The sequence below is a fragment of the Silene latifolia genome, chromosome 8, assembly GCF_048544455.1.
Source record: "Silene latifolia isolate original U9 population chromosome 8, ASM4854445v1, whole genome shotgun sequence".
Lineage (NCBI taxonomy): Eukaryota > Viridiplantae > Streptophyta > Magnoliopsida > Caryophyllales > Caryophyllaceae > Silene > Silene latifolia.
In genome coordinates this window covers 105908156-105979376 of record NC_133533.1, presented here as the reverse complement: position 1 = coordinate 105979376, position 71221 = coordinate 105908156, and the positions used below count along the sequence as shown (strand labels likewise).

Genomic DNA, 71221 nt, shown 5'->3' with positions numbered 1-71221 from the left:
CATCCAATCTCAACCCAAAGTATAGAGATTCATTGTTGTGTAATAGCTAGGAGTGCTACTTAATTTTGTTATTCAGAATTGTACTCGATAAGATAATTTAAAGAAGATCTCACATGACCATCTTTTATGCTATGTATTAGAACATTTAGAAGTTGTATCGAACATTGCTGTTAAACACCTGATCCGGATCGTAGGATCTTACGATTCTACCAACCAAAAAGTGGTGACCGATCCCCATCCTAGGTAGGATCTTAATTTTGTAGCATCTCATCACGATTCAACTTGTCTCAAATTTTTTTCAAGTAGAATCTTAATCCGATCCTACGATTATACAACCCGATACTACATTATTAATATTTCAATTTTTTCAGTTACAAAAATTTTATATAAGACGTCTGCAATAGAAAATTACTATAAACGAGAATAATTTGTGGGGACATGCTAAGATAATGGTGTTTCGAATTTTCGATATTTAAACACAAGATTTTAACATATTTTGATAATATAATTCCATATTTTAGTTAATTACCTTTTTCTTAACAAAACTACTCTCAGTATATTATTTTAAACTTAGACGAAAAGCTCTAAAGTCTTACACTGGCAAATGCGCTAGTAAACAGAAATTAGAAAATATAACATTCCCTCCGTTCCGGTCATTTGTTATCATTTGGTTTTGACACAAAAATCAAGGAAAGGGGAGGGAGCCAATTACTAAATGATAAGTGGAATAAATTTAATGTAAATGATCAAATTACTCATCAAATTCATTCTTAAAAATAGAAAGAATAATAAATGACTAAAACACCCAAAAATAAAAAAAAGACAACAAATGATCCGCAAGAGTACAACTTAAGTTACATCCGGCGTCTAACTCCCAATTAATTTCCTATGAGCATATTATTCATTTGTGTGGATAATTGTTCGTTGTTAAGGCAAACATAATTGGATTGTCACTAAGAATACACAAACACAGGAAAAGAAAAAAAGAACAACAAAGACAGTAAGACACAATCAACCTTGTCTACTAACTAACAAGAAATTCGAAGTTATTCATATGACCTATGATACCATTTGTCATTATCTGTTTTCTTTTATTTATCTCTTTATGGTTACATACAGAGTATTATTAAAAATTATAAAAGTTTGATAGTCATAATGCACTTTGATACTCGGTAAGACAATTTAAACAAGATCTAACACTACACGACTATCTTTTACTCCCTCCAATCTACACCAAAGATAACACTTACTTAAAATGGACGATCCACACCAAAGGTAACCTTCTTTATTTGGCCCACAATATTACCAAATTGTCCTTATACCCATTTCATATTTACACAAAATACCATTACATATCCCACATACCATTCCACAATTAAATCCACATGTACATGGTCCACCTATTTTTTCCCTTTTTACCCTTACTTTTTCCACATTTTCTTAAATACTTCATTTTTTTCTATATTATCTTTGATGTGGATCGGAGGAGGTATGTTATATATTAGAAGTTGTGTTGAAAATTCCCCTTATTTTTTTTTTTTGGTGAAAAAATTCCCCTTACTTATTGTTGTTGAGAAAACACCCCCTAAATTACGGTAGTAAGAAACACGAAACAATCAATAATACAAACTAGTCTATATTTGAATAATCAGTAGTTAGGAATGTACCAAAAATTCAATGTCAGGACCCATAAATGAAAGGATTAGACTTCAGTGGAAATTAAAAGAGGTTTACCATATTTGTCATTTCAACTACTTCCATTGCTCCACTACATCTACTAGTTAAAATTCAGTGGACTTAGACCTGTTCTTTTGGACTTAAAGTCACTTAATTTCAGTTCACTTCATATCCTATAAGTTCAGTTAAGTTCAGATTCTATAAGTTGATTCGATTCGGATCCTATAAGTTGATTCGAGATCCTATAAGTTGATTCGAGATACTATAAGTTGATTCGAGAAAACTTCAGATCCTATAAATTTAGTTCAGAAAAGCTATATACGGAGTATTATTTTTAAAGACCGATACAAAAACATTTGACATTAATTATTCGATACATACATTATTATTTAAAAAAAAAATCACTCCTCTCATTAATAATTTCAGCGTCATAATAGATTGGGCATGTTTGATAAAAAGCGGAATAAGACCATGTATCAGTATTAGGTACGAAACAACATAGTCAAAAACATTTGGCGAGGCAATGGATCCGTTGTTGAGAGTGATAGTGAAAATGAAAGTGATGAGGATTATGATAATATGGAAAGTATAATGTATGAACAAACCAATGCATATAAAGCGGAAAAATGTTAGTATTATTTTACCTTGTGTTTTAGACTATAATTTTTTTTTTATCAATGTTCTCTTTTGACAAATAATAATAATAATAATAATAATAATAATAATAATAATAATAATAATAATAATAATAATAATAATAATAATAATAATAATAATAATAATAATAATAATAATAATAATAATAATAATAATAATAATAATAGTTAAGTTAAATAAAATAAAATAAAATAAAGTTAAGTTCGGCTCCTATAAGTTCGATTCGAGATCTTATAAGTTCGATTCGATTCGAGATCCTATAAGTTCGATTGATTCGAGATCCTATAAGTTGATTCGAGATCCTATAAGTTCAATTCGATTCGAGATCCTATAAGTTCGGATCGATTCGAGATCCTATAAGTTCGATTGATTTTATAAGTTGATTCGATTCGATTCGAGATCCTATAAGTTCGATTCGATTCGAGATCGATTCGTTTTTTCAAAAGAACAGAGCCTTACTGTGATTTTGCAAGGAGTTCGGATTCTTCGTCTCATTTTTCGTTTTTTAACTTGTGTCCATTTACTTTATATAAGTATAAGAAATTAGTATATCTTTTTAATTAGGAATATTAAAGAAAATAATAATTATATAACTGATATTTAACTCAATTTGAAATTCAGTTGTAAAATCGCACTAATTATTATTTTTAATGTTTTATATGAATCGGTGGAAAAGGGAAAGTTAATTATAATCCAGTTGTAGATATAATATAATGAAAGCCCTACATATATGATATAATATGGTATAATCAAATTCATTTAGGCGGAAAATTTTTGAAAATTTCTTATTCTTTTAGTATAAGGGGATGATTCGGTAAGAATTGAATTTGTGACCCTTACACGAGATACACGTTACACTTGGTAGGAGTTGAAATAGTAATCAGCCCATTTAATCATTCTAGATAGGATATCATGGACCAATAATATATATAATATAAATACCTCATTCAATTAATTTCTCCACCTTGTGTGACATTTTTGGTAGCCCATCCACGTTTTATTTTTTCTATAAAAGATATGATCCAAATTTTTCTAGTTTCGGATCCTCTGTCTCATTCTCGACATTTCTCGTATACAATGGGATGGTGGGAGGATCAATTGCCAGCAATAGCAATGGTATCCATGCAACTATTAGTTGCAGTGATGGCTCTAATGAATAGGGCTGCCCTTTTGGAGGGCATGAGCCCTAAGGTCTTCATTTTTTATAGACAAGCTATTGCTACTTTGGTTATTTCCCCCTTCGCCTTTTGCCCCAGGTTTTTCCTACATAATATTTCTTTCATGTTATTTCACTAATATAGCGAGAGACGGACTCATATTAATATAATGTGCAACTAGTTTAATTTAACTCAACTCAAGTGTACACGTTAGAAATTCTACGTTTATGTCGAAGAATCAAGATGATACTAAATGGATTGTTTGGTGGCAGGAGGAAATCTAACGGGCGAGTATCAACCATGACAACCAAAAGCTTCGTTTTGATCTTTATTACTTCCTTCATAGGGTAAACCCATTTTTGTTACGTCTTTAATTTCATACTAATAATACTGGTAATGTAATGCTGATGCATTATGTATATAACTTCAAACATAGAAATTTTCTCTTTATTTTCGACATATTAGCATACATTAACATAAATAATTTACACTAATCATACTACGTATAGAACTTTAAAAGCTAATTTAAATGATAATGACCATTGTAATTGTGAACAGAGTCGTGTTATACCAAAACATGTACTTCCAAGGGTTATTCTTGGCTTCCTCATCAATGGCTAGTGCAACCTCAAATCTAACCCCAGCAGTTACCTTCTTGATAGCGGCCCTCCTGAGGTAATCAATTATACAGTTTTTTTTTTCCCTGGTGAACCATCGGTCCAACACCAGGCTACCAGGCTAGACCGGACGTGACTGAAGCCGAAAATGAAAATATGGTGGACTGAAGACGAGACCTTAATTTAGTTTTCGAAAATATATCTCCCTCCACGTGTTATAATCTGTAATGTTTTTTTAATAACGATAGGCTGGAGCAAGTGAACATGAAGGCAATGACTAGTATAGCCAAGATAGTGGGAACAATAATATGCGTAGGAGGAGCGATTTCAATGGCTTTGTTTAAAGGTCCAAAGATACTCAACACACAACTTCCACCGTCAAACTCCTTAGTGTTGTCGTCGTTTGGGGGTGACATCAATTGGTTGATCGGTTGTCTGTGGCTCTTTGGAAGTTCTTCTTGTTGGTCCTTGTGGCTCATTATGCAGGTATAAATTTGCCGCGTTTCTCAGGTTGAATCCCTCTCTCGTGCTCTCCCCTAATTAACGTCCTTCGCGTTTAGTTATAGAAAACTTCAAATTTTTGGTACTTATAAATAAAAAACATATTTTTGGTGAACATTACCTCGGCGTTGGTTGATTTCACGCATCAGACCGTCTTATATATGGAACGTTGTTGTGGTTTTAGGTGGCAGTGACAGCATGCTACCCAGACCATCTGTCTCTTTCAGCATGGACATGTCTAATGTCCACGTTTCAGGCTGGTATTATTGCCTTCATCTTAGAAAAGGATCCTAACGCTTGGAATTTCAGCTCTAGTGCCCTTCAACTCGGTTGTTGCTTCTTTTCGGTATGATTTCAGCACTATAGATCATTCGTACATTCTGATAAACTAACAGAACGTCACACGAGTATACGACACTAAACGTAATGTTTCAGTTGCAAGCAAGGTAGTTTCATTTCAGCATTTCAGGCTGACTTATTCAAACCGTCAGTCTACAACAGAGACTGACAGTTTCGAAGGACGTTTCAGGAAAATATATATATATATTGACAAATGACAAAATGGGTGTTACATAATTATATTATATTGTAGGGAGTATTTGGATCAGCGGTTCAATTCTTTGTACAATCATGGTGCATTAGTCGGAGAGGTCCACTTTACTCTGCTATGTTTAATCCTCTCTGCACTGTTATAACCACAGTACTTGCATTCATATTTCTTAAGGAGGAACTTCATGTTGGCAGGCAAGTCATTTTTCTGTAAAAAATATGCATTTAATTTAACACTATATATTAAAGAACAAGTGTTGATGATAATGCTATTTGTTGCGCCTTCAGTTTGTTAGGAGCGATCGCTGTAATGAGTGGCTTATATGTGGTGCTATGGGGTAAATCTGAAGAACTTAAGGCATCAAAACTTGATCCAGCCGGAGAAAATTACGCGGATACAACAGCCGAAGAAACAATTAGTGATAAGATCGATCTAGAGAAGCCGCTACTAATAGACGAGTGCAACATCAACAAGGCCGATGAAAGGTTATAGACTTATAGTAATACAAGTTCATAAGAGAGTGAGGATTGGGTAAATCAACTCCGAATATTCTCTAATACTCTCTACTTGACTGTACCCAAGTTAAATCAACTCATAATCAAACAATACGACTTGTTTGTCAAGTTTAATCATGCTCATCTCGGGTTGGTTTAGTTTAGTTGGATTGAGACAAGTCAGGCTATATCGATATTTAGTCTAACCTCGGGTTAGCTCAGGACGGCTTTGATTTACAAAATTTTTTGGCTTCGGTTGGGTCACTTTATGAGTTGTAGAGAGGCCAACGAATGACGCTTGGACCTCTCTAGTTTACAGATGCAAGCTCCAAAGTTTAACCTTGGAGCTATAAACTACAGCTCTAAATTTTCATCAAAAGCCGACAGACGAAAGGAAAAGATAGAACTCATAGAAGCATTTAAACCATACATACTAAAACCCAGGATCATATACACAGCTAAAATGTTTAAGCATATAGTCAACTAGCGTATACAACATAAAGCAATGCACAAGATAAAAAAAAAAGAGCCGAAATGAACCAGTACCAACAGAGATTCATTCTGTACAAAGGCCTAAGGGGCACGTACATTAAGTCGTTCATCTTCCGTTATACGGTTTCCAAGAGTTGTCCCACCTGTTGCTTCTGAAAGCACAGCAGCCGATGGAGTAGACGATAATCAAGAAGACGAGGAAGACAATGTTGATAACCGCCACCTTCTTCCAGTGGCCTTTCAGGTTTTGGAGTACTCCGGCCTTGCAAGATTGGCAGTCGTAGCATAAAGCCGTCTGGACGTTGCTCCATGTGTTACAGTCTGGGTTGGTCGTGTCAGTTGTACTCGTCTTGGTCCACGTTGTTGGGCCCACATACTGGAATTTACAGCTGTCTGGTGGCTTGCAGCATCCCGACTGCAATTCGAGTCATAAGATTGATTAGAAAATTTGGGAACATTGATATTTCAATTCAATAATAAGACACATGCCAACTGGTTTGGGTGGTATCTCATTGAGTGGTGCTACTAACTCATGACCTGGCCGGGTTTGACACCAACCGTATTAAAATTGTACTTCCGTTTCCAATGACAAAACAAAATCGACACATTACAGCAGAAATTACCACATCTACAACATCAAAATAGTACCACAGTAATAATGTTTTCTTTCCTGTAGAACCATATCGCCACCAAACTGCAAAATCGGGAAAGAGTTGCAGCGACATTTGATAACAAATGAAATTCCCAGACAGCCATTAGAAGTAAATAAACTTTTGGCCTATATGTTGCCCGACATTTTAATTTTACTTTAAGTTGACGGAGTATTTACTCTTACTGGATTGTTACTTATCTCCTATGCATTATGCATACAGTACATTAATCGAAGGCAAAGTCTAAACAATACAGAAATCCAACACAATTGAAGTTAAAAATTCTAATCTAAGCTGCCGACACATTGCAATGCATATACGTTAAATTAGGACTTGGTTGGCTTACTATTCAACTGATGTGACATACTAACACCTAAAGTTTTCTAATCCTGATTGACTTCTTCCGCACAAGTGACGAGTGAACCAGTCCCGGATGACCCGACTCAATTAACAAATCCGAATGCAACCTGAAATGACTACCTTGAAACAAAACTTAAATAATCACGGTTCTGACATAACTTATAATCAACCCCCTGAAAATGAAAGGTCCCAGAAAAGACTTGAACCGAACAACCAAACTAAAACACCCCATCTGAAATGACTCGGTCCGAAATAACTTGAACCCGTACAAAACGACAGGTCCAAAACCAGATACCGAATGACCCAATTCTGGTCTTATGTGGCTCTCATTTACCAATTCACAAACTTATAGAGTAATATGGAAAAGTATTTAATAAAGCAAAAGATTAGTCCTTGTGATAGATCTAAGGTGAGACAAAAGACAAGAAAGAAAGTGAAAAAGTTGAACACTTCAAGTAATTTTAACTTTAGAGAGTTGGAGAATAACATGGATCTTCATAAAGCCTCTTGCCTTTTAAGAAGATGAAAAAAGACATCCATTTTTTATTACTTAAAAAGAGTTCCACACGACTCAAAAAGATATCATCCACTGTGATCAAACTAATCAAGTTATGAAAGTTACATTTACATCTTCAAAGTCGTCATAATTATAGCATTTAAAAAAAGTAGTTTAAAACCATTTGTCAAAACCAGATTGAACTAACAATGTTACTGATAAACAAGCAATAATCAGTTGCAATCAAATATGTAATCAGTATTCAGGAGTCAGGGCTAGATAAAACTTTGGAAAATCCCTTAGTAGCGAAACTTGATTTCCCGTAATAATTATCTCATTTTGCATTTAACAATACTACTGTATCTGACACAACCAGATTCATCAAACAAGGTTACTGATAAACAAGCAATAATCAGTTGCAAATACGAAATCGATCAGGACTAGATAAAACTTTTGAATATCCTTTAGAACACAAGCTTAATTTTCCGAACAAAGCGTCTTGCTTGTGACGGTCCCCGTACTCCCCCTATGTGCTCCCCCACTCACCTCGTTTGTGACAGATATCGCCGTCTTCAATGAGATTTTGTGTTTTCCGAAATAATCCCAAATTTGGTCAGTCTCGGAATATTCAAGGGTTATTAATCATCAATAACTAAGAAAAACATACCCATTCAAAATACTTTTATGCAATTTTGTTCTAAATTAACACAATCATACATTTCATACAAACAGTATAATCATCTAAGAACTAAGAAGCATAGTACATCAACATCCAAGAACTGCAAAATTTCCCAATAAAAACAAAAAAAATCACAATCCATGAAAAATCCAGGAAAACCCACAACAACAAAAACATGCAATTTTACACAAAACTAAGAAAATCATAATTATAAAATCAGAAATCACAACATAAATAAAAATCCAAGCAAAATCCATTTTTACAACGAAAAATAGACCACAAAATGAACCAAATACACCAAAAATTAAGAAAATCACAATCATATAATCAAGGATTACAACACAAAAAAAGAATCCAAGCAAAACCCATTTCTTATAACAAAAAAATAGACCCAAGAAAAACCCTAAAAGATCCAAATACACCTAAAATTAAGAAAATTAAATAATAGAAAATCAACAATTACAATTAAAAAAAAGAAAGAATAATTCAAGCAAAATAGACCCAAAAAAACCCATAAAAATTAATTAAAAACGCGTAAAATTACCTGAATAGGGCTCAAATTCTTGGCAAAAAATTGATTAGCAGGAGTATTTTTCTCATCAACAAGACTTTGACAAACCTTACCATCAATCAAACAACTCTTAATTCTATTCCAATTCTTATTATTATCAACTCTTTTTTGCAACCAATTAGAATAATCCCCAAGTTTATAATCCTTATACCCTTTATTACTAATCACTTCTCCAGCACCTTTATTCGTAACAACAAACGCAAAGATTGTGAAAATGGTGAGAAGAAGTATGAGTATGAACATAACAAGCAGGTAAACCCATAATAACCAATTCACGCGGCAACACGCGCCGATAACTCCGGCTAATGAGACGACTAGTAAGAAGATAGCGAGGGCGATAACGGGATTTTCAAGGTAGTGTTCGCAGTCGGTTGAGGCGTGACGTTTGAGCCAGATTCCTGCTCCAAGGATTGGGATTGAGAGGAGGAATGTTATGAAGTTTAGTATGGCTACTAAATAGTTTGAGCAACCCATTGTTGTTTTTTGTTTGGTTTAATGGTGGGAATTTTGGGAGGGAAATTAAGGAAGGATGTGTGTTTGTTTGTTGAGGTTGGTTTTGGTTGTTAGGGGTAAACGGGTAATGGGGTTGTTTAATATAGGACTCTAGATGGTTTTTAATCTTTTAAGGGGGGTTTATCATTATAGACGGACACTATTCGTCTATAGCTATAAATGGATAGTGTCTCTCTCACAAATGAAAATGGGTATTGCAAGTGGATGGAAAATGGATACCCTGTTTTGAGAATTGAAAGGGTTGGTCACTTAGATCTGGTAAACGGATTAATCGGGTGGGCCCAGTTCGCTTAGTTGTTGATTTTGGGTTAACTCGAGTCGGGTTGGGTTATTTTGAGTCAAGCGGGTCAGTTTATTTCGAGTCGGGTTATTTTTCGAGTCAACGAGAGAAAAAGTCATTTCAAGTCATTTCGGTTCAGCTAGAGTTATGTTTTGTTGGTCGTATTCAGGTTAGGTGGTTTCGGATCGGGTCATTTTCGGGTCGGGTCAGTTACAGGTCAAGAAAGCTCATGTCATTTTCGGGGCGGGGCGGAGCGGGTCAATTCAGGTTCAAGGTCATATTCGGGCGACGTATTTCTGGTCAATTTCGGGTATCGGGTCAACCTTTTCGGGTTGGGTTAATCAAGTCGGGTTGTTTTTGCGAGGTCTAGACTTGGTCTTGTGTAATAAGTTCTAAAACGGATTGTAAGATAATTTTATTAGTGTGTAAAAGTGGTTATTAAAATATCACAATTTATGGTAAATTCGTGTAAAACCGTTTACACAAAGGGCATTGAGAAGAGAAAAATAATTTTTTTTTCCTTTTAGTAGTGTGGGTTACTCACACTTGCTATCTTTTTATCACGTGCGTTTTGTACAAGTCTTCGACAAACTCTACTTTACAACGCCCCCGTTTTACTTGTTACGCCCCCTACTTTTTCATTTATTCCTATTTTATCCTTGAAGTATGTAACTAATTAAAGTGAAAAAATATTTCTCGTTTTTTAGTTTATGATTTTCGGACACGGGTTTTACAAAATTATAATCGGAGACGTTTTTTAAATTATTGTTTTATAATTATTTGATTTTGGTAATATCTTTTACAATAACTAATAATTGTATTATAGTAAATGATTTTTGTTGAACTTTTCATTTTTGATTTAATTATCGCTTTGTCGTAACTGAGTTTGGGGCAATTTTTAGAGTAATTAATTTAATATGTACCCGGCCTTAAAAAGACGTATTTTCCACCGACTATTGCATTTATTTCAAATTTCACTATTTAAAAAAAAAAAAAAAAAAGTGCCCTTGTCTTGTGAATTACAAGACGCGGCCATGGTGGTGTCATGTGAATTACAAGACGCAGCCATTGTGGTGTCATGTGAATTACAAGACGGTGCCATGGCCATGTCGTGTGGTTTACACGACAGAACCATGGGTGTGTCATGTGATTTACATGACAGGTCCATGGCCATGTCTTGTAAGCCACATGACAGTGTCATGGCCGTGTCTTGTAATTCATACGACATGTCCTTGGCCATGTCTTGTAATCCACATGACGGGTCCTTGGCTGTGTCTTGTAAGCTACATGACGAGGCCAATTTTCGTATTTTTTTAAATCGTGTTATGTGTGCCGCTAAATTTTATTTTATTTTTTAAATCTTGTAATCATTATTCTTAAAACGATATAATTTTTTCATTCATTCATTCTACACGATTTTTTGTAACGATTTAATATCGTCTTGAATGAATGCGTACGATTTAATTTTATTTAATTTTGTAAAAAACCGTCTCAAAAAATCATAAAATAAAAAACTAGAAATATTTTACATAACTAAATACATAGTTTAAGGGCAAAATAGGAATAAATGAAAAAATAGGGGGCGTAACAAATAAAACAGGGGGCGTGATATAGCAAATCTCATCTGAAGAAACCCCTATTGTTCTTTATATTTTAAAAGAGTTTTTTGTCAAAAACTACCTAATATTTACCTCATTTTCATAAATACTACCTAAAGTTTTTAATTTTGCAAGAAACTACCTAAATTTTCTTGACTTTTGTCGGACACTACCAAATTGAAAAATCCGTTCAAATTAGACAAAATTCTAACTCGATAACATTATTTTTGGCATTAAACATACATTATTTACTATACTTAACCACCGCCAACTGTTTTGATTAGCTACTAACACATTTATTTCAATTTTTTTTTACTACAATTTTGACTAGTTTGGCGAGATTGTGGCTAATTTGGACAAAATTAAGATTAATTCGATTGGCATTTTGACTTATTTGTCGGAATTTTAGTTAATTTGGAAAAAAAATTGTCGAATTTGCTCATTAATTTCAATTTGGTAGTTTTCCACAAAAGTAAAAAAATATTAGGTAGTTTCTCAGAAAATTAAAAACTTTAGGTAGTATTTATGAAAATGAAGTAAATATTAGGTAGTTTTTGACAAAAAACTCATTTTAAAAAAACGAAGTCATCTTATACAGAAATAGAGCTGAGTTCGTCGTATCTATGTTTTCGCTTACACGGAGTTTTTATTAATTAACAATAAAAATCCCTTTGAACTTTGAAGTCATATTGTCCAACAAAGTTTCATCCTGTCTGAAAATTTTAGTATCAAATTTATTTTCTAGATATTAAAACTAGGTGATGATTCAACCGGAAACCGATGTCTTCCGATCCAATAAATTTGGCCAATAATCCAATGAAAATCTTCACGTGAATCAGACTGTTTTGAATTTGAATCAACGAGGAGGTCATCATTCTGAATTTGACTTGGCTTCATTTTATCAAGGCAAGACATACATTCTGCTTCGCCAAGAATTTCAAGTTATGACGAGGTGGTCACGGGCCAACTAGTATCTAAATGCAGATTGTATTGCTTGTGACGGTTACAAGTTTGTGATCTTTCACAGCCTATTTCCATTTGCTTTCCTACTTATAACTTACTCCTTGTGAGAGACTTAAAGTCACAAGCTTGTAACGAAATATTGTCGTCATAAATGAGGCATTATGATCTAAATGAGTTTTTTTTTCTTCCTTAGAATAAAAGTTTTTATAAAAAAAATACATCCGGAATCAAACAAGTTAGTGTCTCATCCATAGGTAAAAAAATAATATTTTAACCCATTTTATATTTAAGATAGCGTAGTAGTCTCACTAGTGTGTTAGTGTCACTTGCCACGAAAATTTGAAAGGACAGCGCATGTTGAGTGGTTGATAATTGGTATCACTCCAGGGTGGCACTCACTTATTACGGAGTAGTAATTTGTGAATTAATAGCACAAATTCTCATTATAGATAGTCACTATTCGTCTATACGTATAGACGGATATCATTTCTCCTCACAAAATACCCATTTGCCATAAAGTGGGAAGCACATGAGGGATGCCCCACCTTGTCCTCTCTATCCATTTTATTAGAGGTTTTTATCCGTCTGTTCGCTCCACCCGTCTATACCAAGACCTATTAAATTAATAGTGATTCTATTTGTAGTATAGACGATATTTTTTCAATTGAGTTTCTCTCCATTTATTCCTCTCTCCATTTCCTTCCATTTCCTATTAATGGTCTAGATTCCGTCTCAAAACGATCTAACGGTTAGTTGAATGAAAAGGTTGAGAGTGAATAATGATTAAATATTGTTCTATTAGAGGAAATGGAAGGAAATGGAGAGAATAAGAAATGGAGAGGATCCCCTCTCATATTTTTTGGGTTGGCTACTATCCAGATAAGATCATCAGTTCTGGAGTGTAGGGCTTTCAAGGATATTTTAGTGTTCTTCACAACCAATAGGTATTAATTACTACCCTAGATATAGAATCAAAGAGGTAGTTGGATGATTTAACAACGTATTCGTGTTAAGTTGAAGACGCATTATTAGTATAGGGCAAAGGAAGAATGTATGAAAAAAAATAAAAAATTAATCTTTGATGTTCAAGTGGGATAATACTTGACCCGCTTTAATCTTAAAACATATCTTCATTTTAAGGGAGATTAACTGGATAATTTATCTCAGCTTCAGGAAAAATTCATATAATATCGTTCTATATGTATACTGGTTCATTTTATATTATAGACTCGATCTACTCTATAAATGAGTGATTATTTGCAATTTGCAAACAACAATCTGACACGAGACTAACTAAATTTCTGTTCAAAACGTTCAAATTACAACCTCGATTTTTGAATATTAAAATACCCCACAAATCAACTGACGTCCTTAGAAGACCAAGCAATTATGACTACCTCTTCTAATCATAAACTTAATTTTATAAAATGAGTCATATACTTGTTTTATTAAATTAGTTGTATGACTATATCATCGAGCTAATCATCTTTCAAGTAACAAGCGACTTAGCAAATTTTAACAAATAATAATTGAATATTGGAGATAGGGATCAAATTGAAAACCTTACGAACTTCAGCTTGCTTAAGGTAGATGTTTAAATTTTGAAACTTTCAAATTTTACTTTAAAATCAAATTGACTATTCTTCATATCGACTCTACTTCACTCTAGTCTATATCAAGGTATCTTAAAATCACAAATTCTCATTGATTAAATATATTTGGTCTTGGTGAAAGACAGCCAAATGTCGCTTATTTTAACTACAAAACGTTACCATTTTAATGACAAACTATTATAGCTTTAAAAATTATTTACCTTAAAATGGTTACATTTTCATCTTAAATGGGTGACATTTTTGCCGTCTTTTGAAGCATCAATATCTGCTCATCAATGAAGATTTCTTTGTCTTAAAATATATTATGTGACCAATATGAAAATAAAAATATGTAAGTAAGAAGAAGGGTCATAATTTATGAACCTTTTTTATTTTTAATTGAGCGCGAGATTGTCGCGGGTGAAAATCAAAGCTTCAATCTCATGACTGGGGTAAGAGAACTCTTACCACTTAAGCTAACTCTTGCTCTCATAATTTATAAACCTTATTTTCTCAAGCTAACTATCCAGTATCCATAGTAATTAAGTTGGAAACGCGTTCCCGCCAACGTTAATTCTCTATGCGTTAGTTAAGGCAACACGATGTCATCTCGATAAGTCTTAAAAAATTATTTCCTCTCTCTCATAACCAAGTACTTTTTGGGTCAATCAAGGCATAATGATAATCTCATAATGTATTCTGATCCGGTAGATAGAGAGTAAAGTGAACTATAAGGACCTTAATTTCACACAAACATAGCTATAAGGACCTAATATATTAGAGGAGAGTTTTAAGGACCTCAATCTCCTAATTCCGTTAAATCTAACGGATGGAGCTAACCTTTTGCTTTCTTTGTATAGTTGTCTCCATTTTCTTTTTCTTTTTTAAAAAATTAAATAAAATAATTTTGAATCTTCCAAATTAAGCTTATGTTTATTGGGTGTTTATTTAAGTTTCTAATGTGTTAATTTAATAAAATCGTTATTATACGAGTCTGAAGTGGCCTGTTATTTTAGAGTCGAAACTCGACTCGGTCCTTGGGTCAAATAAAAAATATTTTAAAAATTTAATTTTTATAAATTTTGTAATATATGTACGGTAAGTAAAAAGTACTTCCTCTGTCTCAGTCAATAGTTTATATTCGAGCTCAACTAAAACTCGATTAAACCATTATTTTCTTTACGTGTTTTTTTCATAATTTTAAAATAATAATAATAATAATAATTATAAACTTTTATTTTTCTTTTAATGAAAGCTGCGCGCATCCTTATAATAATAATAATAATAATAATAATAATAATAATAATAAAATGAGGCTAACGAGTTTTCCGTACGAGCTTTACTAAGGTCGGAATCAGCTTGAATTTGGTCAAACTTAGTTCGAAATCAGTTCAAAATAGAGTTGATTTTGGGAGCTATACTAGCCTACTCAAATCATTGACAACCCTACATATAAGAAGTTTTGAGAAACATTTTCGATAATGGAGTAAAGGATAAAAGAGATTGTTGTACGAGTATAATATAATCACATAATATACAGATTCTCATCGAAGACGAGTACATCCGTTTCAAGGTTAAGACGGTCAAATACGCTCACTTGGATGAACAAGAAAAAGTTAGAATGCATATGGAAAAATAAAAGTCTATATAAATGACCCGTTTTAATATTAAAACGGATAACTTCGTTTAAGGAAAGATTAGCCGGACAGAATAATAGACTCTTATTTAGTGTTGCTATGTAATACAGTAGAAACTTAAAGAAACATAAAGAATAATTTGGAAGATTAAAAAATGAATACAAAAAGGCACAAACAAACTAAAAGCAAACGTTAGGCACACAAGTTAGATCTAACGGACTTAGAAAATTGAGGTCCTTAAAGCATTGCTTTAATTTTTGGGGTCCTTATAGCTATATTCATGTAAAGTTAAGGTCCTTATAATTTAGTTTACTCGGTAGATAGATGTTAAAATATGGCCCATAAGATCGAGCCCATTTTCTCTCTATTTCCTCAAAAAAAAAATGGAGAGGTACGTACCTATTAATGGCCCGGATCGCATATTGACAACATCTAACGGTTCTAAATTTACGCATAAAAATAAAGGAAAATGAGTGAGAGAAAATTATTATTTAAGGAGATTGTGAGTGAAAATGAAGTGATAAGATCTAAATCTTAACTAGATTCATGATGAAGGAATGGATATGGATTAAAGTTCATCTTTGTTCGATAAAAATACGTACTACGAAAATCAACACCCTAACATAATAGTGTTATTGTCGAACCAAACTTTACAATCATCCTCGATAAAAATACAATTATAAACCAAAGAAGGCCTGACTAACTGAAGTGAGTAAATGTTAGCTATCTAAACTGGTAAAATCGTGTTCGAAACTTGTCATCAAAACTGGAGCTTGCTCGGGTTCCCTCGATATAAATATTCAACTTGAAATGACATAGTCACTTGCTCCTGCACATCCAAATGCCCAAAAAAATACATTACTACCCAATCGAAAACTTGCTAAAGAAGACGAGCACATAAACTTTACTGTTAAATTCCATTAAACTAGTCGACTTTGGTTCATAATGTGTAAGTGGAAACTTTTCATCGCACTGCAAAGCAACAGTAATGAAACGACTGCTAAATTGAATCGTTTCATGGGAAAGATTGACAACTTGCCTCATCATCTAAAGGTCGAGTCCAAAGAAGTGAGTGATAGATTCAGGTTTCCTTCATCTTGTGACCCTGTAGGACTGAGAAATTCGGAAACAAACGCGCCAGAAAAATTCTTATATTAACATGACGACTGTGATTATAATAATAATATAAACATTAAAAATAGTTCAAACCTTGACCGTCTCTAGAAGATCTCTGGGGGCGCCGCTGCTAAAGTGGTCTCGAACAGGCTGGCAGTAAAGAATGCAAAAGACGCATAAAATTTGCTATTTTATAGCTAACTGAAATCAAACACACTGTAAAAGAGCATTATTGACAAATCACCTGCAAAATGATGTTCAGCGCTTTTGATAAGGCGGGTTTCACATCATCAGGCCTTACAGCTTCCGCCTCGTAGTCGACCACGAAGTCTTCATAGGTTTGGTAGGTCCTGAGACCAAGGTAAAAGTACCATAACATGAGCGAGGCGAGCTATAAAAGACGCCGCGAAAGTTCTAAATATGAGGTTCTGTGATGGAGAATAGAGATCAGAGAGCTTACTTAGCTCCACCATCTTCAGCGCTACTGAAAACGGTAAATTCTTGCATCTTTGGGAATACAACATACTTCAAGTACTCCAGACACGGGTTCCCATCAACTACCTTCGGAGGGCAATACGCCATCTCAATTTTATGATTCACTACATCCTAAAAAGAAGAGAACAAACTTAAGCACACCAACAGAAATCTTAGCAATAGCACAATATTTTAAAGAAACGATTGATAATGGGGTAAAGGTACAAGTGAGCCGATTACACAAAAGTGAACTAAAATAATGATTCAAAAATGTAGGCGAACACACAAAGAACATGGAAAGTATTGGTGCATCAAGCGGGAGTATATAGATATACACTATCATACCGCCTCATCCTCCATGAAAATTGCAGACGATGCATCAGATTTTGACATTTTGGTTTGACCCTGTTGCAAGCCTGGAAGCATGTCTGCCAATCAAGTGAACACAAACTGAAACTCATAAGTCTACACAACTGAAAGCAATAACACGGGCATGGTACCAGAAAATATGTAATAATAAGAGATAAAGGATGCATACGGTGTGACAATATAATGGGCTTATTCTTTCTTTTGATGTCATCACAATACTCCCTAGCTAAAACGTTAACCTTTCGCTGGTCCATACCAAGTTGGCAAATATCCGCCTGTTCATACAATGATACAAATACTCCGGCGTTAGGCCAATTAGCTTATGGAAATGACAAAAAGCTACTTTCAACTGCTACAAAGTTCAAGGCCAATGCTTACACAAAACAAGGAAAGTACAATATCGATGTGGATCAAGTAATTAACAGAAATGACAGAAGCACTTTAAACGTCAGATACAGCCAGGAGAACGTAAAAAGAATAATTCAGCATACCTTCAGCTAAAATAAACATAATACACACAACACAAACTGATTGAATTATAGCTCATTCTGACACAATCATCACAGACGTTCCATGGCTGATTTCAAAGGCTATAATAGAAGCTCAAGAACTGGCTTAACGAAGGTCGAAGCACGGTGTCCAAATTGAATTAAAATTCCAGTGAAGAACTCAAAAGAGAGTGTTTACTGGAAATGGCGATAAAAACTGATCCAAAATAAACATAATAGTGGACTAAAAAGTCATTCTAACATTGTCGCTAAGATGGTCTAAGAAGGTGAAATATGAAGAGGCTATGATACACCTCAAAACGGCTTCGTGAGGCACGGTATCAAAATAGGAAAAAAAAAACAGTTTGTTAGCAGTAGTCCTTGGGATGCATATTGCATGTGGTGATAACAATTGTTGCAATAACAAATAATCATACATCAGGGCGCACTGTGCCAAAACAATTGTTGATATACTATAAATGGAGCTATAACAATTGTATATGGAGCTATCTTCAACATAAGGGCAACACTGTGTCAAAACAACACTACGCGACTACACCGAGAACCTATGTAACACGAAGTAGTTATGATGACTATAAGTTGGTATGGACAACTCTAGTTCATTCTGAAATAGTCACCTAGGATGGTCCAAAAAAGATGAACTAAAAGGCTGTATGCACTATGCAGTTCACGCCTGGGACAGTTTTCCAGTCCCATTACTGACGAAATAGATGAGAATTATCAGGGAGGGTTTAAAGAGCAGGTGATGAAGTGATAGACTACATTTGCGCCCAATACACATGCCAAAACCCCTATCTACTAAAAGAATAAAAAAACCTCCAAATTTTCCCGCCTAAAACACTACCGCCAAGAATGGGCCTAATTTTTGTAGTCTACTCTATAGGTAAGTTGGGCTACAAATAAGTCTATTCTTGGATTGAAATATTTAGAGAATTCAAAAACTCAAAATCTGCACACATGCCCTACAGAAAATTTGCCACTAGGCTTTTTATGAAAAGAATTAATTGACCTTTTATGATAAAAAGTTGTGGCTAAAAAATATGTTAGAAAGAATATATAAAATAATATATTAAGAGACATGTAAAAAATAGTTTCATTAAAATACACATTTCATGTTATTTATTACTTAATTTTTTTTTAACTAATTTTGCAGTTTTAATTTCTTCTCAAATTAAAATACAAGAATGAGACGTGAAAATTTAATGAACTGTCAATTTAAAATCTACAAATAGTACACTATAAAGTAAAATTTTATATATACACGGGGTCGATACTAGTATGTAAGAAATGAGAGAAGCCTAGAAGATAACTTTTTGTATCATCAACATGATTGTTAAAAACTCAGCCGCACTTGCTAGTAAGTTGTTCTTCACGCATGTGTCTGGGGTTCTTTCGTGAAATATAAAGCGAACTTGCACAAAATTCTATAGAAGAAAGTTCCTACCATTCCAGTTCGGTTACTAATAGATGCTAATAAAACCCGAAAGTGTGAGATCAACATCACAGATATTAGAAAACAATGAGACAGTAACCTAAACAGCATAGAATACAGCACCTTTAGGAAAAAGATATCTGCACACTGCATGCATGGGTACAGGATCTGCGCTCCAGATAAATCGTCCTGCTCATTTCGACCCATAATTTGACAACACCTGAAAAATTGAAATCGCAGACCTTTATTCAGTGGACACGTGGAAGGAACATACACAAATTTCAAATGGGACGCTTTTACAGTACTCTTTATGAGACCGCTGAATTTACTTAATAATTGACCAATAATATATTTAATTCAGCCCTTGTCAGTTGTACACCTCACAATGTTCATATATTAGACAGACTCACAAGAGATTAAAAGTTACAACATAAGTGTAGACCACACTAACCTTTTTAACCTTGGTAATTTGTTTTTTCGAGCAACATCCATCACAATAGGCCAGTACTCACGAGAACGTGAGTTGATTTCTTCAGAGGACCATAAAAACTCCACTTTTCCCATACTGAGATCCATGCCAGAAGCTTTCCATATTTCAATGAAGTAATTCCCAACATCTTTGATTTTCTCTAAATCACCATCCATTTTGTTATTTAAGAGAGCAAACCAATCTGCAATCCACATTCTTACTTTACAACCAGCAGATGTTAATCTGTTCACATTTATTGTCTTCATTACCCCCTGCAAGCACAAGATTATTGCATTACAAAACTCGAAAAATCAAAATGTTAATAAGGCATACTGGTGTAACAAGGCAAGAAAACAACATCAAGCAAATTTCATTAACCAATGCAGAAAATGTGACCACATAACTAACAAATTACAATCTCTGAGGTAGCACCACAAACTAATAGAAGAACAGAAACAGAAGCAATAAACCCATTGCTAACACGTACAAGTTGTTGCACTCGAAACAGTTTCCAAACATTAAAAGTAGTGTGAGTACTATCCAAGATCAATGTCAGACAACGTGCAAGTATTTGAACAGCAAACAGAGAAAGTAAATATTTTCCATTCAAACAGTTCTACAACCTTTAAAAAGACCTCTTAAAAGATCGGAGGGGGCAAATTTACCTGAGCAATATGCATACGACCAGATGGTTCAAACCCATCATAGCAGATTGGTTCATCTTTGTGGGCAAGAAGATTCCTAAGCTCATCTTCCTGAATGCACTCTTCCCCAACAGTCCTTATTATCTGAAACCTCTCCTCCAGTGTCACCCTAACAATTTAGTACACACATAAATACACTTAAACCCTATATGGCTATATAGATAACAAGGCTACATATAAGTAAATGGGAGAACGAAGAATTACTCAGAGCTCGACTGAGAAGTGTTATCTGCTGAGGTCTGCTGCTCCTTTGTTTTCTTCTTTTCCACTTTTGTTGAAGTAGTTCGTGTAAATGTCTGAGAGAAGGTCATAACAGCTGTTAAAATAGTTACACGGAAAAACTATTTATATAGTTTTTCTCCTCAGGGCTAATGAGTGTCCACCGGTGATTATTGGCTACCATTACACTAATTTTCTCTTCCAAAAAAATACACATCATTATTTGTCCAGAAAGCCATTAAATAAGCCTCTGGTGTGGATGTTAGTTTCCCTTGTTCAGGGAATGTAAACACATGAACCTTATCTTTGTGGTAACAACAAGAACCCACTACCAAGAGCGTCAGAGAGGATGGGTGTATTATACTAACCTTCACCTTCTTTAGCAAATCTTTGGCATTGTTATCACTAGCAAAGTGATCTCGTACAGGCTGCGGGTAAGGAAAAATAAGGATCAAACACAAATAAAACATGAAATTGTACATTTAGCAAAAAAACAGGACAGTGAAAGGAGTATGCAAAACATACTTGTAGAATCTTATTCAGTGCCTTCGATAAAGCGGGTTTTACATCACCAGGATGAAGCGCCTCTCCTTCATAGTCAACTACCAATTCTTCGTAACTGTTGTACGTTCTGAAAGGCCCGACAATTGAGTAACATAAGGAAAAATTAAAATTTTGGAGGTTGCCAATATAACATTTCTGACATGACCAGGACTTACTTAGCTCCACCAAATTCAGCTTTGCGTTCAACAGAGAACTCCTTGAACCATGGGAACACAATGTATTTCAGGTATTCCAGACAAGGATTTCCTTTAACTACCTTTGGAGGGCAATAAGCCTTTTTAATTTTCACATTAACTTCAGCCTGTGAAAAAATAAAAAATAAAAAGTCATAAAACAGTTTAATGTACAAGTATACAATTTATCTCTGTCTAGTTAACAAAAATTACAGCCAGTGGATTTTAAAATATAAGTTGTACAATAACAGTAAAGCTGACACTTATTATCACCAAACCTGATCATCATCCATGAAGATTGCAGATGATGCTTCAGAATTTGACATCTTTTCTTGCCCTTGTTGCAAGCCTGGAAGAATGTCTGTAGTTTAACAATAAAGAAAAGCTACTTTGTCAGTCAACAGACCAGAAAAGAATAATTGCTAAGAGCTTAAGACACTGCCGCAAATTATGTGAGCTCGAGAAAAAAAGCATACGGTGTGACAATATAATAGGCTTGTTCTCTCTTTCCATGCTATCACTGTTTTCTCGAGCGAGCTTGTCGACTTCACGCTGGTCCATACCCTGCTGGCAAATGTCCGCCTATTCACAAAAGGTACTTCAGTGTTAGATATTGAAAAAGATATCTCAGCAACGGAAATTATCATTCAACTTGAGTGTCTGCATGGATGTTGGTGCTTCAAATGGAAGAAGGATTGACAGAGATTAGGTGGGCACGTCAAATGGAACAAAGTGATCAGATCACAAGACTTGGAAAGTACTCACTTTGTTTGCTTAGAATGACAAAGTAATAGAAATAGAGAGAAAAGGTGCAGCAATTATCTGATGACACGAACGAACAGATAGGATAATACAATGATATAAAGTAGGAGGAGGAAAAGTTGTACACAACATAAGAGCATCCGCAATGGTGAGGTGCCCCATATTTTATCTCTCATTTTTTTATTCGCCCACCTCATTTTCCACTCACTTTTCCATTTACCCTCCCTCACTCAACTAAGCATTCTACCTACAACAATTAGGGAACCTCCGCAAAAGAAAACAAAATTTGCCTTGGTTTTATATGGGAACCTCCTCTAAAAATAGAGGAGGCCCGAATAATGGGGAAGTGGGTGCAACAATGGGATTCCCCATTAGATGAGAGAGAAGGGAAATGGGGAAGCAAAAAAGGCCCTTTGCGGATGCTCTGAGAGTCTTTACAAATATTGTATCCGAATTTAAAAAGAAATCCAAAATGTGTTCTAATTGGCAGACATTCCCGATTTCTATGGCAATGAAATACTCCGTATAAAGGAATAAAGTAATATGACTCAAAGACACTATTTGTGATATTTATATAGTAATGTAGCATTCGGATTACGCAATTCCCGAAGTAATTTTCATCATTCGTTATCCTTTACACTTGAGTAATGGTACGTCCCGTGCGTACATCAAACGCTCCCTCACTCAACTAAGCATAACCTTTGAGGCTTTGTGCTACATTGATGTTTTTGTCGTCGTCGTATTCCAATATGTGTTTTATCTACCACTAATCCACTAATGGGATTGAAAGCCAACAAGAATCAGTTCATGGTTATCTCATAGATTTCCCCTTGTCTAGTGCATTTCAACGGCATAATCTTACCCCCACCCCGCTCCTTTCCCTTCAGTAGTTTTATTTATAGAAATTCCGACTTAGAAAAGACTAGTCAATCTTTACAGATGAGTATATGTATCGGACTCCAATCAACCAGAAATTAGCTTTAGCAGAACAGCAATTATAAATCCATGACAAGATAACCTTGAGGCTTAATAGCATAGCATACAATACCTTCAGGAAAAAGATATCAGCACACTGCATGCAAGGACACATAATTTGGGCTCCAGATTTCTCATCTTCTTCAACTTGACAGCAACTGCGCTAGCAAATACGAGTAGTAGCATCATTATGTCATTCTATTCTATACAGCAGAAGGGCAGAGGGGGTCAAATTAAAGTGAAACTCACGTAAGCAGCCTTGGGAGCTTGTTTTTCCGAGCTATATCTAAAACCAAACGCCAGTACTCATTCGCATGCAAATAGATTTCCTCGGACGACCATAAAAAATCAACTTTGCCCAAGGAATCCATTCCTAAAGATTTCCATATTTCGATAAAATATTTCCCCACGACTTCAATTTTCTTTGAATCACCTCCCATTTTGTAATTTAGGAATGCCGGCAAGTCTGCAATCATCATTTTCACTCTACAGCCCGCAGATGTTAGCTTCTTCACATGTATCATCTTCATAACTCCCTGAAAACATACTAGTAATGAATATACTGATGTGGTACAACTGTACAAGCCTGATGTGAAAGAGGAGTTCAGGTACTAACCCAATTAACTACGAACTAAGATCACGTTTTCGCTCAAAAAAAAGATCACAGTCTAATAAATGTCTATGATCACTACATTTCCAATAAGACATTTAATATGCCAATTATATTTCACATTCTACAAGTTATTTGAACACAGAGAAAGGAGCAAGAAAATATCAAAGTAATATATTTGACGCATCCTATTTAAGATACATAATCATTTTTTGCTGTATGCAATGAAATAAACCGATAAAAAAAATCGAAAAACAAAATTCCAAGCTAAATAATAAAAGAAAGGTCAATCTTGAATCCACACGTAAGTAAATTTTAGGTAGATTCAGAGTACACAAAAGTTATCGTGACTGAAACACCCACAGAAGATCATGGAAAAGCTATTTCTTTTAGGCGTAAACTGTAAAGGGAGCCACTACAGAAATTCCGAATCCGCCGCCTCACGGGCTTCAAACCCAAGTCGTCATTAGTATCACTGTCCAGTGACAACCTAGCTAAGCTAGCTCAAACGTGCAATGAAAAAGGCTATGTTAACCCCTGATGCTTGTGAAATCAAGTGATTTACTCATTAATACTCAGGTACAACCAATTAATGTAACCACTCAAGTAACCCAATTCTGCAAAAAGGGGACCAAAAATAACCCTGCTTCATTTTAACCGAGATGATCAAGGTGCATAAATCTCGCCTTAGTATGATTCAAGACAACAAAGAAACGAAATGACAGAGAATAAACGCAAATTAATCCTAGGTTCAGTACCATATCACCTAAACAAGCTGCCATTTCGAAATAAAAAAAATTGCAGCAACAAATTGTTTCCCAAAAACAGTTCAGTATAACCTTCTCACATCCATCAACAAAATCAGTGGTGGAACCTGATAAGGAGCGGGAAATTTTCAAAAGAAGCAAACTACTAATGGTATAATGTAAACAAAATTGTAATTAAAATTTCGAACTTTTCATTGTTTGGGTCGTGAGTCATGACTGCTTCTCCTAGCCCTTAGTTCCGCCAGTGATAAAATTTCATCTGGAATGCATAAAATTAGTCCAATTTCACTCTTTCCCCACAAAACTACACCCATCATAAGTTGAAAAAAATGGACAAGACACTAAACCTAACAATAAAGATCAAATTTTTTTCAATCAATACACAAAAAACAACAAAACCCACCAACCAAAATTAACATAAAGTTGAAAACTTTGGAAAATTTACCAGAGCTATATACATACTAAATTCCCAACAGTTGAGTACAACATCAGAAATTAATCAGGAAAGCATTAAACTAATCAATTACCGTCTCTACCCTCATAATTTCAAAAAATGCGAATAATTAATGAGATACCTTGAATGCATTGCACGGGTTCTAAACTAAATTCCCAACAGTTGAGTACAACATCAGAAATTTATCAGGAAAGCATTAAGCTAATCAATTACACTCTCTACCCACAAAACTATACTCACCAATAAAGAACTTCTTTTTTTAATCAATACAGTAAAACTAAGAAAACCCAATAACCAAAATAATACTCGTATAAAGTTTACGAGTTTGCAAAATTTACCAGGGCAATATGCATTACTAAATTTACGAGTTTGCGAAATTTACCAGGGCTATATGCATTACTAAATTCCCAACCCAGTAACGAGTTTGCCAAATTTACCAGGGCAATATGCATTATTCAATTCCCAACCCAGTAACCAAACTAATAAAAAGTTTACGAGTTTGCGAAATATACCAGGGCAATATGTATTACTAAACTACCAACCCAGTAACCAAACTAATATAAAGTTTACGAGTTTGCTGCGAAATTTACCAGACCAATATGCATACGACCAGAGGGTTGAAAGGAATCAAAACAAATGGGTTCATCTTTATTGGCAAGAAGATTCCTGAGCTCCTCTTCTTGATTTTCGAGCTCATCTCCTTGAGTGAATTCTTCAGCAATGCTTCTAATAATCTTAAATCTCTCCTCTAATGTCATCATCTTTATATTATTACCTTGATTGGAAGACGATGATTTGAACTGGATTGTTTGGAAATTCCAATTAGGGTTAAATTGAGGGATTGGGGACTGTTTCTTGTATAGGATTGGAGAATAGTGTGTAATTGAGAATTTGGAGAAATGTTTGATGAGTTTTGACATGTGTATCACATTTTAGGTCTGTTTCTTCTGTATTTATAGGTTCACTGTTGGGTTATTTAACACAAATACTCTAAACTATAGTTGGTCTGCTCATAATACTCCAAACTATAATTTAACTCAAAATAAACTCAACTTTGAACACCCTCTTCCCAAAATAAACTTACTCAATTTATGACTTGTAGTATCAGGTTAAAATTGAGGTAGCGTCCACCTGGAGTCGACGCGGCGGCATATATACCTCTTCTTACAATATTATGGAGTAGAAGTTATTGTATACAATAATGCCCCATGGGCCACGACCCACTCTGATTACTCCTATTTCATCCCAATCAATTACCCCACCGTCGCACCTGATCGCCAGTCGCCACCACCACCACAGCCATAACTCAAGCCTTACAACCACCACTTTTCTCCATATAAACATTTTCAAAACACCAGTAAATTAAGCCCCATTTTCCAAGGAACAAGATCAGATGTATTCAGAAATTATTAAGAAACAGATGATTCAGAAATTATCAACTACTTCATTGTCCTATTAATAAGCTAAACTTCAGTTAGTCCTTGACCTTCCACAAACAGTACAATTACATCATATTTCCGTCACTTTCGTTGTCTTTGGAATGGTGCCATTCGAGGACCTTAAAAGGAGATGCTCTGCTTCATATCAATTCGTTCAACTGTCTTAAACCCCAAATCCCCTCTTTCCGATTCCAAATCTTCCCAAACCCTAATTTTATCCGCCTACAATTTCTCCGATCTACCACCTCAATCAACCACCTCCAAATCCCCATTCACTCTCTTTTCCACCGCCACCGCTACCACCATCACCTGGAGCTTCCTTTGAACCTATCGCGGCGACATCGAAGGATTCAACACTGGCCTCAAAACGAAACAAGTCCTCACTGCCTGGATGGGATTCGGAATAGGTGTTCTCACTACCAAATGTGGGGTCAATTCTAATAGGAGAATTATTAATGTTATTATTTGAAAAACAAAATCTAAAATGATGATGACTTGTTAATCAGGTAGCAGGTCATCCAAGTCTATTTTGGGAAGAGGGTATACAAAGTTGGTTTTATTTTGAGTTAAAATGTAGTTTGGAGTATTATAAGCAGACCACCTATAGTTTGGAGTATTTGTGTTAAATAATCCGCGTTTAAATCAGATAACTTGGTACCCATCTTAATAATTTAGACCCGGCAAAACGGGTTGTCAGGTTCGGGTCATGTCAATTTGGATTGGGTCAATTTAGGTCTTTCATTAATTTCGGGTTATTTCGGGTTTTGGGTATGTTTCCGGTTTGTTGATCGGGTCTGTTTCGGGTCAAGCTAGTCGGGTTGTTTTCGGGTCAATGAATAATAGAGAAATAGTCATTTCAAGTCTTTTCGGTTCAATTAGAGTTATATTTTGTTGGGGCATTTTCGAGTTTGGTAGTTTCAGATACGGTCATTAATAATTGTTGTGCGGAAACGTGAATATCTCGTGTTGGACCTCTACTACAGCATTGTTCACAGTCCATCGTAGTACAATATCACAAAATCTCATTTGTGACGGCACATATCCGTCACTCTGGAGTGACGGATACCATTTTACCTCACAAAGTACCCACTTTTTCTCTCTCTGCAACACTATTCATATGGTCCCCTTTCTCCACTAACCCATTTTGTTACCATTTTAACTCATAAAATATCCGCCACAAATGGTGACCCGTCACAAGGGAGACCAATTGAATCAATATTGTCTACTTTGGGTCAAGTACTCACAAATTTACCTTATAATAATCCGTGTCTATTTTTTAAATATATAAATGTGTAAAGGTAACGTAAAAAAAAATGATCATTATTTTATGAATCTTTATGATCGTTTAATATGTCTTATTTAAAAGGGATATATCTGTTTTAAGATTTACAGACATTAACATTATAATCAATTGCCTCAAACAAACTATGCATAGTAATTACGGGTCAAATAGCATTTCACTTGTATAGATTAAAAAAAAATATCTCTATGCTAATCCTTAGATATTACTCCCTCCAAATACCTATTTTTGCCCATTTCCTCTTAATGGCAAAATATTTGTTTTTGCCCCATTTCTAAACTTTCCATTTCGAGATACCTTTTTGACATTATTTATTAGTTTAAGTGAGACTCACTACCAACTTTTTCATTGTTTATTAATTAAAGTCGTAAATAGTACAATCCACTATCAACTTTACCATTACTTTTTCATTGTTTATTGGTTTCCTTATTCTTTGTGCCCAAATGAAATGGGGCAAAAATGAATATTCGGAGGGAGTATATGTTTTATTATCATATCTATCATATTTAACCCGTTTTAAGTTTAAAACAAAGATACCCATCTTAAATAAGAATTTATGATGAATGTAAGTAGTGTCTGACTCTACTAAATAGTATTTGGCGACTTAATAGGCGAATGATAATTAGTATTCTATGATGTTGGATATATAAATAAAAAAGGACAATAAATGAATTTTTTGTATACATATATAAAATTTGTCAATTAAAATTACAATATAAATATTATTTATAATGCATTTTGAAGATCGTCTGTGCGGGCACGGGTTCAAAGGCTAGTATAAATGGCTCCAAGTTTCAACCTTTTACTTGATCTCTTTTAAGACGGGTATAAAAATTGTAACGGGTCAAATAACACCTCACTTGCATAGATTAAAAAAAAAAAAAAGTTTATATGCCAATCCTTAAATATTATCCTATCTATCATATTTGACCGTTTTAAATTTAAAACGGAGATGTCCGTCTTAAATAAGAATTTATGATGAGAAGTAAGAATTGTCCGTCTCTCACCCCTGCAATTGTGGGTTAGGATCGAACCAAACGGCGTCCATTTCTATATACCAAATTGCAACTCTAAACGTCACTCCCGCAAAACCACCATAGCTTAAGACGGATATCTCCGTCTGAAATGAGAATTTGTGAAACAAACAATTTGAGAAAATCTGAGCGCCCATATATAATCAGACTTGTTTTAGAAGTGAAGGAGGGCAAACTTAACATCAATCAACTATGCAATTCACACACATTCTGTGCACAATAGCAATGAGGAATAAAAACAAGGTTCAAATCATGTTTTATTAATCTGACATGTAACCATGAAAAAGCCAGTTTGGCTTTAGGTACGAAAAACAAAGGATGAACTCAAACTTCCAAGTGACAGAAGCTTGGCCATGTCATGCATTCAGCAATTACAGAGGTCCTGGAAAAGTACCATTCTCCCGCTGCTCATTCCAGCGATCGACCTGCCAGAATTTCGAGAAAGGAAGAAAACTCAATGATTTATAATGTGGGAAAATCCCGCTGATTAACAGTGAAATAACACCCTCTCAATGTGTGAGTGCACGAGTTTATCATTGGCAGCAGAAACTGTTTTCATAAACAAGTTTCATTTAGAGAAAAATGCAAAGGATGCATAATACTCTCTCCATCTCATTTATTGTACTCGCTCGATTTAGGTGGTCAAACAAAGACGACTTTAACCAACTTTTTGTAACATCAAATACTTGATACAATATGTTTAAATGACATTACAAATTTATCTATTTGGATAATTCAATGGTCAAACTTGAAAATGTTCGACATCCAAGTCAAATGAGGATGATAATAATATAGATATGGAGGTACTGGTAACTAATTTAAACCATAGCTGAATCCCCGTCATATTAGTAACTATGCTCGAAAAGCTTCAAGTTAATATTCCCTATGTTTTATTGTTTGGCCATTATTTATTGTTTTGGACATGATCTCCATATTAGTGACTAACTATTATTGTAAAAGAATTAAGGATTATATTCTTGCACACATGAACCGTCTTAGCTGGTATATAGTCATAGTGTGGCTTCGAAACTCATCAACATTGAAAGTGGTTTTGACTCCCTTTACACAAAAATAAAAAGCCATAAGTTGAACATAAATTGATGGGAAAGAACATGTGCCCAAGAGGACTGAGGCCCACTTCTGACATTTCCAAGATTGTGGGTGCCAACAAAAAAATTTAACGTGGACTTACCCATTCGCCAGGGCAAAGAGCACGATAATATTTTGCAAACCGTTCACATTCATTGGACTCTTCCCCCTTTGCTGATATGCACCTGCAATTAGAATGTCAAGCTGTTATAAGTTCATTTGATAAAACTTGTAAATCCAGATGCATCCTGCCAGATAATGCAAAAAAGTATTACCTGTGGAACTCTATATATCTTGTAAAACAGTGTCTTGTTTGATTTGTTGTAGGAAATCGGAAATCAGCTGGTGCAGTCTTAAGCTCAATCTGAAAGACAAGAAACGAAACTTTAGCAGTATTATGTAGATTAATCATTTAGCTTCATTTAGCTATAGTTCTAATTTTTGGCCCCATTTTCCTTACCTAAAGTTCTGTTCAAAACAAAATGTAGCCAAATGGCTCAATCACAAAAGTACGAGGACTTGAGGAGTATGGGGCTATGGGCATATGGCCAGGCACAAGCTTTTTCTTTTTTTGACTACATTTGGCAATTCTACATGCTCTATGCTACCATCCTAATGCTTACAGAGAAGTGAAAACAAGTGCAACTAAGAACAGAAGAAATCAAAAATCGAATCGTATAAAAACTTATGAAGGCTAAAAGGTAGTTTGGGATCAAGCCCAATAAAATATTTATACTAAATAACTAAACTACTAGCCAAAAATTGCGACTCAAAGCAAAAAGCCCTACTAGACGGGTGTGCTGGACACCGGCCTCCACCGACCGAAGCTAAAACCCAAAAGCAAAAAAAAAAGTCTCCAGATGCACAACAGTTGCCAGGCTGCAACCAGTGCCGAGACTAAAATTCTAAAAAGACACGAAAAAGACACACAGCATATCGCAACAAGTCTATCTAGTACCTACAGGCTGTTCAACCCAACCTCAAATCGTTTTTTTACCAACTTCCTCTTATTTCGTTTACTTCTTTCCTTCTCATTTCGATTTTGTTTCCCTTTGCTTAACTGTCAAACCTTTCATTATATGCTACACATCATGAACGCATACTCTTCTAATCCCAAAAGTTTTCATCTCCAATGCATCCCCAAGCGGATGATTTTTCCCTTGATACACGACCCTCCGTGAATATCAATTATCAAATGAGTTGGAATTTAATTCAAGTTCTCTCAAAATCCAGAGATATCACATAAAAAATGTGCAACATAACAGCAACAAAAAGTGTGCATTCATCAACAAATAACATCATTGGAAGGAGGTAAAAACACTAAAAGTAACGCATGTCAAATTCCGCCAGGAAAACCTTTTTTTTTGGTCTTGAAGCAAATAACATCCAAACATTGTAACATAAAAGGACAAGTTGGTGAATAGACCTCACCTCCTTCATCAAACACATCACCTTACAATGAAAACACATTCTACTCATCCAAGCATCTTTATTCAACTAAAGTGAAAAATAGTCTAGAAAATACACCACAAACAAGAATTAGAAGACTATGCACACCAACTCACCCCATGTGAAAACCATCAACCATGCGAAACTGAATAACACACACACACACACACACGCGCGCGCGCGCGCATAAAGCACATGATTGACTTATTGTGGCGTTCATAGCAAAAGGCCAACAACGAAGGATGGAATGTCCCTCCAATCCCAAGCATTCAATCATACAACCGAGACAAAAAACAAAGTTGTAATGTCCGGCTTAGGTTAAAAGGAAAGAAAGTGGAAACAAATTTGAGAATTGTAGAATTACGAGTCGATAGTTGCAATGCTTCTATAAAACAAACCTAACAATTTAAACCACACAAACTCTATAATAATGAGCAAAACCAAGAGAAGCAACAACAATTACTTAGCTAAAATCATCAATAACTTCAAAACTAAATTAGGCCGGACATTTGATTGCTTGCCATTTGGGCCGGACAGGGTACAAGCAAAGGAACACAAACAAACATAACATAAATAGGCATTAAGGTGCTAAATGATCAATGCGCAAGGGAAACAACGAGATATGCCAAATTCTAAGCGCACCCTCGAGAGATAGAATGCTCACAATACTTGGTATAGATATACCGGTGTTAGAGAAAAAGATCCACTCAATTTAAGTGGTTCTCGTGAGAAAACGTGAGTCAATCTAAATGGGTGAAATTAGTCAATATCCAGCAAAAACCCACCCGTCACAACTCACAAGTGGTCCTCCTCTTTAGGACCGACGGTCCTAGCAATATAGCAATTTGAGTAATCAAACCGCCTACAAAATTGGAACTGTTGCCACAATATTGGACTGTTATCTAAAATGTGGTAGGGTATGTTGATCTGTGAGCTCACAAATGGCCGAAATGGGCACTGGTGTACACCACAACAAAACTTACCTTCGACATAGGCTAGGTAAGAAAACATTTTGGAGGAGCTTGCTCCGATGACCCTTAAATAATAAACGGCACCTAATTGTGCGAAACTCATATGCATGTCTTGATTCATAAGCGTAAAGGAAGGTTATAACATTTGTGTTCGTGACAACCACCAAAAAGTCAGAAATTCCTAAGTAATACAAGCATAATTCTGACGCACAAAACTATAAATTTCATCCCAGCTCTGTTAAACAATTTAAAAGATTTGGCGTCAATCACGCACTGAGTTCATAAACGAATATAATAGGGCTTAATAGGTGATTTAAAAAATTGATCAAATTTTACCTTTTGGGCCTCAAATGCAACAACCAAACCTTAGGAAGAAGAGAGATGGAAAGAATAATAGCCTTAAATCCTCAATGCTGTCAGAATGATTAAAATTACATAAAACGAAAAATGTGCTTCTTAAAGACCTTATGAGACCATGCTACGAAAAAAGTTGGGCAAACCTATGAGGCTTTAAGGTAACACTATAAGTTTTCATATTTTGTAGCAACAAATCAATGTGAAAATCCAACCAATTTTTATTAAAATTTTACTCTTTTGTTTTGAAACTTCTTTATATCTCTCCATCTGACCACACCCTTCAGCCTACGTATATTTTTATGATTCCTCGTCTTCACTTGTCTTTTAAACCAATTTCCCACAATCTTCGCCCTCACCACTCACTCGAGGGGAGCAACGCTAAAAATGAACCAAATTCCCACCTTTCTCAAGAATGCCGCTCCTTTATGAATGGTTCTCTTCAAATTCCAATCTTTCTTCCTTTTATCCACTTCAAACACCAATATTAGATACACTGACCCACCATCCTACTCTGAACTCCAAAGCTTTATCAAGAAATCTATGCACTTCACCATTGATTGTCTATAAAGATACAAACTTTGTCCTACAAAGAGAACTAATACTCCCCCCATTCAATAGATTGCTTACTGTTTTTTTTTTTTTTTTTTTTTTTGTGTGTGTGTGTGTGTGTAATCAAACGTAAATTACCTATTAGATAGGAGAGACTAGAGAGTATTAAACAGGACACTGGATAATCAACAAATTCCCATCACCGCTCCAACTCCGTAATTTAATCAAGTGATCTACAGCCATCTATTAACCCAAAAGATACAAGCTTTCACTACCAATTGCCATATCAATTAACACAGATAAATCAAATTCAAGGCATTGTCTTAAAAAAATGCTTGCCATTTGATTTCTCCTCCTTCATTCCGGCATTATTCCTTCCGTAACAAATCCAAAATACCCTAAATTATCATCAATTAACAAACATCAAAGTAAAATATAACATTTCCAATAATTTCTCTCCAAATTTCACCCTGTACTAAACAAATCTGCATAGTCAACAAATGATGTACAAATTTCCGAGACAAATTCAGTGAATCAATCGTAAATGCCAGATTAATTTCAAGACAAATAAAAAACAACACAATTAAGATAATTTAACAGCTATTTGCAATTGCGAAATATATAACCAGGAAATAAAAGACAAATATAAAAATAAATAAAAAGTAGAGGTATGATATATTGATATACCTCGTCGTCAGCCATTGTTGTACCAGATCGATCTCGAGAAAGCGAGGAGTAAAGGTTGGTTTGAATGTTTTGATTGACAAAATGGAAGGGAGGGTCGTTTTATTTGAGCGCTTTTCAATGGGCCTAATTTCACTTGAAAAGGTCCACCTTACGGTTTTTACCGTATTTTATTGTAAAACCGTCTTATTTTTTTTTTTGGGATATTCTTTCGTGTACCCCTCTTTTCATGCAAAAAAACTTTGAACGTCAATAACTTTTGGCTACAAGTTCAGAATACGATAAATTTTGTTTCCACATTGACCGTCTTTAAGAGGTCTTCAGTTTGAGAAAAAATTCACCGACGTCTCAACTCGTAGTCGGAAATTATGGTCGGTCAAAGTTTATTCGTTAAAAAATGTTTGACCAACCATAACTACCGGCTACGAGTTCAAAATGCGGTGAATTTTTTTTTCAAATTCAAGGCCTTGACGAGATAATTTGTTTGAAAAAAAAAATTTCCATTTTCTGAACTCGTAACAGAGAATTATTGTCGGTCAAAGGTTTTTTATGAAAAACGAGGGGTACACTTTAGAAAACGAAAAAGTTCAGGGGTACACGAGAGAATATCCCTTTTTTGAGATAAATAGTTACATAAAATAGTTACATAAATATTTCTAAGGGTTATTTAACATGAATAATCCAACCTAAGCCCCTTCTTCCCCATTTAATCCATATTGATTATCTCATATTAATCCTATCTTTACTACTCCCTCCATTCATAATATATCACCCCACTTCCCTTTTTTGTCCATTCATTTTATATCACCTCATTTCTTTTCTTTCCTTATTTGTTAAGACACTTTACCATATTGTCCTTATCAACTATCAATATTTACAATTATTGCCATTACTTAGTGGGCTTAATTTTATTCAATTAACCCACCAATATTACTAACCCAATCATTACTCCCTAATGACTCTCTCCATATTTCTAACCCATTTACAAATTTTCCACCCAAACCCAACACTCCCTCCATTAATACCCAACAACCCGATGATCCAAAATTAAATTGGATCATCACCCCAACTGTCCCTCCTTTTACTCATTATCCATCTCTTCAGAAAACCCTAAATCATTATCCCACTCATCCGCCTCCTTATCACTTCTCTCTCTTCAATATCGCGCCCAAATTTCAACTCTTCATTTGTCTCCCTCATCCGCCTCCTTTTTAAATCCTCCTCTTAAGTTTTATACACTTTTTTGCGATGAATGTTGTGGTTGACGAATCAGAAGTTCCTAATACACCGGGTTTTGACGATTTGCCAAGTGATTCTTCTGATCCTAATGACGATTTGGTTGTAGCTGCAGTTGTAATTGATAGATCTAGTGAAGATAATACTAGATCTGGGTTTAGTACTCCTAAACGTCAGAAGTCCGTTGTTGTTGACGATGAGTCTCCATGCTCAAAGAGGTTTAAATCGTTTTATAAGAGGGTTCTTGATAGGTAAAATCTAAAGCTTGTTTTTTTTTTGTTGTTTTAATTTGTTGATTTTTAATTTTTTTGTTAATTTTCTGATTTTGACGGAGTAATTATGGAGTATTTTGTTAATTTTCTGATTTTGACGGAGTAGATTGTTAATTTTCTGATTTTGACGGAGTACATACGGATTATTTTGTTAATTTTCTGATTTAGACGTAGTATTGTTTAAATTTACAGACCATTTTGTTAATTTTATGATTTTCACGGTTTTTTTGGTCATGTCTTCTGATAAGGAACGAGAAGGAGAAGGAGAAGGAGAAAATGAAGGAGAAGGAAAGGGTGCATGCAATAGAGAAGAAAATGAAGGAGCATGATAAAAAAGGAGGACGAATTGGAGGTTGTATATTTCTTCTCTTACTGTATTCTTTTTAAATTTTATGTAAATTTCGTATTTTACTGCTGGTGAAGTGCTGTTTAACATGCTCGTGTTATTTAGTTTCTGTAATTTTTCATGTCATTTGTTATGTCGGTATTGTTTCTCTTTCTGTATTTGTTGTGGTATTGTTTCTGATTTTTCTTTGCATTGCTTCTGATATTGCTTATGAATCGAATTCTTTGTAAAGTTTATGTATTTTTTGTAATGTTTCTGATTTTTTTCGTTGCATTGTTTCTGTTTTTTTTCGTTGCATTGTTTCTGATTTTTCTTCTCATTTTTTATTTGCATTGTCTCTGATTTTTCTTTGCATTTCTTATGCTGCAATATGAACTTATGCTATACTAATTTACTTATTATGTTAGCTCAATGAAGAGATTGCTTACTGCTTTGAGAGCTGAAATTTGACTATTTTCAACTGTCTTTGCTTTCAAATTAATATTGATGTTGCATTAGGTAGCCTATGTACATGAATGCAAGCCATCATTGAGTTCAATGAATATATTGCTTATTGCTATGAGAGCTTAGTGGCTTTGTCTGAACCCTTGTATATATGTTGCTTATATGCCGTTGATGTGTTTGAAATCATAACATTGTTTTAGTCAAATTTCATTGTTGTCTATTTCTAAAGCCGGTGTTAAATGGTACTGCTGCAATTTATGTTAGCTCAGTGAAGAGATTGCTTATTTCTCTAAGAGTTGCAATTTGACTATAGCTCGATGAATAAATTGCTTAATGCTATGAGAGCTCACTGTGAAATTGTATTGTTGCCTGTTTCTCCTTGTTTCTGAATCTATCGCCTGTTTTTTTATTTCATTGTTGTGGTTGTATTAAGGATTCCACCTTGCTTTGTTGATGGATTATTAATTGTTGAGAGTAGTTTTGGAAGGAGGCATTTCTTAGGCCACCACAAAACCATGTTTTCAACTTTTAATGTACATGGTCGTCACAATGCTAGGCTTTAGGAGACCTTGATTTCTAACCACAAAAGCTCAGCGATGAAATTGCAAATTGCTATGAGAGCTTAAACATTTATATTACCAAAACATATTCATTTTCAATACAAAGCAGAAATGTTTACAAAATATTGCACCCATAGTCATATACTCATGTTTATACTCCCTCCATTCAACTTTTATCTTTCAATGTGTCTAAGATAAAAGTTGAATGGACCAAATATTTTTAGCAATCTGAGTTCAGAAAGCTAAAAATGCAAGAGGTACACTAATTTCTTCTAAGTTGCTATCATTCCCTGCCAATGTTAAATGATCAATGCATTCCCTTACCATCTCAACATCTGCTTGCAAATTCCTTGGCAAAGTACCAGCTAGCCTTTGTGCTTTCTTGTGTAAGTGTGAGACTTTAAAGTCATTGTGCCCCTTTGTTTTCATTATCTTCAACATGCATGATTGCAAACTAAGTCACACATCACTTAAACACAAAGATGGTTCTTCATCCCATGCTTGCATTACATTGAATACCAATTCATCTACGATTTTTGCTCTTTTCTGACTCTGCAGTGACTGAATTGATCTAAAAAAACCCAAATCTAAGTTATTTAGATCAGGTGAATTAGGTGGTTGTTGGGTTAATGAGATATTATACCCTGTTGCTTGTGCTGCATTCAAAAAATCAGGATCATTGCTTTTTAAATGTGGACTTGCATTATCCTGCTGGATGATTATGTTCTTGGATAGTAATGCTGGCCACTTGCTTGTTATTGCTGGTAGGATCTTCTCAAGTAGCATTTCCTTAATCACTTATTTATTGATTGATGCTATTGATTTGGTTTCCAAAGTATCTGCTGCCCTATTCTTTGACCTCCATTTTGCTGGTTCTTGAAAAGTAAATGGAAATATACCTATTTTTCCATCAAAAATCAGGTTGTTATCATCATCATAAATTGGCCTTAAAACGGCTGTCATGAACATAACCTTTGTGATAAAATTCTTGCTTTAGCAAGACCTATATGGGTCAACTTCTTCACTAAGAAGGTAAATTTTTGCATTATCTTGAGTTATATAAAACTATTTTTCATCAATATGAATAACATTACACATATCTTTGAATTGCAAAGTTCCTGTAATTCTATTCCACCATAATTTGGTAAGAACAAAATTGAGCCTATGAAACTTGTTCTCCTCTGTTAATGCTGGTTTGATTGCATTAGTGTGGCTCCTCAATTTGCCCAGTTTAACCCAAGTACAAATAGTACCAACAGATACTTTGATGGCTTTACTAAGAGCATCCATAGTTCCCCTTTGTCCCTTGGGTGTTGCTAAAATTGCTGCAACATGGATTTCTAATGGGGTCCTTCCTTTTTTTCCCCTTCATTTTGGAGTTGAGTTGCAACTCTTCACCATTTAACCTTTGGTATTTAGCTACTTTCCAGATTTCGTATATAGTTTTTCTGTCCACATTGAATTTTGCTGCAACTACCTTCATTTGTCCTCTAACTGGTTTGCAATTAATCGAATTTTCGATTAAGTAGCACCCAATTCTATGTTGCTGATCGTTTGTAAGATTAGGACGGACCATTATTTGGAAATGGTAAGAAGGGTAAGGAATTATTTTTTGATGTTCTACTTTATTGTTTTATTGCTTGATTAACTAATTTTTTTTTGAAGTGCAGTTTTTGTATTTCATGAAGAGAAGGGCAGATGGAAAAACATGATGAGATAATGAAGAAGATGATGAATTTAGACAAGGGGGAAATTATAATTTCCTTCCAAATTGTAATTCTGGATTACAATTTATAACTGTGTAATTTCTTCTTTCCCTATGTAATTACATAATGTAAGGATGATGTAAAGGGATGATGTAAGGGTGCTGTAAAAGAGAGTTTTGGGGGGAAATTTGGCTTAGTGTTGGTGGGAAAAATATTTCCCAAAATTTTGTAATTTTCGGATTTTTGGTTTGGAGGGAAAAAAAGGTTGCCCCACATCAAGTTGTAATTTCCCTCAGTTTGGAGAGAACTTTGACATTTTCATTTGTTTAACTTAAATTGCTAATCCTAATTAATTATAAGCCACTTGTGTTACTTTTTCACTAGTTATAGTCAAGTACAAGCTTTTATTATTTGTTTATTACCACCCTTAATATTTGTGCCAAAGGGAAATTGGGTGATAATTTATGAATGGAGGGAGTATCATTTAACTTATTTTGCACCATGCCTCATGTTAACTTGTTGTAACCGGTGAAGCTTACTAATTAGCAGGTTTCCTTCTCTTTTTTACCCTTTCCTTTCTATTTTAAGACTTCTAAATACATCTTTTATCACTCCTTTTTTTTCATTTTTCTGGGTTTTCCCTCTTCTCTTTCTCACCCTCACTGTTAATTTTTTTCCCCTTTCATTTATAGAAAAACAGATGAACAATTACATCTTTCATCACTCTTTTTTTTCATTTATGGTCCGATGTTATTTAGTTCACTCAAAATCATTACCTTGCTGACACCAATAGTCTTCAGTGCTTTACCAAGTGGAAGTTGGACAATTTGGCTTCTAATGCTACTAATAAAATTGCTGTCTAATTTATGTGACCAAATATATGGGTTTGTTTAACAATTGGAGATAAATTTTAAAGTTTATACCTTTTTGGTGATTTTAATCTTAGATTAAGAGGTACGGAGTCAGTTCGTATCCATTGTCGTCTTCTCCAAGTAGCGCCATTTTTGTATGTTGTGTAATTAGGTTATTTGATTAGTGGGTTTTTTCTGGGTTGATAAAATTTGTGGTTGGAGTGCTTAATTGAGAGATTTTAGTAAATGTGATTTTCTAGGTTCTGGTTTTAATTTAGAAAAGTTAAAGATCATGAAGAAGAAGAATTAGGCTAATTTAAGTAGAGAATCAGATTTTCCTGAGTTCAATGTCGACGATGATGAAGGATGCAGATAACGAAAATGAAGAAGATGAAGGAAGATGAAGGAAGCAAGTGAAAAAGAAAGGTGAAAGGTTGAAAGTAAAAAAAAGGGTGAAATGTGTGCTTAGGAAGTCAAGGACCCTTTTAAATCAAAGGGTGACCTATATAACAGGTTATCTTTCCATTGTAGCAAAATAAGTTAAATGATAGTAAAGATAGGATTAATATGAGATATTCAATAGGATGGATTAAATGGGGAAGGAGAGGCTTAGGTTGGATTATTCCTATTAAATAACCCTATTTCTAATAGCTACTTTTAGAAAATTGGTGGCTAATATAATCATCGTTTATGCAAATGTGTACGAAATAATCAATCGTGCAAGGTTCATAAACTGCGACCTGAATATGACCATTTATATTTTTAATTACTTATCGCGACCTGTTTAATGTACAATCTGTCTCATTAAAAGAAAAACATACGGAATCATATCATATATCATATCATATCATCATATCATATATTATATTAAAGCAACAACCAGCTACCCCTTTAATCGCCACATGTCATTCCCTCTCCAATTGCCATGTGTCATTCCCACAAAATATATTATATTTTCATTTTCATGTTTTTTTAAACTAAAATAAAATGTCAATTATTGATTCTTTCCCATAATACGTAGAACTTAAAAAAAGAATTAGCATGATTATACCGTGATTATAAGAGGAAGTTATAATAACAACATTAAATGAGGAAAATTTTCTCTGATTGGCCTTCACTATATTCCCATAATAACTAGGATAATTTAATATTGCCATAAAACGAGATTGTGCTATCATCAGCACATTATCATAGAATCGATAATATATCACGTATCACTTTTTAAAACTTAAATCTCATGGGAAAAATATCACATCTTACTATTCAATCGCATTATCCTTTCCTCATTTGAGATCATTAAATCAAAGATTTAATAGGGGGTTTTCGGAGAAAATTATGGTAACCAAAACTAATATTAATATTTCATAAAAAAATTTAAGCTACTCCGTATTAAATATTTTATACGTTCAGATGAGAATTTTAGAAACTTTTGAATATTAGCACTATATAATATTCTCACCCAATATATCATCATTCACAAACAATATAATCCAGAGGTTTCACCTTCATTATTAATATATTCTACCATATCTCAGTAGGTCTTCATTGCCAAAATCGACTCGATATAAATTAATGTTTGGAGAAATGTAGTCCGCAAGTGTGAATCTCCTGGTTTCTTTATTCTTTAAGCAGAAATATGCAGTCAATAACAAAAAAGATACAAGTAGAATACAAGTTTTATGTTTATTAATAGACGAAGAGGTAATTTACTATATACTATGCTATATATTACGGAGTAGAATACAAAGTTTTCATATATTATGTCGTTAAAATGGAAACTACAAAATGCTACATTGCTATTCACTGGCTTCTTATAAAGGTATTCATTTATCAACTAAATATTACGGAGTACATTATATATGTCATGGGTACGCTTGAATGAATACCGTCATTATTTCTGTAATAGTAGTGAATTTTCTAGACAGTCGAATATTATATAGTAAGCCAATTAAGAGACAGTCTCACAATAAAATTAGGGTGGTGCTCATTCATGGACAAGTTTTACTCTTTCATGGACGTAAATGACTATAATACCCCTTTTATTTTAATGATTTTCGTTTTACCCTTTTTTCCTTCTCTCTCTATCTTCTTCATGTACTCTTTTCTCACTCTAACTATCACCAACCAATCACCACTACCCGTCAACCACCATCCACCACCCTCACCGCCGCCTCCCTTGTACCAGTGGTCAGTCTTGATGACCTCCTCAAACCAGCCATTAAACAATCTCACAAATCCGCTTCCCGTCACATATATCCCATTCCCTAACACAACGAAACACCCTCTGCCACCACCGAGATGGCGAATCATGAATAACACCACCGGACCACCCCAGACAGTGTGTACTCATTGTCCATCTCCTACAATGCCACCACAAAACCTGTAACAAAGTTGAAAAAAAAAGAAAAAAAAAACGAATCCGTGGAACTACAATGGCCGACCACTACGCTTGGATATACCTTTATGGCTTAATTTATTGCTGATTTGTAACTCAAAATCCTTACGGTAGACTGTAGTACATACTTTATGATACCGGTAAATTAATTTACCGGCGACGGTTTAAACAAACCCTAATTTAATTAGTGTAAATCAATTCCTCAATTTGATATAATATAATTAATAAAAATTAACAATTAGAATGATTATTACTTGATCGATACGAGAATTATTAGCATCTATAATTATATAATTTGACGGATATGATCAATTTTGTGGATTTGATTAATTTGAGAGAGATAATTAGAGAGAGTTTTTTCTTTTGATTCTAGTCAAAGGGCATAATGTGGAAAAATAATGGAAAAAAGTATATGAAAGAGTAAAATGAAAGATCATAGATCCATATTAGACTCTCTAATAAAATTAATTTATCTCATAAATTGTCATTTAGGTGATCTATGTAACATGCATGCTAATATGAAAGCATAAAAAGAAAGTATAAGGAAAAACAATTTCCTTACATTGATTTAGTGGTAAAAAGGGCACAAACTAGTTCACCTTACTAGCTTGTTCTTGAGCTTAAACCAAATGGAAGATCCTCCTTGCAAATCTTCAAAAAGAAGATCTCCTTCTTGTTGCACCCAAGAACTAACCCAATAATAATAACAAGTTTTAAACTAGAACTTGTTAATATTGTACCCTTGATTATTATTAGTAATATTACTAACTAATCTTAGTAATTTTATTTATGTATACTAACAACTTAGTAGTGATGAATTATTATTTTAGAGAGATGAAGAAAAATTGTTCACATGCAAGAATGTAGAGTGTAGAAGTGAGGTAGTGTAAAATGTAAACAATAGATGGAGTATATAGGAAGGGAAGTGGCGGGTGGAGGTGGAGTGAGGGAGTGGAGAAATTTTGTCTTATGTTTTTATTTTACATCACATGCAAAATCCTACATAAGATAAATTATGGTAGTATACAAAATAAGGTGAAATGATTATGTGAGTAATCATCCACTACTCTTATTTTACACGGTCCACTTGACCATTTACGGGTCCAAGTTGGTTCTTATATTTGTCGCACAAATCCGTGTAATTTTTATTTTAAACATCGTATCATGTTTAAATACTTCCATAATTAATTCGTCCAATTCACTCCGTAAATATACGTGTACCACTACACATATTATTTACGTACTAATATTAATCACATTAATCAATTAGTACAATTTTAGTAAATTAACAGTTAATTAACTAAAACCCGTTTCCCAAAACTTATTATTTAATTATCGCATAATTAAATAATAATGCCGCTAAATCGAGTTCGCAACTCGAAATCTCTCTAAAAATAATCGACTAACTTTTTAGTCTACAAATCAAGGGACTAAATAAATTGTATCTCATACAATTAATTAGTTGTCTATTGGGGTTCGTTCCTTTAGGTGTGACCGAAAGGGGTCAGTTGATCACCGCCGTCTCACGACAATAACGTCAAACTCTAGTCAGCCAACCGTTATCGATTTACGTTAATCAACTGATGAGGATCAAATAATTAAATATCTGATGATATTCCATTAATGAGATTTATTATGTTAACGCACTATTGTGGAGGACACTAACTCCAACATAAAACTCATCCATGAATGAGCAACTACGTAAAATTATTGTCCTACCATGTACAATCCAAAGTAAATATTGTATGAAAATTAATATAACAGTACAATCACGGGTATAGATAAGATATGGTTGCTTATTAAGGATAGAAAAGGTATGAATATAATTAATTGCTTTAGACCATAATCAATCGACGATAAAAAGTGTCACGAAAAATATATGTACAATGTAAAAAATAATGATCTCTTAATAACTTGGTGGAAAACCGTTTCTCCCAAATTTGTATGCTTATATTATCACCTCTACTAAAGATTGCAAATGTATTGCAAGGTGTCACGGTCCGAAACTTTGAGTCGGGGCGTGACGCGCACCTTTGTCTAAACACTTTGACAAGAATGAAAGCGAGAGCGTTAGGCACTAGTGTTAGTCAAGCACTAGGCACTCGTAATCGGTCTCGGGTTGTGGGTGTCGAAATCCTAGTCTCGATCGACACACACGGGCTTGTTAGAAAGGTGAAGGCAAGAGTCGTTCACAAGAAAGCAACAACAAGCAATAAGAAGGCAACTTGGTGGGAAGCAGATGTTTGATTGATTAGTACTCCCCAAAGAGGGAAATTTGATATTTACATCCTGGTAGCAGGAAACATTGATTTTACAAGTTTAGTTCAGAATAGCGATATACCTATTTATGGAAATAAAAGCTATTCTAAAACTAAGCTAAACTAAGAACTTACTTACTAAAAAAGTACAAGGGAAATAAAATTACATAAGCATAAATAAAACTAAGGGTTCAAGTGTGCGGATCATCACACTCTCCCCCACCTAATCTGTTGCCGTCCTCGGCAACGCTTCAAAATCTTCATGGCTGGTTCAGTCGGTTGATGTCGCTGGAAGTTGATTGGAGCGGATGTTGGCGCGCTTGCTCTTGTTGCGGGTGGGATCTTCAGGATCTGGATGGTAAGGCTTTAGACAGCTCACATGAAAGACAGAGTGACACTTCATCCAGGCAGGGCGGTCCAGCTTGTATGCTACTTCCCCAATCCGTTTGATCACTTGGATTGGGCCTTCGTACTTCCGCACTAGACGCTTGTCTCGTCCTCGGAGGAATCTCATCTGCTCTTTGTTCAGCTTCAACATGACCATGTCGCCTACTTTAAACTCCCTTGGTCTCCGATTCTGATCCGCCCACTTCTTCATGCGGCGAGACGCTTTCTCCAAGTAAGCTCGAGCAATTTCGGCATTCACGTTCCATTCTTTCACATATTCGTGGGCTTTCTTTGTCCGGCCTCCATATGTATCTGCAACTGTGGGAGGCAATAGCGGCTGTTGACCTGTAACAAGCTCAAACGGGCTCTTGTTGGATGAAGAACTCGTCTGCACATTAAAACAGAACTGGGCAACATCAAGGAGTCTTACCCACTCCATTTGAGTTGCCCCAACAAAGTGTCTCAAATACTCTTCCAGCATGCTATTGAATCGTTCAGTCTGGCCATCCGTTTGAGGATGGTAACTTGAGGACATCCGCAGCTTCGAACCCAGGAGATTGAACAATTCTCCCCAAAATAGTCCCGTGAAGCGAGAATCGCGGTCACTGACTATACTTTGAGGCAATCCCCAATATTTCACAACATGTCTGAAGAACATGGTGGCAGTTTCTTCAGCGCTACACGCCTTAGGAAGAGGAATGAAAGTCGCGTATTTTGAGAATCGATCCACAATGACAAGGATCACACTTAACGCCCCTACCTTCGGCAACCCAGAGATAAAGTCCATAGAGATACTCTCCCATGGTCGTGTAGGTACGGGAAACGGATTTAACAGCCCCCCGGCTTCTGTTTCTCTCCCTTATCTTGCTGGCAAATGAGGCATGTCTTCGTGTACTCCATCACATCATCCTTCATCTGGGGCCAATAGTAACTTTTCTTCAATAGGCATAAGGTTCTCTGCCATCCCGGATGACCCGCCCACAAGGTATCATGGCACTCCTGTAGAAGCATCTTCCTCAACCCGGCCGCCTTTGGAACAAAGATGCGATGTCCTTTCGTGAATAAAAGCCCATCTTCCACCCAAAACTTGCGAGTCTTTCCTTCTAAGGCCAACTGTTTCAGAGTCCTCGCCATTGGGTCTTGGTCGAGGTGGTCCTTTGCCTTAGCTCGAATATCTGTGACCACGGTGGTGGTGGACAAATGAGCAATCGTGTGAAATGTAGCCAAATCATATCTTCGGCTTAGGGCATCAGCGACTCTGTTTGCGGCTCCTGGTCTGTAAGCAAATTCCACATCAAACTTTGCCAACAACTCTTGCCATCTAGCTTGTCGGCTTGTCAGCTTGGGCTGAGTCAGGAAGTGAGACGCTGCGGTATTATCAGTCTTGACAACGAACTTTGATCCCAAGAGATAATGCCTCCATCCCCGCAAGCAATGAACAATAGCTAGGAGTTCTTTCTCTTGTACCGCATAACGAGTCTCGGCTCCATTAAACTTTCTGCTCTCGAAAGCCACAGGGTGACCCTCTTGGAGTAGCACCCCCCCGAGGGCGTAATCAGATGCATCCGTCTCAACTTCAAAAGGCTTCGTGATATCCGGCAACGCCAAGACTGGTTTCTGTACCGCCGCTTCCTTGAGCTTCTCAAAGGCCCTCTTCTTGTCGATAGACCACTCCCACTTAGTATCCTTCTTCAACAAGTCGGTGAGCGGGGAAGCAATTTTCGAATACGCTCGGATGAATCTTCGATAATAGTTTGCGAGCCCCAAGAAAGAGCGGAGCTCAGACACATTCCCTGGGGTTCTCCAGTCCTTGATAGCGGCAATCTTCTTCGGGTCCATCTTCAGTTTGCCTTTGCCCACTATGTGACCAAGGAAATTCACTTCAGGTTGGGCAAATTCACATTTCTCTCTCTTCACGAATAGGTGGTTCTCTCGGAGCTTCGCGAACACCAACTCCAAGTGTTTTACGTGTTCAGCCAACGAGCGACTATATACAACGATATCGTCTAGATATACCACCACGAATTTGTCTAGGTACTCGTGGAAAACACGGTTCATCAACGTACAAAACGTTGCAGGGGCGTTTGTCAAGCCGAAGGGCATGACCAACCATTCAAAAGACCCATACCTCGTCACACAAGCAGTATTCGGCTCATCTCCTTCGGCAATTTGAACTTGATGATAACCAGATCTTAGGTCGAGCTTGGTGAAGTATACAACGCCTTGTAATTGATCGAACAAATCCGCGACCAATGGGATGGGGTAGCGGTTCCTCACCGTCAGCTTATTCAGAGCCCGGTAGTCGATACACAATCTCAGACTACCGTCCTGTTTATTCTGGAAGAGCACAGGGGCTCCATAGGGAGCTTTGGAAGGTCGTATCGACCCCGAGCGAATCAGATCGTCTAGTTGTCTTCGTAGTTCCGCTAATTCGGGAGGCGCCATCCGATATGGCCCTCGAGCAGGAGGTCTTGTGCCCGGGAGTAATTCAATTTGATAGTCTACCGAACGTCGGGGTGGCAGACTCATAGGTAGCTGATCAGGCATCAAGTCCTTATTGTCCTCTAGCACCTTCTCTACTTGTGGGTCTACACATTCAGCAAAGGTGTCTTCTTTCATGGACATTGTACATAAGTATGTAGGCTCTCCCTTTTGAAGTCCCCTCTTCAACTGCATTGCCGAGAGGAGTGGCCCCTTTTGCTTTCGGTCAGTTTCAACAGCTTTCACAAGACATGGTTTTGATCCCACCATTATTAAAGATCCATTGTGGGGCGCCAGAAAGGTTGGGGTCCGCTTCAGAAAATCCATGCCGAGGACGATCTTGAAGTCATCCATCGGGACGCTGGTGAAGTCGAGCTTCCCCGTCCACTCGCCCATCTTGATCACCACTTCTCTAGCCACGCCCTGAATCGGTAAGGCTTTGGAGTTGACAGCTTTCATGCTTCCTCCTTCTCGGTTCAACTTCATTCCGAGTCTCTTCGCTTCGTCGGGGGTGACGAAATTATGGGAGGCTCCTGTATCTATCATTGCTCGAGTAGCCTTCCCATTGACGTTTATCTCCATATACATCAGTTCCGTGGACTTGGTCTCGGAGCGCTCAGTGCCTTTGTCCATTGAGCACATCATGTGGACTGCTCCCATTCGAGCCATTTCTCCTTGCTCACTGGCCTCATCATCATCGCACCCCTCTGCATCAGGGCCTATCCCCTCGGGATTCTGTTCTACCGACATCTTGGACAAATTCTTCTTAAGGGTGTTGAACTCCCCTTGGTGAGGGCACTCGGACATTCGGTGCGGTCCTCTACAAAGGAAGCACGCGAACGGCTTTCTAGCAGTCGACGCTTCAGAATTACTACCCTTAGAAGAGGTTGGAGTGGAATTCGTCGGACCCCATCTCCTATTATCACCTCCGGGACGAAACCGACTATTACCCGTAGAGGGAGGTCTTGTTTGTGAAGTCGTCCCTCCAAACCTTTGGTTGCTTCCGCCCGTTGCAGCGAATCCCTTCTTCTGGGAGGTTTCGCGCTCCGTGTAATAGTCAACTAGCCTCTCAGCAGCTGTCATCGCAGTTGAGAGGGACTCAGGTCGTTGTCGCATGATTTCTCGCTGAGCCCACTCCTTCAAACCATCAATAAACTGAAACACCCGATCCTTCTCGGTCATGTCCACTATCTCCAACATACAAGCCGAATATGCTTTCACATAATCGCGAATCGAGCCTGTATGTTTCAAGTTCTTTAATTTCCTTCGAGCTAGGAAATCAGTGTTCTCCGGGTAGAATTGTTCCTTGAAGAGTCGTTTGAAATCATTCCATGACTCTAGTCTAATGGTTCCTGCCTCGATCTCGGCATGCTTCGAGCGCCACCATTGTTTAGCGTCGTCCGTTAGGTACATACTCGCGATACTGACCTTTAGATCTTCGTCGAGCGCACTCACTCGGAAGTATTGTTCCATGTCGAAGATGAAGTTATCGACTTCTTTCGAATCTCTCGCCCCACTATACTTGAGGGGTGTAGGCGGCTTCACCTTAGGAGTTCCACCAAAACTCCCGTCCGCGGCCATTTTCATCAAGGTATTGCACATGTTCTCGAGTTGCTCGACTTTATCATAGAGATAACCCATATCCGAGTTATACTCTTTCGGAATCGCCTCTTCGACGGCCACAAGGCGGCTCTCATGCCCCTCTATGGACTCGTCTACGGCCTCGAAGCGGGCAGCATGCCCCTTTACCGTCTCCTCAACTCCATGGTGAGTATTCCCCAAACTCACAATGAGTGCCTCCAAGGATGGAATTTTCTCGTCCATCAATTTCTCTAAAGCCGCCAGTTTGGCCTTAGTATCACTTTTAGTCCCACTCGGTTCTACCGCCTTTGTTGCCATCGTATACAGCAGCCCGTCAAGAAGACCGGGCTCTGATACCAAATGTCACGGTCCGAAACTTTGAGTCGGGGCGTGACGCGCACCTTTGTCTAAACACTTTGACAAGAATGAAAGCGAGAGCGTTAGGCACTAGTGTTTGTCAAGCACTAGGCACTCGTAATCGGTCTCGGGTTGTGGGTGTCGAAATCCTAGTCTCGATCGACACACACGGGCTTGTTAGAAAGGTGAAGGCAAGAGTCGTTCACAAGAAAGTAACAACAAGCAATAAGAAGGCAACTTGGTGGGAAGCAGATGTTTGATTGACTAGTACTCCCCAAAGAGGGAAATTTGATATACATCCTGGTAGCAGGAAATATTGATTTTACAAGTTTAGTTCAGAATAGCGATATACCTATTTATGGAAATAAAAGCTATTCTAAAACTAAGCTAAACTAGGAACTTACTTACTAAAAAAGTACAAGGGAAATAAAATTACATAAGCATAAATAAAACTAAGGGTTCAAGTGTGCAGATCATCACACAAGGCCACAGTGATGCATAGCAGCCATAACCAAAAACATATCACTATAATGAAGGTTTTTTAGCTACAACATCTCATTCTTTAGTCAATTTATAAAGTCATTATTGTTAGCAACTTCATTACAATTTTGGAACTTCGTTGTGAACAATCAGTTATTACCATATCTTTACCTTGATTAGTAGATTCTGATAACTCATTAATGGGTGTTTGGTTGGGAGGTTTGGATTGGAATGGAATGGATTCAAGGCATTCTAGTGTTTGGTTGGGGTATTTTGGAATGGAGTTAGAATCCTGATGGATTCTCATTCCACCCCAACCCCTTGGAATCGCATACCCACCTTCTTCCCATGGATTCAAACTCCATTCCTTCATGTTTATTTTTCTAATGAACCAAACATGTTTTGGAATGTATGGAATTGGAACTCCATACTCCTATTATTTCTCATTCCAATCCATTCCATTCCTAAGTAGTGAACCAAACGACCCATAAGTTATTTCTAAAATTAAAACATGTAACTATTCTAATTTAGCTTTGCCATACTAAAATACTTAAACGAATAAAATAACATTAAATGTCAAAAATTGTTAATAGTTCAATTTTATTAAGGGATTTCAAATATGGGCACAAATATCCCAGGGAGTGTTTGGTTCAAAAGGTCGAAATGGATTGGAATTTATGGAGATACCATGGGGGAAATGGATATAGAACTCCATGCATATTAATAATGTTTTGTTCACTTTAGAATTGTATGGAGAGGGGAATGGAGTTAGAAAATTGAGAGGAAATGTGGGTATGAGATTCCAATGAGTTGTAGTGGAATTAGAATCCATCATGATTCTAACTCCATCCCAAAAAAACTCCAACCAAAAAACCGTCTTCGAAGTTTTATCGACATTGCTACAATCAAGAATGAAAAATTTTACATGGTACCCCTCACTTTTTAAAAACACCAGTGGTATCCTAAAAGTCGAGTTTTCAAATAGTTAAATTTTGTAAAAAAAAAAATATGTTCACGATTAAGAAAATAATATTTATATTAATGGTATGACAAATTATTGTCAAAAGATAAAAAAAATGTGCGCAAAATAAACTTTTGAAAGAGGAGAATTGGTGCATTTTCGGTATTTTGAGAGATTTTCATCAAGTTTATGGGTACCCGTGATGCTCTGGAAAATCGATGGGTACCGCATAGAATTCTAAAAAAACACGATGGTATCATGCCCATAAAAAGAATATAAAGCATGTAAATCCACAAAAAAATATCTAAATCTGTAACACGGGGTTTGACATGTCGGGATAAAGACGGGACATTACGATTTGAGACAAAATTCGAGCCGAGTCGAGTAGCCAAATGAACATTGAATTGTCTTTGATGTATTGGAAGACAATCGTTTGTTAAATACATTTAAGAAAGATATTTGGAGAGTGATTGGAGAAAGGTTTTAAACATTGCTTCCATGGTAAATGGTAGCTGAAGGATGGGTTTTACTTCGTATCTATAATATCCACCCCAAACATCAAACTTCAATAAATTATTCACTAATGTTAAAAAATTTGATGTTTCATCTACCATTGAAGTTTTACTACCATGGATGATATAAATTGACTGAATCATAATGGATTTTGGCTAAAGAATGTGAATTATAAAGGTTAATAATTTAATAATTTAGAAGGAAAAGTTGACTACGTAATTGAATAATAGAGGGAGAACGAAGTCGAGTAAAGCAGTTTTGCTTTTGGCAAAAATACAAAGAGCAAAAAAATGAGCGTGATGCACATCGTGTATGCTTTTAGGGTATGATGGTTATTACATGATATTGGATATACAAATAATTATTTGTTTATACTCGATTAAAGGCACATAAATGAGGTTTTTTATATACATATTATGACAATTACAATTATAATATATATTTATAATGCAATTTTGAAGATCGCCCGTGGGGGCACGGGTTCAAAACCTAGTAGAAATTAAAGCTGTTTTTAAGTGAAAAACTAGTTTTGAGACCCGTGCAATGCACGAGATGCTTTTCGATTAGTTCGGGTCTATTCACTTCCTTCGTATTGTCTATTGTCAGAACTCAGAATAAGGTGTTTCGGGAAAACAGTAAGTATCTCTTAAGACGACACTATCCGTCTTAAGCTTACTGTTACTTTGTGACAAATACTATTATGGAAATTGGAGTATAATCCAAGTGCTTGGCTTAATGTTTCTCATCACTTTGAATGAACAAATTAAATAAGCTTTGTTGTTGTTACCACCACTACTAAATCAAGCTAAATATATCTTAAGAATATCTAACTAAAGACATTATGTGAACCTTCATTGTCATTTTTAATGGGTAAAAATGTAAAATGTAAAATGTCAACATAGTTTAACAATAAGTAGTGGCACTATGACAGCAACCTTCATAAATGGTCAAGTTCAGCAAAATAAATGGAGTTTTACATAGTCGTTACTAACAAATCCAAAATATAGCGTACCTTTTTATTAGAAAAATATAATTCGTGTATGGTTATTTCACCTATTTAAGATCACACAAATGCTTACTTGTCACATGTCTTCGTTCTCTTGCATCATAAACCTATATTTAAGCTCACGGCTAAAGGTAGCAATAATGGGGGATCCGAAATTAATTAAGTTACTGTTTTCTAATGTTAAAAATTTGGAGGGTTAAAAGTAGAGCCAACAAATTTGCCACGGTAAAATTTACTCCTATCGAAAATAAGGTTTTGTATGATTTAAATGGAATCAACATAGGTATTCTAGGAGAGAATAGATTAATTAGGACCATTAATTTAAATTTAGATAACTCTTATTATGTGCCTATTGGGCACATTTTAGAAAGACCCTATGTTTATCTCTACGCTTTAAAAATGATTTCTTTTGATTTTGAAAAAAACATAAAGAAGTATGGAGAAATTCGTCTCTTAATAACTTAACTAATAGACTGTCTCTTGCAAGACTTTATACCCTTATTATTCCTATGTCCTTCCGGAGGACCGTCCTCCTTACATCTAAGCCTTTATAATATTTCATTTTACTCCTATAGAAAGTATTTTTCTTGTGCATGATTTCGTGTAATCTTTTTGCTGCTTTTATAACCACGAAACATATTATTACACATCGTTTATCTTGAAATCAACAGAAACTTAAGCAAATACAAAGTGATAAGTCAAACGGAATCATCTTGCCCTCAATTTTTAGAAATGACTTAATGATTCTGGCCATTCATTAATACCTTTGGAACATGGAAGCCGTATATGTAACCTTCGATCAATTGCATAGTAGTAATTCCAACGAAGAATGAGAAACATGTATATGGAGTCTCGTACTATATCGACCTCCATGAAAAAGAATAGAAATCGGATGATTGCTCCAACATTTTGACAAATTATAGACTAAATGAACATCAAGATATTTTCCTCAAAACGTATGAGATTTTTACTTACATTAAGCAATCAAGGAAGAACCATGACTTCAAAAAAAAAATAGGAAACTAAATCTATTGCTAAAATATGATTACATGGACTTTATTCAAGTCTAAATTGAAGAAAATAGAAAATCACATTGACGAAATGAAATTATTACAATCAAAGAGTGAATAGGTGTAGAGATGATACCTTTAAATACTTAAAATCAATGTAGGTTTAATGTGGGATGAAATTTAACTCCATTCGTATTTATATAGAATTTACACTACCATAGTAGTATAGTACCAATACATATAACTCATACGTTACAAAATTGATCTTAATTTTAAATTGCATTAACTAAAAAGCAAATGGAAGGGTGGATTAACCGTAAAATCAATAAATATGGATGGAGTTGGAAGGACAGTCGATAAGAAATGGCATATGAATTGAAAGTTGAGGATAGAGCATGTCCAATTGATAAAAGTTTATGTGCTGGCAATTTTATTGCATACGTGTCATTTGCAAAGCAAATGTGGCATAGCGTTAATCTGACGTGGCTTTTTACAATCACACGTGGCTTTGTTGACGTGGACTTTATGAGCCATTTTAGTTTAGGCGAAAAATATATATTGCTTGAAAACTCGTAAGAAATTATACAGATGGGGTCAAATGAGCCACAAAACATTAGTGCATTACAATATATTGAGCACATATCACGTTATTAAATCGCGGCAATATCAGTGGGATCTAAATGGTAAAGCTCGGCCCTTACATTATAATGGAGATTACCACCTCAGTTTGTCACATATCCGACAACTCTACTAGCGAAAATTTCATAAATACTCATATTACAGTAAATAAAATGAACTTTTAGCTTAAATTTTGAGACCATAAAGTAAAGGTCATCACATATAATGACACAATCAGGTACATTCGTACATGTTAAATCCAAGAAAATTCCTCATTATACCTCCAGCAAGGTTTGGAACGTTACCGCTGCCAACCATATTGTTGATTCCGGTTCCCACGGCCCCCACCCGGACCAGCACCTCCATAAGGACCACCTTGCTGATGGTTTGGTGCACCTCTACCATACCCACTTGTTCCACTTCCACCGCCTCTAGGACCAGGACCAGGACCAGCTAACCCACTCGAACCATATGGTTCACCACGCCTTTGTTGCGAGTAAGCAGCATTCCCATAGCCGCCACTCCCACCTTGAGCTGCACGGTTCGGATGGCTATATCCACCACCAGGGTTTCCACTCTGAGGATATCTATTCGGGCCTCCAGAAGATCCTCGAGGATTTCCGTAATGAGAGCCAGGACCAGCTGGGCCTGATTGCTGTGAGTTGTGAACGGGTCTGCTCGGCCCTGGACGTGCCTGACCATGTGCTTGACCCGATTGCTGAACAGGTTGACGAGGTTGATGGGGTGGATGCTGTAATTTCTGACGTTTTGCGTCTTCTTCCTGTTGTTTCTGATGTTGGCGTTTTTTCTTTGTTTGGAATTCATGTGACGCTTCGTACTTGGGTAAACTGGTTAGTGAAAAAACTGGCTTTACTTAGAAACTCAAATTACCTTGTAAGAAATCATGTTTACATTCTAAAAATGATAACCGTGAAATCGAAAAATACCTCTTAGGATCACAAGGCAACGGATCAGTCCAAAAGTACTCGGCATCAAGTGCATCTTTGGCAGTAATCCTCTGTAAGGAGTTGGGAGTGAGTAAAGGAGGTAAAATTGGTAATCTAACATCGGCACATCGTCAAGTCAAGCATTGCAAACAACATCTAATTTCTGGCTACTGAGTAATGACCAATTTGTACTGTTCTTTTTTTTAGGTAGATCAATCAAAATTACATGGTATATAATCACCGCTTGTACAGGTTTTATAGGTTACTGTGACTTATTCAGCGGTTTTTAGCCTGCATCTATTTCACAGTCACAATGACCGAAATCATACTGCGGTGACCAAGCCATGATCAAGATTACAAAGATTTGATACCACTACCAAGAGCAACTACAAATAAGAAACTACTCTCGATTCTTAAAAAAATAAAATAAAATAAAGCAGCCCGAGAGTTAAAACAGGCAACTGGGATTTATTACCTGAGCTGGGTCAAGTGTCAGCATTTTCTCCAGTAAGTCCAGTGCATGGCGATCAAAGCTATCACCCAAAAAGAACATGAAAAAACAAATGTGAAGAAATAATTCATTTGACAAAACATTTCTTGCTACCTAGGTATCGTTAGATTCCGTGAACTTACTGTCTAAAATACTCTCGGACGCGTCTCTTCATAGGTCGATTAGGTTTGAAATTGGTATACCAAGGAAGTTTTGCAATCCCAGGCCAGTTAGCCTCATCTGGAGCTCCACAAAGCTCAAAGATCCTATTTATTTGCTCCGGCTACAATACCGCAAAGCACATATAGATAAAGTCATAAAACCCAGCATCATGCAGGCCAAAATGAGTTTATCACAGTACTCAGTAGAAGTAACCAGAGCTCTCAAAATGGAAGGCAGCCTATACTTGACATGGCATAGTAGGCATTACATATAGAGGCATAGAGCAACGTGAACTGCAGCAAGACACGTTGACTTCCCCATAGCACACAAACAAACATTTGGCTACTTAATTCTATGTAGAAGTGTGATAACGGGCCACAGTCCCTTACAATGAAGACCTAACAAAATAGGAACAAGATCTTATCCTGGGCCATTATAGTTATTCTTTAATAGTACAACCACAGCAGCAATAACAACAAAATTACAGTGCCTCAATCGCTCCCGCCATGCAAGGGATATCAGATGTAAGTACAGGCTTATACATTTGTTAAAAGAAAGAGTTTGTTTCAGGATGACCCTTGCTGAAAATTGTCGTAAAATGCAACGACACGGCTATGCCATGATACAAGAAACACACGAGTTTAGTTAGTCAGTTTGCTTTATTCCATCATATTCCAAAGCCGAAGAATAGTGAGGCTTTAGAATAATAATTAGCCTAAGAATAGTAGTCCTTCAAAAAAACCAACAATTAACATGAATAGTTCAAACTTAGATCAAACATGCACTGATTTAAGAATAAGAAACCTTGAGTTCTGACATTTGAGAGTTCTGACACACCATGAGACCCTTATCCACAACAGAACATTCGATCATCAGTAGTCACTATTGCAGAAACATGTAGATTCTTGGTTGCGAGTGATGATTTCACAAATAGATTATTTCATTTATGATTTTTTCATGATACAAAGATCAACTTATGGAAATCATCCAACATTGTGAAACCTTCACATTTTGCTGTCACACATCAATGACAAGAGAAACTTGAACCTCCCATTTAAATAAAAAAAAAAGATATTACCTCATCCTTCCCAGGGAATACTGGTTTTCCATCAAGCAGCTCTGCAAAGATACAGCCGACTGACCACATATCAACAGCGGGACCATACCTTGTGCTTCCAAGCAGCAGTTCTGGTGGCCTGATTCGATATTCATACATTAGACATTGGGATATAGGAATGTAACTCGAAGTTGATCCACTCCGGGTTGGGAAAAAATTGGAAAGATAAAAACAGAATAGAAATATATAAATACTGGAGCATAATTTTACCCATAAAATCAAATCAGTTGCTCACCTATACCAAAGGGTGATGACACGGTTGGTGAGATTCCCATTGTGCTCATTTGAAAAGGAACGAGCAAGCCCAAAATCTGCAAGCTTTAGCATCCCCTCATTGTCTATAAGAAGATTAGAACCTGACATAATACACTGTTAATTCCAAATTCGTAATCCAACCAAAAACTAAGGAAAATATGTTGTATTCTGACCTTTAATGTCACGATGGAGAACTTGATTTACATGACAGTAATGAAGTCCAGTTAGAAGCTGTCTCATATAACACTGAAGCATACAAGAGATGCAATTGCTTAGGAATCGAGTGGTGGTCAATACTCATATAAGATCCATATACTTGTCAAATACCTTGATTTGAGGAATTGAGAACATCTTATCGCGACTCGAAAGGCCAGTCAAATCATGATCCATGTACTCAAAAACCATGTAGATACCACCCTTAAATTTACAATTTGCATCTGCAACAAGTACACTGAGATTAGACCATACTGAATAACGCTTCAAGAGGAAGGGGAATTGATAAAATATAGAATGAACAAAAGACACAGTAACTTGCCTGGCCTTCCTCGTTCATCCTTCTCAGGTCCTGAAAAGGAGCACAAAGTTAATGAAATGAGCAAGGTAGATACGTATGGAACTTTTCTGATTAAAATTTACAGAAAAATAACTGAACAGGCAGTGCAAGTCAAATAGAAAATAACCTGGTGAAGTTACAATCTCCTTTAGATTGACGACATTTTCGTGATGCAGCTTCTTCAAGATTTTGATTTCTCGTATAGCAGTTATTGGAAACTATAGTAGTTAACAATAATTATCTCAGTATGATATGATAATTTCTCAACAATGTTTCAGAACATTATTAATTTTGACAGCAGATAGATTTAGCTTTGTCAATAAATACATACCCCTTCCTTTTCATTGTCCATTCTTATTTTTTTCAAAGCAACAATTTCGCCGGTATCAATTTCTTTAGCCATGTAGACTTGCCTGCAGTTAGAAAAAGTCGGGCGAATAAGGACATTTCTTTAGGGATAGGCTATGTTACTTCGACTCTTCTGATTCCCCCACGTACCCGTGTCCGACACTCGACACTCGGCAAGGGTATGACACTTCGACACCTCATTTTAAGCCAAAATATGCATATTTTTCAATAAAATGGCCGAGTCCGACACTTGGACACGTACCCGTGTTGGATACTTCTAAACGAGTCTGAGCAACACAGGGGATAGGCACATCATCATAATGTGTGTGCGTGTGCTAGCAATCACTAAATTTCACCCAAATAAAAATTTGAGATTCTACGATTCTACCAAGCCCAATCTTAAAATTCAACCCTTTCTAAGCATTAAGTCAGCTCTAGCGAATTCAATCGTACAAAACCTGCATTAGACCTCCAAAAACCTTACTGATAAATGATAAATCTACATTTAGTTGAGGCCAAGAAACCTAACCAAAGACATCCAAACTAAGATACAAGTTTAAGGGACATGAAATCTTTCTAAAAATGCTGAACGAATACCCTTCAGATCAACAAAACCATGGCACATCCCACAATCATAGCAAAAACCAATGCAACTCCATAATCCATTTATCCAAAAACAATAGCATCATAAACCCTTGTCAATCCCCCTCCAAATCCATGGAACAGCCAGCACAAACTCGAAGAAATCAAGTAAGTATCTTAATACTCCTACATAGTATTGGCCTTGATTCAGGAACTTCATTGCTACAGCGGGTTTCGGACGAATAATGTCCACCACAAACTCAATCTGAAAGTTCTTGTCCACCACAAACTTCTATACATCCGAATACATACCAGATTATGGTGCATTGAAACACAAGGAATGCAAAGTGGACATTTTTTTTGCAACATATAGAAAGGAAAACATTAATCAAATCAAGCAATATAATCAAGGAGTAATAACAACAAAAAGCCCCAATTGTTAATCAATTCCATACTACCAAGGTATAAACTTTTTACCCCAAAATACAAATCCCATAAAAACTACTTCACCAATTTGCTTTTACTGCAAATTAAACTAATAAACAGGAGGAAGGAAAACAATAACTCAATCAAAATTGGCAAATTGAAGAAACAGCAACATCATCTAACAATAAATAATTATCAATCAAATATCTTAAAACCCACAATCAATCCATAAAAACCCAATTCAAATCACAACCCAGAAATCAAAATAAAAAAGAATTGAGAAGTGGGAGAAATACCCATAAGTGCCTTCACCAATTTGTTCTAATTTGTGGAAACAATCAACGTTTCTAGAACCCCAAGATGTGTATTCATCCACGTTGAGTTGCCCTGGTGCTGCAACCGCCATGGATTCAAGTTTAACAAGGGACAAAGGTTAATAGCTTTGTTTTTAGTAGAGTTTGTAACCCTGGAATTTTTGGTGGTGAACAAGGTTCGATACTTCGATCAACTTATCAGTTATCAGTAAGTCCCCGTAATCCGAAGCTATCCGTTTTAAGCTTTTAACTCGGGTCGAGTACATATAAGAATGCATAGCAAATATCCAAAAATAATAATAATATTTCCTTTATCCCGGTCAATTATTGTTTATTCTTAAAATACTTCGTATAAGGGATAACAATTAACTGATACAGTTCAAAATAATATAGGACAGTAAATAACCGTCTCGGTAGCGCGAATTTAGGTATGTCATATTTTCGAGTCTTTTTTTGGTTGAGTGATTAAGATAAACTTTATAGCTAATATGATTTTTTTTGGTGTAAACCGGGGTGTCCACCGTCGACAACAGTGTATAATCTCCTCGCCGCGGGTGTGATTAAGATAAACTTTATAGCTAATATAACAACTCGATCCGTCATCGTCGTAACACGACCCTAATTAGATGAAATGTGTATTTTTGGGCCCATTATTTGTCCAAACATAAGCCCAAAAGTATAAGGTTTTATTACTAAGTGATGGGTGAAAACCCTTATAAACATTTCATAAGCCACTCAATTCGCCCATGTGGAACAACTTAATCTCATACTCTTTTAGAGTGTTACAGCTAGACCTAACAAAACGGATCAACGAGTCGGGTTCGGGTCAAGTAGTTCGGGTCTTTCATTGATTTCAGGTTAATTCGGGTCGGGACGAGTCATTTTGGGTTTCGGAACTATTTCGGGTTTGTTGGCCGGGTCTATTTGGGGTCAAGCGGTCCGGGTTGTTTCGGGTCGGGTCATTTCCTAGTTAATGAATAATAGATAAATAGTCATTTTAAGTATTTTCGATTCAATTAGAATTATATTTTGTCGGGTCATTTTCGGGTTTGGTGGTTTCAGATCGGGTAATTTTCGGGCCGGGTCGGGTCAGTTATGGGTCAAGGAAGCTCGGGTCATGTTTGGATCGGGTCGGGTCAATTCGGGTTTTCGGGACACATTCAGGTGAAGTAGCTCGGATAACTTCGGGTCTCGGGTCAGTCTTTTCGGATCGGGTCAATCATGTCGGGTTACTTTTGTCAGGTCTAGTTACAGCTAGTTTGACTATTACGCTTTGGCGATCATCATCTCTATTAAGAACCAACGACGACTACCACCACTGCCTACTAACCATTAACCAACAATGTTCACTGACGAGTGCGACCACGGTCAATTTGTTCGGGTTCAGATTGAAAATAGGGAGGTATTTTCGTGTCTTGTTTAAATATATTTTTGCGTCTTTTTTAAATGGTTTTTAATCAATTTTTGGATCGAGACATCTTCTAACCGGTTTAGTTACAACCAATGATATAGTATTGCTTTTCAATTCCCAATTTTACTCTTCCCAATTATCACCCTTCCTCTAATCACGGACAGCCCTAATCTCTGAAATTTTACCCTTCCCAAAAGATAAAAAAACAATTTTCAGGCTCATGGAAAACAAAAATGAATAAATGAAGGTACGGTACACAACATTTACTCCAAAATGTACCAAAAAAACTGACAAGTCCAGCCAGCTGAAAACAAAGTAAATGGAACCAAATGCCCATATTACTAATTTCGTGCCAATATTTATAATCTCATACATCCAATCTACCCTCCCTTTTAACGCGTTCACACATTATTTACCCTTATTTTTACGCACGTTTTTATTTAAGACGGAGATATATTCGTATTAAACCTTAATACAGATCAAATACATGTCAAAATTCAAATCACCACAAATTCTTGTTTGTGACGGCACATATCCGTCACTCTTGAGTGACGGATACCATTTTACCTCACAAAGTACCCACTTGTCAAATCACATAGAAAAGTTACCTATCAAAGCACATATAGAAAGTTACCTAGAAAATGTCATTTTTTTGTGGCAATTAACATCATGTGATAGTATTTGATCCGTCCGTTTTAAGATTGAAGACGGATACTTCTATTTTTATTATGTACTTTGCCTTTTTTATTTACTCGGTATTATATTGTTTCCTTTGTGATATACCCCTATATATTCTCCTCCCTTGTTATTATCCCCTCTTTTCTTTTAGCAGATGCAGATCACTTTTTTCATTTTATTTATTTTCTAGATTTCCTCTGCATCTGCTAAACCAAAATAATTGCAAATTAATTTGAATTACAGAAATAATTAAACACAAAATAATGCCTCATTTAGAGGACGAACTATTTCCATCTACACCAGGGAAGATTAAGGTTGATCAAAGGGCGTATTTCATGAACCGTCAATTGCATAGATGTTTCGCTTCGACGAGTACTATGTTCTTATGGGCGTTGTTTTTGGTTGCGTTAACGGCGTCGTATTTGAGTTTCCAGAGTTTCTTGGAGACGGGTAATCGGTATATTACCGCTTCGTGGGGTGGGATTCAGTGGGAGAAACAAGTACGGAACTCCGCCCAGATCCGTAGGCCTGGAGGGATGTCCGTACTTGTTACCGGCGCAGCCGGCTTTGTCGGGTCCCACGTGTCCCTGGCGCTAAAGAAGAGAGGCGACGGGGTCGTGGGACTCGACAATTTCAACAACTATTACGATCCTTCTTTAAAGAAGGCGCGTAAGAATCTGTTGAACTCCCACGACATATTCATCGTCGAGGGAGATATTAACGATCAAAAGATCTTGTCGAAACTATTCGACGTGGTTGCGTTCACACACGTCCTGCACCTCGCGGCGCAGGCCGGTGTGCGGTACGCGATTGAGAATCCTCAATCGTACGTACACAGCAACATAGCGGGTCTTGTCAACTTGCTAGAAATATGCAAGTCGGCAAACCCTCAGCCCAGCATAGTCTGGGCATCGTCCAGTTCCGTGTACGGGCTCAATGAAAAGAGCCCGTTCTCGGAACTGGATAGGACAGACCGTCCAGCATCTCTCTACGCCGCAACTAAAAAAGCCGGCGAAGAAATTACCCATACCTACAACCACATCTACGGCTTATCCATAACCGGTCTCCGTTTCTTTACCGTTTACGGTCCGTGGGGCCGACCCGACATGGCTTACTTCTCGTTCACCCGAAATATTCTCCAAGGAAAACCTATTACCGTCTACAGAGGTAAAAATAAAGTCGATTTAGCACGCGATTTCACCTTCATCGACGACATTGTTAAAGGTTGTCTAGGAGCATTAGACACCTCAGGAAAGAGTACCGGAAGTGGCGGTAAAAAGCGTGGGCCAGCACCGTATAGAATATACAACTTGGGGAACACTCAGTCGGTAACAGTACCGACACTTGTCGGTATACTTGAGAAGTTATTGAAGGTGAAAGCTAAGAAAAATGTGGTGGAAATGCCAGGAAACGGTGACGTTCCGTTTACACATGCTAATATATCTTCGGCCCGAAAAGATTTCGGGTATAAGCCCACTACCGATTTGCAATCCGGGTTGAGGAAGTTCGTTAGATGGTATTTATCATATTACGGCTATAAAAATGTAAATTAATTGTATTTTTTTTAGTTTTTTTTTAGTAATTTACTTTTATTTTGTCAATGACAGATTGTTTTTCTTTATTTTTTCTATATTTTGTTGGGATTTTGCTGTTTTTTCTCCCTTTTTTATGGCTGGAAATTATGGGATTTAATCTTTTCTTGTGGAGGATAAGAAAAGGGGAAAATATGATTATATTCCATAAAAAAAGGGGTGGGTAAAGCTAAAGTATATGTATGTAGTTCAATTATTATTTTTGGCAATCCACTTTGTAAAGGAAGTAACTTTAATTTGGCATTATAACCTTTTATTTGCTTTCCTTTAATATATGATTTTCTCATTGTATGCATTCCAACATGGATTAGCATAAGAATCTCCTAATAATCCTAATATATGACTCGTGTATTACGTCACTGTACATCTTGAGCAATATCCGGTACATCGTTCATCAGGGTTTTATTTAAAAGTTTTTTGATTAGTATACTGTTTGGTTATGTTAAAATCAATTCTCTTCAAAATTGTGCAAGATTTGAAAACCGTATCGCGAAAAGACGGTATAATGAAACAGCTATGTAGTAGATGATAGGTAGAGCGGGGCAAACCAAGTTCAGTGATTTGTGTTTTAGTGACAATTTATTTATTTTGATTTTTCTAGGTTTAGGTCGTATGAGTTTTTATTAATGAGAAGATCTATTCGTTAAAAAAAAAACATAACCAACATTGAGGGATCTTAGCCACACAAATTCTCATTTCAAACGAAACGAAATAGGCCGTCTGAAGTGAAACCTACCGATAAAAATGTGATAAACTAATGGTCATGATGCATATAAGTCGCTTTGAGTTAAATACAAGTTACTCACAGCACAGTAGTAGCTGTTAGTGTTAGTTAGATCCCGTAATTTAGTGCAACTGCCACTACTAGTAGTTTGGGGAGTGATCAATTCAAGCGCAGAAAGATTAGGTTTCTAACCCATTAAGTAAGACTCTGTCCCACTTTGTGCATTGCTTTAGAAAAAGATTAATTATGTAAGAGACTGTCTCACTTTGTAAATACAAAGTGTCTAGCTTGTGACGGATGTTATCCGTCACAAGTTGAAGACCTCTCATAATAAAGCAAGTGGGTTGGTAAGTGTGAGGGAAAATGGAGCACCCATGCATATTGCCACTTGCATCTTGTGAGAGGGGCATTATCCGTCTTCAGCTTGTGACGGATAGTGCCCGTCTTCAATTAGATTTTATGTTGTAAATATGTCTATTGATTTAGAAAGACTAATTAATTAAGTATGGTTACCCTCTTAGACATGGAAACTCTACATTTTGGTGCAAACAATGACATTGTGATGTTGATGGATTTAAATAAGAGACAAATGCACAACCATCAATAACAATACCATCAAATTTGTAACGGTAGTTATTGCATAAGACCGTCTTATAATGTGAGACGGTCTCATTATGTAAAAAGAAAATCCATTTATTAGTAGTAATAAATGAACAACTTTTTCACAAAAGTAGACTATCTCACGGTGTGAGACCGTCTCACACTATAATTTATGAATTAGTAAAACCAAGCTCATTTTAATTTGATTTTTGTTTAGTTGTTGAACTCTTTATCATTGGTTAGAAGTTAGAACTGGCAAGTTCAAACCAACTACGTAAATATGTAGATAATTATTGAACTGTGTTAAACTAAACTGACTTTAACTAGAATAAGTTCAAAAGTGGATCATTTTAGTCTAGAATTGACCATAGATATTTGGTCGCTTTAAAATATGGTGGTTATGACTTCAATCGAAAATGTATTTTACATTATTAATCAAACTATCTTTGCAAAAATCAAGCTATTAAAATAATCACAAATGATAGAATCCATTTGCTCTTTAACATGATCATTTGTCTAATTAGTTGAAATGGTAGTGGGCCGTGCTTTCTGCAAGTCCATTAGCCCACCATGTTTGAAGGACAAAATGGCACGGTCCAGGCATGGAAAATTGGGCTTCGTACTTTGCCAGTGAAATGAAATGGCGGCCCTGGCACGGCCACGATGTGTTTTGCCGTGTTAAGGTGTGCCCAAGCAATTCCTCGATCTCAACCTTATTTCTTTGTATTTTAGGCACGATCTTCTTTCTCGAATTTCGATCTATGGCATGTCGTATTGTACTGGGCCGTACTAAAATGGTTCATGGGCCGTATTGAGATGTGCCAGCTGAGTGGCCCGCGCGTCAACTTTACTCATTAGGATAATGACCCGAACAAGTTAGAAAAGCAGCTAAGAGCATCTCCAATGGTAAGCTAGTTGCTACTACCTTACCTTTGCCACATCAAATTTTCAAGCTACAACAATTTGAAGCTACAATTTGCTCCAACGGTTAAGCTAATTTACTAGTACTAGCTTAATTAGACCCACCTAACACACTTATCTATTTATTTATTCAATTTCCAAATTTCTAACATAAAATTAAAACTTTATTAATATGACCACTATTTTTCTATTGGTTGCATTCTTCTTGTGGGTCCATTTGAGCTACTAGTTCCATGGAGCAACTAGCTCAATTTAAGCTAGTTCATGTGAAGTGCTCCCATGTAGGGATGACAACGGGCCGGATCTGGACCGGATCCAGCTAGATCCAGATCCAGATCCGCATTTTCCACATTGGATCCAGATCCGATCCATATCCGACGGGTCCAATTTTCTCAGATCCAGATCCATATCCGACGGGTCCGGGTCGGATCTGGATCCTATGCGGATCTAAGACAATATCAAAATAAACAATAAACACAATAGTGTTATAAGTTGAGTAACGCAAAGGCAGCAAATGAGGCAGCTTTCCACCCAAGCGATATTAAGTGTGCCAATAACAAACTAGGTCAGTGGCATATTATACGCACACAATAACATTTCAACTTCATCTTTTAAAACTACGAAGTGGCATAGAGTCTACAAAAATTCAATATTAGTGGCCAAATTAAGTGGCATAACTAGTAACAATTACTAAGTTACGTCATGCACTACCAACTTTTATTTTTTTATACTATAAACTTATGACTTGTGAAGTAAGTAAATGAGTAATTTGATAATTTGTTTTTTTTTTTAAATTGAAAACGGGTCTGCGGATCGGATCTGGATCTGAGTGGTGAGATCCAGATCCATATCCTCTTTATAAGTAATGGATCCATATCCGATCCATATCCAACGGGTCCCAAAAATTAGGATCCATATCCGATCCATGCGGGTCGGATCCTGCGGATCTGGAGCGGATCCTGCGGATCTGGAGCGGATCCTGGATCCATTGCCATCCCTACTCCCATGGTTAAGTAAATAGCTCAAAATCTTTTTTATTTACAAATAAGTCCTTTTGAGTAATCATTGGAGATGGTCTTATGAGAGGAAGAAACAAAGGACGAGGACAGGATGGGCCAAGTTTTGTCACAACCGTGACATGTGATTGTGTTGTGTCCCATTTAGAAGACTTTGGGGTGTGTTTCTTTTATCAAAAGTTGAGAGGAAATGGAGCTCAATAAGCCAATATAGCCCATTTACCTGGCATCAGGGTAATCGGGTCACTCGGATCGGTTATGGATAAGATAAAGCAGTTTTGGTTATGTCGGGTCCAGGTTTAATTGGTCACGTCGGTTACTCGGTTCGAGTCGGGTTCAGATTGGATTACTTAGTGGTCGAGTTAATCGGGTCAATAGCTACGATATATCGGTTTAGATTCAGGTCGGTTAACCAATGGGTCGGGATATATTGGGTCAATATGCTTAATCAGGTCGAGTCTAGTTCAATTTTGGTTGATTCATGGGCCGAGTCATTTGTATTATCGGGTTGAGTTTTTAAGTTCAACAGTAAGAATAGTGTATTTAATTATTAAACTAATAAATTGTTTTTTTATTAAATCGCGTGCGAATATCGAAAATAAAAATTGATTTATATTTATCGAAAAAAAAATTGTTTTTTCGTGATTTTTCTACCCCTTGTTCCAGTTTCTTGAAAACTTTAATGTTTTATTTTTTTCGATTATTTGTAAAGTATCTTAAAAATATTTTTAATATTATCAGACTTTTTAAATTTTTTTTCAAATATATCTACTTTTTATTATTTATATATTATATTTGAAAAAATAGTTAATTTTTTTATTACTTATAATTACAAACACAACTAAAAAGTCAATTTTATATAACTTTTATAATATTTAATAATAAAAAAATTATTAAAAAGTTATTTTAATAATTATATCGATAAAATTAATGAAAACATTGAATATAACTAAAATATTAATTTTAAATATGTTTTACTTTTTTAAAAAATATTTTTTTAATTAAAAAAATCGTTTAAAAAAGATGTTACAAATGATTTCTTGACCCATATACTGACCCTAACCCGACCTGTATTCGACCCGTTTGACAAGTCTAGTTGTAACCATTTTTATTGGTGTCGACCAGGAGTATCCCCTACCTAACGACAGTTGATGCAATCTCCTTTGGGATATGAAGACAATTTAATGGGTTGACCCCTCCCAAGTTTGTTTTTTTCATTCGAAGAGTCGGGAATCGAACCCCTGACCACTTGTTTAAGAGATGAGAGCTTTTACCACTCCACTCAACCAACTTTGTTGTAATCATTTTTATTAGTACCTCAGTTTATGGTATACCTACCCATTTTATTTCTTTACTAGTTTTCCAGCAATTTGTAATTGATTTCCTCAATACATTTAGCGAACGACCGTCTCTAAGGAGACCTACTAAGAAAGAAATTAAGTGTAGTAAGACGGTCATATGTTGGTGTCGTGACTCGTGAGTAAATGCCACCAAAGAGATAAACTTAACATCTCTTTCTCGACTTTTTCATTACACATAGAATGAGGTATACAGTGAAGAGAATGAAATGATATGTATAATTTGTATAGATGAGTAATACTGTGTACAAGAGGTTATATTTATACAAAGGATAAGCTAATTGATAGATTTATGAGAAAGGTTTGAATATCATTGAATTGCTAAGTTTCATAATTACAGATACAACGTATATATAGATATACAACAATGAAGGAAGCCGTAACCCTAGACTAAGAATTCTAGGCATGATAATAGGAAAGATAACTAATATAAAAGATATTACACCCTAATAATATACTACAAAATAATAACTATGATATGTACGAGATATGGTATCTCCATGAATATTTGGCATATATTTGATATATTCTCTACACGCCTCCGCAAGATGGACGTCCGAAGGGTAAGACCAATCTTGATAAGTAAAAGACGAAAAGGAACCTGTACTGGAGCAATTTGGTGAACTGTGGCAGTGACGGTAAATTGGTATGGTTTGAGCTCATGGGAGTTATGATGCGGCAAGGTTTAAGAAAGGTTAATGTGAAGATGGTGGCCTGGTGGGCAAACTTGCTGGGTGCTATGGTTGTTGAACGGATTGCAGGGAAGGTGGGTCAAGGTTGACATGTGGTTTTGCTGGAATAGGGGACAATGATGGTCCGGTGGTGACGAGATGAAGGATGTTCCGGTAGTATTGGCGTAGCGAGAGCTGCGGTGGTTTATTCTCAACGTGGTTGGTGAAGACGGAACCAGTGATACCGTTTGTGAAGAGGATAGTTTTTTTTGTGTGTGTGTGTGTGTGTGAAATTAGGGTTACAGTAAAGATAGTATATCCCAAGGTGAGGAATTTGGTGGTAATATGCAATTTTTGTGATGGCCGGGAAGGTGTTGGCCGAGTTTTGAAAGTGGTCGAGACCGGTTGTGATATTTACCAAGATAAAAAATCATGAGTGGGGCTGGTTTTTACGTTAAAGTAGGAAAAAAAAATATAGTGTGGGTTTGAATAAGCAAATCTCAAGACGAGTGTTTTTGGCTGTGATGTTGGTTTGTACCAAGAGGTTGGTAGTTGTGTGATAATAGATGGTGGATGTAAGGTTATCCCCAGGTTTCGAAAGCCGTGAGCAGGGTTGTTATTTTAACAGTTGTGAAAAGAAAAAAAAAAGGTACTGGCCATAGTTTTCGGAGTGGTGGCTAAAAGGGTGGTAGCCAAAATATAGATGAGGGGTTTGATGCAATTCTAGGGTTGGTGGCAGCGGAAGAGGGATTATAGGTATAGGTCATGAGAGAGAAATCGGGTTTTGGTTGGGTGGGTTGACTTCTGGCCTAAGGATCTACTCTGAGGTGTTACCCTCTATCAAGAGCACGAGGCTTTGATACCATGATAGATTTATGAGAAAGGTTTGAATATCATTGAATTGCATAAGTTTCATAATTACAGATACAACGTATATATAGATATACAACAATGAAGGAAGCCGTAACCCTAGACTAAGAATTCTAGGCATGATAATAGGAAAGATAATTAACTAATATAAAAGATATTACACCCTAATAATATACTACAAAATAATAACTATGATATGTACGAGATATGGTATCTCCATGAATATTTGGCATATATTTGATATATTCTCTACACTAACAACCTTAAGCTAAAACTTAGATAACAGAAGCTACAAACTAGGATGAGTTAAAGACTAGCTAATTGACTTTACAAAGAAATAGGAGCATGTGATAAATAATCTTTTAGGTTGTTACGTAAGTTGTTGCTGCTGTTGAGTATTTGTATCCTTAATACGGTCCCTCAAGTTTGATAAGGGTATCGGCTATTTGATCATCACCATTGATGTGTTGCACACGTACTTGTTCCCGTACAAAATGAAAAGCAATTGCCAGATGCTTCATGCGTGAATGAAAGACGGGATTTGCAGAATAACTTGTTGCTCCAAGATTATCACAAAAAATAGTAGGAGCTGATGATAAAGAAATAGCGAGTTCAGACATAAGAGATTTGAGCCATAAAACTTTAGATGTAGTGTCAGATATAGCCTTGTATTCCGCTTCTGTTGATGATTTTGAAAGTGCGCGCTGTTTTTTAGAGGACCAGGAAATTGGGTTTCGTCCAATAAACACAACATACCCGGTACTTGAGACATAGTCGGACTGATCACCACCCCAATCCGCATCACAAAATGCATGAAAATTAAAAGGGGTATTTTTAAGAAGATGAATACCATGATTTACCGTTCCCTTTAAGTACCGGAGAAGACTTTTGAGAGCCGTCCAGTGAGTCACTGTCAGATGCGTGAGAAACTGTGCCAGTTTGTTCACGGGGAATGCAATGTCAGGCCGTGTTAGTGACAAATATTGTAGACTCCCGACAATAGCACGATAATCGGATTCATTTTCAACAGGCATAACATCTTGTCGAATAAGAGATGGATAAGATAACATAGGTGTTGTAGACGGATTACAATCCAGCATATTATGGCGAGTAAGGATATCGGTAATATACTTGGATTGATTCAAATGCAAAACTGACGATGTTGGAGTAACCTCCATCCCAAGAAAATAAGATAAATATCCAAGATCCTTGAGCGAGAAACGCGAGGAAATAGCAGCAATAAATTTATTCACTTCGTTGGCATTAGTCCCTGTAACAATTATGTCGTCAACATAGACTAAAGCATACAATCGGATATTAGCGTTAATGAAAATAAATAGTGATGGATCAGAAATAGTATTGCGAAATCCATAAGAAATAAAGTATCATTTGAGCTCATTGTACCAAGCCCGAGGGGCTTGTTTGAGCCCGTAAATCGCTTTCCGTAATTTGCAAATATGAGACGAAAATTTAGAATCAATGAAACCAGGAGGTTGAACCATATAAATGTGGACATGGGCCACGGGGGCGCTTGGGAAACAAGCGTTTGCATTTTTGTTGGAGTCGCCACCAATTTTTATGGGAAATTGGAACCGTTCGAATACCTCGTGTCATGTCAAGACACAAAGTAGAGACATGAACACCAAGAACTCGTTACCCTTAGCATTCTATGTCTAGAATGACTCTCGTGGATGCCAATGAACACGGGTGCTCACGGAGATCTGGAGTAAGGGGTGAGGGTACGTATTAGAAGCTCTTTTGATCGAACACCTAATCCCGCCCGCCTCGATAGCGGCCTCTACTAATGATTAGGGACATCATTTATACTCGATATATCGTCGGTTATATGCATGCAATGCAACATCCAAGTTTTAATCCTAACATATGAAGATTAGACTAAGTCGGTGAACACGTAATTTAGCATACAATTAATGTCGAAGTAGGATTTAATGCTCAATTACATGTGAAGACATACAAATGATGCAAGAAATATGATAAATACAAAAAAATGAAATTACTATAAAGAAAATTACAATAATTACAATGGATTAGGCGATTTATGTCGAAAATACCTTCGAAACGGATAATTTGAGAAAAACGAATAAAAGAAAGGATCAACGGACAGATCAGAAGGTGATAATACGGATAATAGTTAATTAATACGTAATTAATAAACTAGTTCAAAGCAAAAACGGAGTTCAGGGACAGAATTCAACCCGGAACAGGCGCAGCAGAGCTGCGTCCTTTGGAATAGGCGCAGCGGTTGCTGCGTCTGTTCCTGACCTGAATTCTGGCTGTGAAGCCGGAATTGCGTGTTGTTAATACTCGTTGGTAAATCTAATGATTGATTAAATTATTTACTCGGATGAAAGTGGTTAGCAGGTTATTTACATGTGATTAAAGGTCATAAAAACAATAAAACATGGATGAGACGGAATTAAAGATGGATTAATTACAAGATTAATGAGATTAATAATTAACAAATATAAATTAACTAAACAAATTAATTAGTTTAAACATGACGAATTAATGATGAATGTGATGAGCAAACAATGAATAACAGGTGCAAATATGTCAACGACGAATTCCAGAGACTCAATATTGATTGAATCGAACCTCTAAAACCCGAATTGAGTTTAATGACGAAAACCCGCAAATATTGGATTATAAGGGATTTAAGTCGGATTTAATGACGAATTATATGCTAATGAATGATAAATAGTGTACACGTGAAATTAATATGCTATTATATCAAAGAATTAAAGAACAAA

General features: G+C 36.1%; 9 protein-coding genes across 9 annotated transcripts in view; 4 read left to right on the top strand and 5 right to left on the bottom strand.

Annotated features, from left to right (window-relative positions):
• The window catches only part of LOC141595823 (protein ALTERED XYLOGLUCAN 9-like), a 1496-nt gene extending 1394 nt beyond the window's left edge, over positions 1-102 (top strand). The window contains exon 1 of the mRNA XM_074415786.1: positions 1-102. This exon is cut by the window's left edge and continues 1394 nt beyond it. Within this exon, the coding sequence (XP_074271887.1) occupies positions 1-25 (25 nt within the window). The 3' untranslated portion in view covers positions 26-102.
• A 3213-nt stretch (positions 103-3315) lies between these two features.
• LOC141597198 (WAT1-related protein At4g30420-like) lies at positions 3316-5791 on the top strand. The gene is made up of 7 exons (XM_074417570.1): positions 3316-3590; positions 3764-3838; positions 4050-4166; positions 4357-4594; positions 4794-4955; positions 5202-5353; positions 5447-5791. Exons 1-7 carry the CDS (start codon positions 3352-3354, stop codon positions 5649-5651), a joined length of 1188 nt encoding a protein of 395 aa, XP_074273671.1. The 5' UTR covers positions 3316-3351; the 3' UTR covers positions 5652-5791.
• A 250-nt stretch (positions 5792-6041) lies between these two features.
• LOC141597197 (tetraspanin-8-like) lies at positions 6042-9466 on the bottom strand. Its single transcript, XM_074417569.1, has 2 exons — positions 8875-9466; positions 6042-6560 (listed from the first exon to the last, which is right to left on the bottom strand). Exons 1-2 carry the CDS (start codon positions 9373-9375, stop codon positions 6252-6254), a joined length of 810 nt encoding a protein of 269 aa, XP_074273670.1. The 5' UTR covers positions 9376-9466; the 3' UTR covers positions 6042-6251.
• A 6760-nt stretch (positions 9467-16226) lies between these two features.
• On the bottom strand, positions 16227-26036 carry LOC141597196 (tyrosine--tRNA ligase 2, cytoplasmic-like). Its single transcript, XM_074417568.1, has 19 exons — positions 25672-26036; positions 23500-23786; positions 23324-23408; positions 21990-22095; positions 21792-21874; positions 21496-21641; positions 21302-21407; positions 21145-21204; positions 20762-20853; positions 20519-20666; positions 19836-20125; positions 19508-19604; positions 17613-17718; positions 17420-17502; positions 17061-17206; positions 16845-16950; positions 16694-16750; positions 16524-16597; positions 16227-16313 (listed from the first exon to the last, which is right to left on the bottom strand). Exons 1-18 carry the CDS (start codon positions 25999-26001, stop codon positions 16577-16579), a joined length of 2349 nt encoding a protein of 782 aa, XP_074273669.1. The 5' UTR covers positions 26002-26036; the 3' UTR covers positions 16227-16313; positions 16524-16576.
• Positions 26037-28968: 2932 nt separating this feature from the next.
• Positions 28969-34091, bottom strand: LOC141597195 (cytochrome c oxidase subunit 6b-2-like). Its single transcript, XM_074417567.1, has 4 exons — positions 33957-34091; positions 30219-30307; positions 30047-30128; positions 28969-29279 (listed from the first exon to the last, which is right to left on the bottom strand). The coding sequence occupies exons 1-4, from the start codon at positions 33969-33971 to the stop codon at positions 29226-29228; spliced, it is 240 nt and encodes a 79-aa protein (XP_074273668.1). The 5' UTR covers positions 33972-34091; the 3' UTR covers positions 28969-29225.
• A 971-nt stretch (positions 34092-35062) lies between these two features.
• Positions 35063-38871, top strand: LOC141595822 (uncharacterized). The gene is made up of 3 exons (XM_074415785.1): positions 35063-35440; positions 35710-35813; positions 38482-38871. Exons 1-3 carry the CDS (start codon positions 35202-35204, stop codon positions 38529-38531), a joined length of 393 nt encoding a protein of 130 aa, XP_074271886.1. The 5' UTR covers positions 35063-35201; the 3' UTR covers positions 38532-38871.
• A 5119-nt stretch (positions 38872-43990) lies between these two features.
• Positions 43991-48788, bottom strand: LOC141595656 (uncharacterized). The gene has a single exon (XM_074415619.1). It carries the CDS (start codon positions 48786-48788, stop codon positions 45237-45239), a length of 3552 nt encoding a protein of 1183 aa, XP_074271720.1. The 3' UTR covers positions 43991-45236.
• A 4686-nt stretch (positions 48789-53474) lies between these two features.
• On the bottom strand, positions 53475-58849 carry LOC141597194 (cyclin-dependent kinase C-1-like). The gene is made up of 12 exons (XM_074417566.1): positions 58592-58849; positions 57271-57352; positions 57067-57157; positions 56922-56951; positions 56714-56823; positions 56560-56632; positions 56367-56487; positions 56093-56210; positions 54996-55135; positions 54838-54895; positions 54363-54433; positions 53475-54263 (listed from the first exon to the last, which is right to left on the bottom strand). Exons 1-12 carry the CDS (start codon positions 58699-58701, stop codon positions 53717-53719), a joined length of 1551 nt encoding a protein of 516 aa, XP_074273667.1. The 5' UTR covers positions 58702-58849; the 3' UTR covers positions 53475-53716.
• Positions 58850-60779: 1930 nt separating this feature from the next.
• LOC141597193 (UDP-glucuronate 4-epimerase 1) lies at positions 60780-62533 on the top strand. The gene has a single exon (XM_074417565.1). The coding sequence runs from the start codon at positions 60962-60964 to the stop codon at positions 62249-62251; it is 1290 nt and encodes a 429-aa protein (XP_074273666.1). The 5' UTR covers positions 60780-60961; the 3' UTR covers positions 62252-62533.
• Positions 62534-71221: the final 8688 nt, after the last annotated feature.

Coding starts and splice junctions, on each gene's coding strand:
- LOC141597198 (XM_074417570.1), top strand. CDS start 3,352: ATGATCCAAATTTTTCTAGTTTCGGATCCTCTGTCTCATTCTCGACAT. Junction 4,167..4,356: donor TTGATAGCGGCCCTCCTGAG/GTAATCAATTAT, acceptor TAATAACGATAG/GCTGGAGCAAGTGAACATGA. Junction 5,354..5,446: donor GAGGAACTTCATGTTGGCAG/GCAAGTCATTTT, acceptor TTGCGCCTTCAG/TTTGTTAGGAGCGATCGCTG.
- LOC141597197 (XM_074417569.1), bottom strand. CDS start 9,375: ATGGGTTGCTCAAACTATTTAGTAGCCATACTAAACTTCATAACATTC. Junction 6,561..8,874: donor AGAATTTGAGCCCTATTCAG/GTAATTTTACGC, acceptor CTCGAATTGCAG/TCGGGATGCTGCAAGCCACC.
- LOC141597196 (XM_074417568.1), bottom strand. CDS start 26,001: ATGTCAAAACTCATCAAACATTTCTCCAAATTCTCAATTACACACTAT. Junction 23,787..25,671: donor GTCGTATGCATATTGGTCTG/GTAAATTTCGCA, acceptor GTATGTTTTCAG/GGAGTTATGAAGATGATACA. Junction 16,751..16,844: donor CGCTGAACATCATTTTGCAG/GTGATTTGTCAA, acceptor CTTTACTGCCAG/CCTGTTCGAGACCACTTTAG.
- LOC141597195 (XM_074417567.1), bottom strand. Junction 30,129..30,218: donor AGATATATAGAGTTCCACAG/GTAATACTTTTT, acceptor TTCTAATTGCAG/GTGCATATCAGCAAAGGGGG. Junction 29,280..30,046: donor CTCTTTGCCCTGGCGAATGG/GTAAGTCCACGT, acceptor AAATTCTGGCAG/GTCGATCGCTGGAATGAGCA.
- LOC141595822 (XM_074415785.1), top strand. CDS start 35,202: ATGAATGTTGTGGTTGACGAATCAGAAGTTCCTAATACACCGGGTTTT. Junction 35,441..35,709: donor TATAAGAGGGTTCTTGATAG/GTAAAATCTAAA, acceptor TCTTCTGATAAG/GAACGAGAAGGAGAAGGAGA. Junction 35,814..38,481: donor AAAAGGAGGACGAATTGGAG/GTTGTATATTTC, acceptor TTTGAAGTGCAG/TTTTTGTATTTCATGAAGAG.
- LOC141595656 (XM_074415619.1), bottom strand. CDS start 48,788: ATGGCAACAAAGGCGGTAGAACCGAGTGGGACTAAAAGTGATACTAAG.
- LOC141597194 (XM_074417566.1), bottom strand. CDS start 58,701: ATGGCGGTTGCAGCACCAGGGCAACTCAACGTGGATGAATACACATCT. Junction 55,136..56,092: donor TATTCCCTGGGAAGGATGAG/GTAATATCTTTT, acceptor GCGGTATTGTAG/CCGGAGCAAATAAATAGGAT. Junction 54,264..54,362: donor TTGCCTTGTGATCCTAAGAG/GTATTTTTCGAT, acceptor TTCACTAACCAG/TTTACCCAAGTACGAAGCGT.
- LOC141597193 (XM_074417565.1), top strand. CDS start 60,962: ATGCCTCATTTAGAGGACGAACTATTTCCATCTACACCAGGGAAGATT.